Source organism: Onthophagus taurus, chromosome 8 (assembly GCF_036711975.1).
Source record: "Onthophagus taurus isolate NC chromosome 8, IU_Otau_3.0, whole genome shotgun sequence".
NCBI lineage: Eukaryota > Metazoa > Arthropoda > Insecta > Coleoptera > Scarabaeidae > Onthophagus > Onthophagus taurus.
This window is the reverse complement of record NC_091973.1, coordinates 13,896,897-13,968,985: the sequence shown is the minus strand read 5'-3', so window position 1 is coordinate 13,968,985 and position 72,089 is coordinate 13,896,897.

The following is a 72,089-nucleotide window of genomic DNA, read 5'->3' as shown; positions in this document are numbered from 1 at the left end:
TATTTTATTTTGGGCATTTTAATATTACCCAAATTTAGTTTAATTTATTGTGTAAATACAAGTATTTTTAATTTATTTCTTAAATATTTCCTTTCCATGGGCAAGTAAATTACCAGATATAGCAAAATAAGTTGATGGCAATAAGACGTGGGGTATCATATACCCCAGCTTCAGGAAAACTGAAAAAATTGAAAACTAGGTGGGGTATGTCATACCCCACATAGTATGGCATGTGAGTTTAATTCACCTCGTATGCGGAGGGTTAATAATCATTTCTGCAACAATTTATCTTGAAGTTTGATACTTTCCGTAGGAATTGTTTGTTTAAATAAAGTTTAAATAAGTTAAAAATAAAATCTACTAAATAAATTTTCAAGAATTTTTGTAAAATATTCATATGGCCCGGTACAAAACGAACCATTATCAGATTCACCCTTCACTTTGAGAATAAAATGCGAATAAGATAACTACTCCCAAAAAAAAAACGAGACCGGTTTCGTTGGTCGCGAAATTTAATTATTTATAATCTGTGAGATTGATCCAAATGTCGACCTCCTACGATTACGTGTTATCAGGATATCACTGTTTCACATAATGAAAATCTGACGAAAAAAATCAAACAAATAAAAATACTAACGTATTTATCACACTTCTTCTTCTTTAGCAATTTCAAATTTTCCCGATGAACGGTACCCGTGTAAAAAATTACAAAGTAGAGCTTCTTCGGCGATCGCTCGATATCGCGTACATTTTTTCATTAAATCTGTGATAATTACTATACGAGTGAGAGGAAAAATATAAAATTAGCACAGTTTATAAATAGTTAAATTTCGCGTCCAACGAAACTGATCTCGATTTTTTTTCTGGGGAGTAATTTTTATTGTTCACATTCAAAGTGTGAGGTAAAAACTGTTAAATCCGACAATAACACACATGATTTTACAACTAAAAATAACATTTAATTAAAAACAATATCAACATTATAATAAAGAATATATTAATTTTTCCATCGAAAGTAAAATAAATAGAAACATTTTTTAATATTATTCTATCAATCCAAGTGACGTAACCGTGGCGCCATCCGTAGCGTCGTATGACATCATGCATCTGCACACATTAGATTAAACACGTCTAAACCGGAACTCCATGATAGAAAACAGTGGTCTATTATGTATTATTGTTATTCAAAATATGTATTACCTTGTTAATCGTTAAAATGGACGGTATATTAATTTTTTCATCGAAAATAAAATATTTAATGCCGACGTCGCCGTTTTACAGAGAATACCATTTTGTCGATAATGCAACGTAATCGTGGCGTGCCATGGCGGCCATGGCGCCACTTTATACCATCGTCAAATATACCGTACGTGCCACGGGGTTCCCCTATTCCGCGAGCAACCGCGACTGTTAAAGATTTACCCTTTACACAAAGATTTAATTAATTACTTATTATTAAATCATTGTTTTATAATATCAAACTGATAACGAATTCATTAGTACAAAATACATACATACCGCTAACCGATACAACTATTTTTGGAGATTCAGTATTTAAAAAGAATTATATAGGTACATCCCTACTTACCTTTAAAGACATCAGTTAATTCTTGTAAATTCCACTCACTTAATTTTTGTATGACGTAAGTGTCCATATTAAAAATTTAGCATGGACCATCAATACCATCACACGTCGCGGAACGGCTAGAAATGAGCCACTCCTCCTTAATCTTTTCAGGTATGCCAAACAAGATCAAGTTATTAAGTCTGAAATACTGCTAGAGCCGTGTAGGCATTCACTGTAAGTATTATTTATGGAAGATTATCATAATTGCACCTCCTCTAGTTTTTGTAATTTGGAAGCGCCAGTTTCTGTATTGAATGGCATGATCTGTCTTCAGTTCGGTTTCTGTAAGTAGGGCTACATAACTGTCATTTTGTTGTAGACAATTAAGGATTAGATGTTTTTGTTGTTGAAGTTGTTCACATTAGCATATATTACTTGAAGACGATTTTATGAGATGTTATTGTATTCATTCTCCTGTTCGGCGGTCGATGAATCTGATGGTTGCTGTATGTAGCCAGGCTCAGTAGGTAAGATCTCTGTTATTTGCATCATCGTTTGGTTGCCGTTGATCGGGGCCGTTGCGGGAGGGGAGTTTGTATCCAGACGATCAAGCATTACAATGTACGCACAGTTACTGAAAATGTTTAGGAAGATATCGACGTTAAAGTTTTCGGTGAAGCGCGCTCTGAGTTTCCCAATCAGTTCTTGTCTATTTGAGTTGATAGGTTTGTTACGTAGTGGCTATCCAAGAATTGTTGTCCGCATAGACTATATCCGAAACTAAAAGAGATAGAAAAAAAGTTGCTTGCATGTCATGTTCTTCTTTGTCGAGAAATTGCTAATGCCGAAAACTCCGAACAGCTATCGTCTTTTGTTTTCGCTCTATCGGCAAAAACTGAAACATTTTCGAAACAAATAACTCGAAGAAACTTTTGAAGCAACTCACTTCGAAAAAGTTTCTGAAGAAGGTTGCAACATGGCATGCGAAACGTCAAACCTTTTCTTAAAAGACGCACGGCAAAACCCGTAAGTTTCTAGTGTTAGTTCTAATTTTAATTCAATTCACACCGGCATTGAAAGCCTTCGTACTTATACAGGGTGTATCTGAATGACTGCAACAAACTTCAAGGGGTGATTCTTTAGTGAATTTTAAGGGTACTTTGATATATGAACCATGGGCGAGTTCGGCTCCCCTAAGGAGCTACACCCCTCCAAAAATGGCGGAAAATTTTGGATTAATTTGTTTTTCTCAAAAACCATAAACGCTAGGAAAATGAAATTTGGGGAATATGTTTAACTCATAATAGGGCATGTTTTGACCCTACTTGTACTTTCAACCTACCCTTCTAAACTACTAAACGTAACCACCCCCTTCACATTTGTGCTAATATTTTTTTTATGCAGATAATAAATACATTAAAAAATTTGTATCTAGGTAGATGAAAGTATCCTAAAACTTTTTTGTCTCTCTAAAATTTGTCCAAAAACGACTAATTTTTGAGAAAAAAAATAATAAAGCAAACACTGCACGTTAAACAACGGGGTTGTCGATCAAAAGTTGGAATGAATTTTTAATGAAAAAATCTTAGTAAGCTTTGCAATCTTTGTCAGAAATATTTTTGACGTTTAAATGTAAGTGTTTTTCTTACTATTATTATTTTTTTCAAATTAATTTTTAAATAAACTTCTATAGCATTTACGCTCGTTCACTCGACGTTTCAACACTTTAAATAAAACAATAATAATAGTAAGAAAAACACTGACATTTAAACGTCAAAAATATTTCTGACAAAGATTGCAAAGCCTACTAAGATTTTTCCATTGAAAATTCATTCCAACTTTCGATTAACAACCCTACAGCTTAACAGTTAGTGTTTCCTTAATTATTTTTTTTCTCAGAAATTATTAAATTTTCGAAGAACATCAGAGGGACAAAAAAGTTTTAGAATAGTTTTATCTATCTAACTGAAATTTTTCCGATGTATTTATCATCTTCATAACAAGAATCTAGACATAAATTGAACGGGGGTGGTTACGTTTAGTAGTTTAGAAGGGTAGGTTGAAAGTACAAATAGGGTGAAAACGTGCTCTATTATGAGTTAAACATATTCCCCAAATTTTATTTTCCTAGCGTTTATAATTTTTGAGAAAAAAAAATTAAACCAAAATTTTCCGCCATTTTTGGAGGGGTGTAGCTCCTTAGGGGAGCCGAAGTCGCCCATGGTTCATATATCAAAGTACTCTTAAAATTCACTAAAGAATCACCCCTTGAAGTTTGTTGCAGTCATTCAGATATATCAAAAATTGTTTCGAACAAAAGATGTTTAAAGTTGATATCTGTTTTTGTTAAGACTATGTACTGGTATGATATTGATTAATTAATTGTTGATTCTAATAAAAATTATTAGGAAGAAAAGTTGTTTAAAATTAAATTTTCATTTTCATACAAGTTTTCACTCATGAAATCGTTGCTAATTATCCCTACGAATGCGCGTTCATCTGCATTAATAAAAATGGCTCAGTTGGGTTCTAATTTTTTGAAGATAGAAATGAATACTAAAAGAATAAATATAAGTAAAAGAGGTTTTTCTTTTAAACATATTATCATTAAAATCTAATTAGGTTCGAATTAACCTGATTAAGTAGTTTTTAATAGCCTCATTAAGACCTTAATTACTATTCCGCACATATAAATAACCTAAAATTCTGTATAAAGTTCAGTTTACCCAGTTCTTTTGTCAGTGGCAGTTCTTGTGATACTACCTTAATCAATATGTTTTTCCAGACTTTCCAGAAGAAGATCGACACGAACCCAGTTATACCTTTCTTTTTAGAGTTTCCGGTGGAATTAATAATAATGATTCTAGGTTTTTTGGATCCGAAATCTCTTTTGGTTGCAGCTGTAACATATGCCAAGGTGATGGATATTTGTCAAGAACACACAACTCTTCGAAGACGATTGAGGGCTGCTCAAAATTCCGAGGAAAAGCGAAGAGTTAATTATTACCTAAATCCAAGTAGTGTAGTTAAAGTAATAAGAAATGGACCTGTCAATAATTGTTCGACAAAATTTGAAGTGTCTAAAAATGACTTTTTATCTTTGGATTTAATTGGTAAGATTGGTAATAGGTGTGAAAGTAGGTTTAAGAGGATAAGTAATGTTACATCAACTCGAAACTTTAGAATATAAGTTCTTAATTTTAGATTTATTTAAAAATCTGTTGACGAATTCCTTCTTGAATAAATTTTAAACTTTAAGCTGTCACTTGTGAAGTGGAAACGATTCTAAAATAAAATACTATAAAAATAAATAAAACTTTTCATTTCAATTTGAAATCTTCGTGAATTCCAATTTTCTTTAAAGGCTCATTCAAATTGAATTGGCTCATTAATACATTGAAGTTCTTTAAGTACTATTCACATTAATTCCATCATTAACTCAATCAATATTTAATCCATTCATTGAGTCATTTCGTCATCTGTTATTTTCATCGTCAAATTTTTACCGAGGTTTATTTGGGCACGTGGTTGATCTTGTGGCAGCGCTGTGACGACGCGGGAATGCTGTTATGGTTTAAAATATTATTACTTTATTTTCTTTCATTTTGTTGCAAACATTAGTATTAACGTTGTTATTTAATAAGTAAGTCGTCCAATAGCGATTCACGGAAAAAGTTTATTTCTCTTTCCGTGAATCGCATCGGTGAGTACATGTGAGAAACGAGTTATGAACGGCGCGGCGGACCGGCCGATTGCCTGGGTCTGATTTACGATCTCCTATTGGACGACTTTAAACAGTTCCCGTGCGGTTATTATAAACATTTCTAAAATTTAAATTTTTTCATTTTTCAACTTAAAAAAAAACTACATTCTTGGCATATATTTCCTCGGTGCTCACCACAGATTGGATGTCCACACTGTCTACAGTACTTCTTTTGACAATACCAATGGAGTATTAGCAAGCGATGGCATTCTGGGCTTGCCAAACTTCCTCATCCGTGTGAAATGAATCAACTCTGTCTTCTTAGGATTCACAGAGAGTCTTTGTTCGTCACACCAAGACTCTATCAATTTGAGAGCTACTTCCATCCTATCAAAAATCACGTTTATGTACTTTAAGTTGTTTTATCAAAAGCTCCCTCTATATCTATGAAAACACCCAGGGCGGACTCCTTTTGGTCCAGCACTCCACCAACAAAGCTAGTCACCGAGTGAAGAGCCGTTAGTGTGGACTTGCCCTGAGTGTAAGCGTGTTGATTAGGATTTACTGGTTTAGTTGGGAGACAGAAATGTCTAATGTAGCGATCACACAGTCTTTCCAGGGTTTTCAAAAGAAAGGAAGAGAGACTGATTGGTCTAAACGATTTCGGTGTGAAATAATCAAGCTTACTCGGTTTTGGTATGAAGTTCACTGTGACCTCACGCCACTTGACGCATTGTCGGTATAAGAACCGTCAGGCTTTTTTAGTAAGCCAATTCGACGTTCAGGGTCTGAAGCCAGAACCCGATTAAGCCGAGAAACTTCGCTGCAGGAGAAAACTTCCTCACAAAATTTCCTCCACGTTTCTCGTTTTCTATGACGAACGCTTTTTTTGAATTCCGCTAATTTTTCTTTATAAAGTTTCTAGTCGGAGTCTAATTTTGAGTTTTTAGCTCTATTAAAAAAAGACTGTTCTTGCCTCCTGTTTGAGTTTGCCGAGCACAGGACACCACCAAATGGTAGCACGCCCAGAGACGGCCTCTGATCGGAGGGGACAGGCCTTTTTATAAGCTTTAATTAAGGAATCACTAATAGTGATTTACGTACTCCTCAACTTCAAAGCTTTCAGTTGGCTTACGCCAACCAATATCGCTCAAACTCCCAATTAGCATAGATCTGAACGCGTCCACATCCGTCCTTCTGGGGTTACTGTTGTATGTTTAATGAAACTATTGCGTAGGTTCAAACGTCTTTATTCGATCGTATTCTTACAACGACTCCCGCGACTCCCGCTTGCATGTGGCTCTCATACATGTTACAACTAAACTGTCACTAGAGGTCGCCACTAACATTAAGATTTATAATATACAACATCTCCCTTTTTTCTATCATTATTATCACTATTACTACATACATATAATTATACTTATATTAACAACAAACCTTAACTTCTAAATTGACGTACAGAACTTATAACTAAACAAAGTCTTTATATTTTTGAGGTTTTCGTACCATTCTTTTCGGTCTTTCACTTATATTATTTTCCAATATATTCGAACTTTGTTTAACGTCATTATCATGGTTACCATTGTCATTACTAGGTTTAACTTCATGATTGTCATTATGTACTCCATAATCAGTCAAATAAAAATCCAGGACATCGTTAAACTGTTTGTCAAATTTATCTACATCATACTTACGAAGGAATCTTCGATTCCTAAGATAACATTTATCATTTTCATTTAATTTTACTATGTATGACTTTGGATGCTGTTCTGCAATCTTCACGATAACTCCTGGCTTCCATTTCTCTCCTTTTTCCAACTGCACTATTACTTTGTCATTAATATTTAATTCTTTTAAGTCTTTTGTCTTATTATTGTATGCTTCCTTGGTTCTTTCTTTTTCCATTCTCATTGTGTTTCTATATTCTTTTGTATTATAATGTGGTGTTAATTTTGATTGTGACGTGGGAATATATCCTTTTATAACTCTACCAAATAATAGATGTGAAGGCGAAGGTAAATTATGGTTCAAAGGTGAATTTCTGTATTCTAGCAAAGCTAGGTAAAAATCTTTATTATCAAAATGTGCTTTTTTCATTAAATTTTTTATTATCTGCACCTGCCTCTCTATAAATCCATTCGATTGCGGATATCTAGGTGAACTTGTTCTGTGATCGATTTCCCATTCATTCAAAAATCTAATAAATTTAAAATTAACGAATTGAGGACCATTATCTGTGTATATCAAATCAGGTTTTCCATGCCTGGAAAAATTTTCCTTAAATTTGTTTATCACAATTTCAGCTGTAGTGTTGTTATTTAAGTCACAAATTTCGGGATATTTTGAAAACAAATCCACTATTAACAGATATTCTTTCCCATTAAAATGAAAAAGATCGGCTGCAACAATTTGCCATGGTCTGTTGGGAATCTCACGATTAGTCATTTTTTCTTTACTGTTAGCATTTTGAAATGTCAAACACGTTGGACAATTTTTAACAACGTCCATAACTTCTTTATTTATGTTTGGCCAGTAGACCAATTCAACTGCTTTTAGTTGAGTTTTAATTATGCCAAGATGATTATAATGTAATCTTTTTAGTATTTCGGCTCTTAGTTCTTTTGGTACAATGATTCTTTGATTTCGAAATAAAACATTTTTAATTTCAACTATTTCATGTCGATGTTTAAAATACGGTTTAACTATTTCGTTCACTTCTTTCTTTGAATTTGGCCACCCATCCTTGACTAATTTTCTTAACTCTTTTAATTCCTGGTCTATATTAGTGATTTCTTGAATTTTTTTAAATAAACTATTTGAAATGCTCATATACTCCACTAAATTAACTTGTGCCTCTATTTCTGTTTCATTTATTTCGAAGTTGTCTTCTTGACTAGCCCTTGATAGTGTATCAGCTATGTATAGCTGAGAACCTGGTTTATAGACTACTTTAAAGTCGTACATTTTTAAATTTAACAGTAATCTTTGTAGTCTTAACGGACTTTCGTTTAACCCTTTTTTGAATACGTATTCTAACGGTTTGTGGTCTGTTTCCACGGTAAATTGTCTTCCATATAGGTACTGATGGAATCTTTGACACCCATACACTATTGCTATTTGAGTCTTCGTTAGGGTTTTTGATGCATACACAATTGGTTTATTGTTCTGTAACAATACTGCTCCTAGTCCGTTTTTTGAACTGTCTACTGATAACGTTATGGGCAATTCTGGATCATAGTAACTCAAAACAGGGGGTTTATATAACATTTTCTTTAATTTATTAAATTGTTCCTGATGAGTTTTTGTAAAAAGCCATTCTGTGTTTTTCTTTGTTAATTGTCTTAACTCATAGGTTCATTTGGCTAAGTTGGGAATAAATTTACCAACATAATTGACCATATCAAGAAATCTAGATAATTCTTTCGCATTTTCTGGGTCTTTAATATTTTGGATAGCTAGTGTTTTGTCTTGATCTGGTAACATACCATCCTCAGACAATATATGCCCTAAATATTTAATTTTTGTTTGTTTAAATTTAGATTTATTTCTATTGAACCTTACTCCATACTTTTCAGCTGTTTCTAGTACTTCTTTGAGAATTTTATTGTGTTCTTCTTCAGTTTTTGCATATATTATTAAATCGTCTATATAAATTTTAACATTTTGAATATTTTTAAAAATATTTTTGAATGTTTTATAAAATATTTCCGGTGCGCATGATAACCCAAAAGGTAATCTTAAAAATTTGTATCTGCCAAATGGAGTTGCAAACGTGGTATACTCTGATGCCTTTTTACTAAGTTCTATCTGCCAGAAACCTTTGTTTGCATCTAGAACTGTGAAAAATTTCATGCCTTTAAGGTCTTTTATAATTTCTTCAAATGTGGGTATTTGTTCGTACTCTCTCACAATGGCTTTAATTAATATGAATGGATCTAAACATAGACGAATTTTCCCGTCTGGTTTATTCACAATTACTATGGGGTTTACAAATTCCGTGGGTTCAATAACCTCGGTTATAATTTCATCTTTAACCATTCGCTCTAATTCAGTTTTAAATATATTTGTTTGCTGATATGGAACCCTTCTACAAGGTATTATAGCAGATTCATAGTTATCTTTTAGTTTAAATTCACAAGGTTTTGTTTTGATTTTACCTATTCCTTCAAACAATGTTTGATGAACGTTTAATAATTTCTCTAAATTATTACTTTTAATTTCTAAAATACCGTTTACATTACATTCAATTAGATTCAGCGATATAATTGTATTAATACCTAACAACGGCTCTGTTTTATTATTGGTCTCTATAACTATAAATTTAATCTTATATCTTTTACTATTTAATTCAACATTTAAAATGCATGAACCTTTTACTTTTAATGTTGCGCCACCATAATTTTTAACAATAAATTTACAATCCTCTAAATATTGATCAATTTTAAACATCTTAAACATGTATTCGGGTATTACATTGATGTGAGCTCCGGTATCTAATTTAAACTTTATAGTTTTATTTATATTGATTAAATATAATTCCTGATACCAATCATTACCAGTTAAACTATTACACGTTAGTGAATATAAAACGACTTCGTTACCATCATCCTTTTCTTTGTTGTCTTCATCCACTTTCTGTTCAATCCCATGGATGGATTTATCATTGGAACGGCAACATCTAGCAAAATGGTTTGGTTTTTCGCATTTTTTACATATTTGCCCATACGCTGGACATTTTTTCTCATGTTTGTAACCACACCTTTTACAGGTCTTCTCTTCTTTGTTTTGCTTCCAACCACCAGTTGACCTTGATCCTTGTTTTCGATTGTCATTTTTATTGTTGTTTTTGCCCCTCGTATTCGTATCTGACGAGCTGTTTCTTGACGATTGATGAATTTTCTTAATTTCTCCCACTTGAGTACTATTTTCTTCTAAATTCTTGATATGTACTTCCGTCAATTCCGCTGCTTTGCATATTTCTATTGCTGTTTTTAAGGTTAGATCAGTTTCCCTCAACAATCTGTCTTTTACCCTTTTATCAACTATTCCACAAACTATTCTGTCTGCAATTAGGTCGTCTTTTAAGTTTCCATAATCGCAATTAACAACTAATTTTCTTAGATCCGCCAAAAATGAATCAAATGACTCACCCATTATTTGAATTCTACTGTTGAATTTGTGTCTTTCAACCGTTTTATTCCTTTGTGGTATGAAATATGCATCGTTTTCTTATTATTTTCTCCTTATCTTTCTTATCTTCAGTAGAAACTTCTAGTGTTTTCAAGACATCTCTTGCTTCTTGTCCCATACAGCTATATCGCCATCCATTTTCATAGGATGCGGCTGACTCAAAAACTCCATGGTTTTTCTTTAGTTTTCTTATTATTTTCTAACTTCTTTTTAAGCGTCCCTTGACTGCGCCATGTTGTATGTTTAATGAAACTATTGCGTAGGTTCAAACGTCTTTATTCGATCGTATTCTTACAACGACTCCCGCTTGCATGTGGCTTTCATACATGTTACAACTAAACTGTCACTACAGGTCGCCACTAACATTAAGATTTATAATATACAACAGTTACGCTTTAAGTTCTTTCTAATCTTTATGGTACCAAGATCGAAAGTGATCCATCTATGGTCCGACATTGAAACATTGTCAGAAACCGTCCAATTGTGACATCGAACACATCGAAGCGAGTGTGATGTCAATAACAGATTGACCTCTAGCGGTTATAAAGGTCGGCTCAGAGAATCGATTAAGTATATCTAAATTACTGCTAAAAATGAATTCAAGGCGGAACTTACCTCTTCCATTATCATCAGCGTTGCCCCAGGCAGTTGAATGTGCACTAGAGTAACATACGATGACAAGATTCCAGTTACCTTTCCCTGCGTCCTCGGTCAGCCTTTCCAATCCTTGCGATGGAGGTTGGTCCTCATACGGGAGGTAAACTGATGCCATCGAGTTAACGAGAGTGTTCTCATCTTCCTCAGCGATTGGAACATCATCTGTTTCCATCCGCTCTGCCGTCTCTCTCTCCGCGGCTGCTTCAACACCCTGCTCGGGGTCTTTTAATCTGCCAACGCGGGCCTTTAAGGTGTTGAAAAAGTAGTAAATTCTACGTTCATGGGTTTTAAGCCATTCGGCATCCTTCTTCGCTGCCCCGAAGACAATGAGGCGACCCACAGGGTCTGTCTGGTAGGTTTCTATTTTGGGCCGCTAGAATCTGAAGTGTCTGTTCCCCGGTGTTCACATCCACATCAGTATCGGAAATCCAAATTTGGATTCTTGAAAGGGTAGCAAGACCAACTTCCCTGACAACACTTAGTACTACGCCGTCTAGGGGCGGTATCAGTGGTACTGCAGCTTTCAACTACGTTAAAGAGTAGTCATCATTGCAGGCGACCTTTAAGATCTGGTCTGCATAGACCATCTATGTAAACGTTGGTATCGGCGTTTGTTGTTTAGGGTCGAGCTGAGTAATTACTTTAAACAAAGCGTTCGTCAGCTCGTATTTGACATGAAGAAGTAAGATATTTAGAATTTGAATTTCAGACAATGTATTTGTATTTGTATGGGGTAATGAACAACAACATGCTTTTAATCAATTAAAGCAAATGATAGTCAGTCAAAAAGTTCTTCAATATTTCGATCCAAGCATATTTCCAAGCAAGAAACCAATCGTTTTATCAGTCGATGCTTCTAGTCATGGTTTGGGTGCCGTATTAATGCAAAACGGTAATCCTGGTGCATATGCTTCTAGGTCTCTAACGAAAACACAATTAAACTATGCACAGATTGAAAAAGAATTGTTAGCAATTTACTTTGGTGTAACTAAATTTCATCAATATGTCTTTGGTAGAAAGTTTACAGTGGAAACTGACCATAAACCACTTATTACAATATTTAAAAAACCGCTAAATTCATGCCCACCACTATTGCAAAGAATTTTACTAGTCATTACAAAATTATAATATTAATCTTATATATAAACCTGGGAAAGATTTAATAGTGGCTGATACGCTTTCTAGAACACCTTTAGGGGAATTATTGAATCATAATTTAGATATTCAATTTCATATTTGCACTGTTACTAAGAAAATTAACATAAATGTCAATAAATTAAAATTACTTATTGAGGACACAGATAAAGATGAAGAGCTAACATTAAAAAAAAAAAGGATGGCCTAACAAATCAAAAAATATCCCAAATAATATTAAACAGTATATTAATCTAAAATTCAATTTAACTGAAATTAATGATTTAATTTATTTGAATGATAGATTGGTTGTAACTTCAACATGGAGAAATAAAATTAGCATCAATTCATAGTGGACATTTAGGTATTACTAAAAGTCTACAAAAAGCTAAACATTTTTTATATTGACGTGGGATGACAAAAGATATAATTAATTATACAAAGTTGTGCACTTCTTGTTTGAAATATTTAAACTCTAATAGAAAAGAACCAATGATTATTAACAAAATTGAACAAATTCCTTGGTATAAGGTGGGAGTAGATCTGTATAAATTGTATGGAAAAGTTTATTTGCTGATTGTTGAATGTTATTAATAAAATGAAATCGACATTTGCTCGATATGGCATCCCATCTATTGTTGTCACGGATGCAGGTAAACAATTTACAAGCGAAAATTTGTTGGTATTTTCAAGAAAATGGAACTTTAATCACAAAATAGCTACACCACATCACCAACAATCGAATGGATTAGCAGAAAGGACTATTCAAAGCGTTAAAAAAGTAATTAAAAAATCAATTGATAACAATGATGGCCTAACGAAACACACCCATTTACGGAATGTGTACTAAAGACAAATTTGTTAAACCCAAAATTGATCAACAAAAAAGAATTTAAATCAAATTTTTTAAATCATCAAAACAAAACTAAACGTTATTATGATTAAAAAGGTGTAAAGTTGCGTAATCATTTTAAGACAGGTAGTTTGATAAGATATCAATTTAAACCCAAAGATATCTGGCATCCTGGCATAATAATTAAGAGAATTGGGCCATGTTCTATAAAATAAAAAAGGAAGATGGACGATGTATTATTCGCAATATGATTTATTTGAAACCCGATAAAAGCTCAAAAATTAGATAGATTACCAATTTAATAATTTACGAACTAATAAATTTGTATACGATAATACATGTGAAAATACTATTAATGATACGTTCAAAGCCGTAGTTGTAGATAATCAAAAAACTTCAAGTTTTGGCAGAACTATTCGACCGCCGAATAGATATACTGCGGAATAGTTTCTAGTTTTTATTTTATTATCATTTAATAAAGTTTTCTTTTAAAATTAGTTTAAATAGTTAGTTTCAAGATAGTTAGTTTACAGTACGAAAAGTAAAATAAAGAAAGGTAGATGTTATATTTAAATGTAAGTTTAAGTTTATTGTATAAAACAGGTTATGAAAATAATAAAAGTTCAATTCATCTCCAGACATGGTTTGATTCACATGACAGCGTTTGATGTTAAAGATGATATTCACAATAACTGGGAGCTCACTGGAGCTGGAAGCGGCTCCAGGTTTTCTTACGCTCGCGTAATATTGCGTATCAAATTCTCTCTGCTAATGCGCATCTCTATTTCAGATTTCTAACAGCAGAGGTGCCATCTTTGTGTAGAAAAATTAATAATATCGAACGGCGGGAAATGTTAGTTGAAAGATAATTATACAAAAGAATTAATATTAAGACTTGGTTTAGTTTTAATTGTTATTCAGCGCTAGATGATTGTGTATTTTTGTTTAACTAAAAGTAGAATTAACTCTATGTAACATGGGTTTCGTTGGTGAATTTATCGATATTTGTGAGATCTATTAACGTTAGGGGTGGGGATGCGGATATCATTAATCCGTACCGCGTTTCCTCTTCCTCTTTCGTTATCGATCCTTGGTGTAGTACACTGGTGTAATTTTTAGTAAAGCTTAACCGCATAGTTGTAGAAGATTTTTATTGAAGAATCTCATTAATTGGTTTTGGAGATCTTCTTGTCGTAGAACAAATCGACAAGAAGATCTAAACTAATCTGGTCAATTGTTATTGGCGTGATTTGTTCCGGCGTTCCTGGTTCCGTTTTAATCAACACGGCTACCCGTTTAATTTAAGGTAAAAATATTCTACTTAATATTATTTTCAGGGCTCGATCTTTTAGTTGTTTTGTGCATTTTTATTGAATTTGGTGATTTTTATTGATTTGTAAATTTGAGGACCCTGATAAATTTTCCATTCGAGTTCGAGACGCCATTTTGGACGCCCTCTAAAACAACATAGTTACATCCGTTTCAAGGCAATGTTTGTATATAAGAGGTTGTCTAGGTTTATTATTATTCTGTAGTATGGTTGCGTACCATACCACAGAATAACCAGAAGTGATACTGGCGGTATCCCGCCAAATCTGACGCCATATTATTGCGAGGAAGCAAGGTATGGCTGCTATTGGTGGTAAATTAAGTTGTCTCTCTCATTCATTGTGCGTTTATCGCGCCTACGGATCCTCGCGATATGATGGCGGATTTTAAATCGAGATCATAAAACGAGATGCTGCCAACATCAAAAGAATCGACGTCTATGTCACATCTGGTTATTCTGTGACCATACTGCGCATTACGTAATTGGCGGAAAATAATACCTGGAAATAATTCAAATTTTTAAAATAACGAATTTGAATTACTTTAATATATTTAGTGTGGTAACTGCGGTAGGAAAACGGAAAATAATTCAACTTAATTTTTGATATAAATTCACTTATCACAAAATAATTGAGGGAAACTAAAGTAGGAATTGATTTATGTTATACCAGAGAAGACACTTCAGCTCTCACTAAACATGACCTTGAGGTTGCGCGCGCAATCCGCCTCCTCTTTCGTCACGAAACACTCCCGCTCTTACGTCTCACCAACAAAACTAAAATCAAAGTATTGCAGTATAGGAACCTGTGTATATAAACCTTGTGTCCAAGGTAGATAAATGAAAGGTATGCTTACGCGCAGAAAGTGATGATGCTCGGAAGCCAATTACTGGCGCGATTTTCAAAAGGTTAATGAGAAGCGAGTAACCCAATATATATTACTGGATTTAATTACGTTACTCAAAAATAAATTAAAATCATTCAAAGAGCACATAACACGCGTTTTTCAATCATCTCCACACACAAAATAAAAACTGTTAACACTTATATCTTAAATAACTATTCTATAGGTAGAAAGGTAAAATAAAACCAGCTTATTATCTTAAAAAATTCGGTATATATTAAGATCAGCAGTCCCTCTTAAAAATCGATGTTTTTTTTTTAATCGGTAGGAAATGACTCAAAAGATGCGTTAATGATAAAAAAAAGTGCGCAAAAGTGCAGTACTTACCGAAAAATCACTTTAAAGTTGCGATTTGACGTTTCTTTTTGGAAGTTAAAAGCAATGTTAAATATGCATTTTCGTATTAGATAGCAACAAACTTTCCAGCAACAAACTTGTATCCGTAATTTTCTATCTACTTTCTTAGCTGATATCTTTCTTATTATTAGAGATAGCGAAAAACTAAATGCGCCATTTAAAAGCTTGATTCTTTCTCTATCTAAAACCGGTCTTTGTCTGTCGATAAGTAATACTAAGATCAATCTGTACTTAAAGTACAAAGCGGTGGCTTTGTATTTAGATTAAATAGCTTAAAATTACCAAACTTCAAGCCTTTGTGCAATTGTTATCAAACCGAATTTTAAAAAACTGTTATCACATTCAGAAAGAGCGCTCTTTAAGTTATCTTAATCCGGGTGTTCGTTGGTAAATATCTATCGGCGCCATGCTTAAATCGCCCTTAATATACATCACTACACGCAAACACGCTTAATTACTATTCCTTTAAACAACTTTCTTATTTGATAGGGACAAAACTATAGAAGTATAGATCTATCCTATCTACAATTTTCTGCTCTTTCTAATGGTGTATAACACGCGGCGATCGCTGCTTGGTTATAGAGTTTTTTCCTGGTGATATAAGAGAGTTATTGATCCCAACAATGTTTAAAAGTAGCTAAAACGTGTGAATTTGGTAATTTTTTAACAAAAACGTCTTTGTCCAAGTCTATAACTTCAAGATACACTTCTATAGTTTTCCTCATATCAAATAAGAAAGTTGTTTAGAGGTAGAGCAATTAAACGTTTCTGTATATAGAGATGTATATTAAAGGTGATTTAACCATGATGCTAATAGATATTGACCGACAAAAACCCGGATTAAGATATTTGAAGGAGCGTTCTTTCTGATTGTGAACACAGTTTTTTAAAATTCGGTACAAGGGTTGAAGTTTGGTAATATATCTAATACGAAAATGCATATTTAACATTGCTTTTAACTTCCAAAAAGAAACGTCAAATCGCAACTTTAAAGTGATTTTTCGGTAAGTACTGCACTTTTGCGCACTTTTTTTTATCATTAACACATCTTTTGAGTCATTTCCTACCAATTAAAAAAAAAATCATCGATTTTTAAGGGGACAGCTATTCTTTAATTATTCCAAAATTTCTTAATTTTATTTTTTCTTTGTACGTTATTAATACTAAATTTTTTGCTTTAAATCATGAAGTCTTGCACATATAGGACATGATTCTTACTATTTGTGTTTTCTTACTACTATGATTTCTTACTACATGTCCGCCACTCTTTTAAAACTGAATGGTTCTGTTGACAACGATTTTTTATGATATTTATTAAATGCATGCCAGATCTCTATGTACAATTCTATGTACAATTCTTCTTTTGGGTATAACAAGTGTCCTTTTGATAATGTATGTGTCCATGAAAATTCCTTCTTGTTAATATTCATTTCCTGCTCTAGGTACAATTGATATTTGCTTTCGTATTTGAAGGCTATGTATCCCGCGATATATTTTAAACCTTCACTACATAACTCGTCTTCTACCTCAAAATCTTCATTTTCTTCCTAAAATTCGTCAAAATTCTCTAACAGTTGAAGGTAATCCTCTTGATTCTGTAATTCTGTAACGAATGAAGTAATACTGGCCACAATATCGTCTTCTGGTTTGCCAACTTGGGTTTGATTCTGTTCTACAACATTCAAATTGCCCATGAAGTCAGTCACGAACATCCTTGTGGAGTCCGGTTCACAACAGCGAGTAGAACGCACACGTGGTGTTGTGTCCCACCTTTATTTATTTATTTATTTATTTTACTTCCGAAATTACAGGGTTGCCCCTAATTACAAATTTCAGAACTTAAGTGTACTAGTACATAATATAACCAACAAAAATAACAAAACAACCAAGATCAAGCATAAATGTTAATTAACCCATCACAGAACGCGCGGAGGATATATTGAACCAAAACTTTAAAAAATGAATAGAATTACATCACAAATTACAGAATTCAATGACAAAAATCAAGTTTGGCTACTGGGTGGCTGCAGTACTTATCAAAGGTGTCAAATGTTGTTTAAACGATCTAATACCAATGCCAAACAGAGGTATGAAGGAAGAAGCCGACAGTGTGTTGTACAGTGAAAGGATTCTAATAAGAGGAGAATTTCGTCTCAGTTCAGTTGAAAACCGAGCATAGAAACCAATATTTTCTAATATTAATGGAGCATTTATACTATTATTCAATATTTTATACAGAAAACAGAGTGATATAATTTTTCTTCTGAGAGACAACCTGGTGATCTTAAATAATTTGCGTGCAAATTCGTACGATCTAAAACCAATGAAAACACGGAATTTTTTGTAGTAGAGATACCTAATGAATTTATTTTGAATAGTTTCTATTAAATTAGAATAAAGAATTGACCCGGGATCCCATACTATTACCGCATATTCCAGCTTAGATCGCACTAAAGAATTGAACTGTAATTGCAGCGTCTGTAAGTTTGAGAAACTGTACCATTGCTAATGACAAATCCTAAGAGACGCAAAGCTGTGGTTGCTGTGGCTTTAATATGTTCAGCAAAGCATAAACCAGGCGAAAACAACACACCCAAGTCTCTCTTTTTAACAACACACCTCAAATTCACATTATTTATTTTATATACAAATTCTATCGGCCTCTTCCTCAATGTATACGTCATTGACTCACATTTAGACACATTAAAATGGAGCTTGTTGAGCCGACACCAATTAAATACGTTATGTAAATCAGACTGTAAGGACCGGCAGTCAGTTAAGTCGTGTACAGTTGTGAATATCTTCAGATCGTCCGCAAAGAGTAAGCATCTGGTTGAGTTAATTACCAGGGGCAAATCATTTATAAATAACAAAAATAACAAAGGTCCCAGATTACTACCCTGCGGAACCCCTGAATCAATCCCCAACATATCTGATACTGCGTTTTTATAAGAGACGTAATAAAATCTGTTGGACAAATATGAAACAAAAAAACTAAGAGTAGAATAAGAAAACCCGTGTTGTGCCAGCTTTATCGATTCTTTCGGTCTACTTTTTTCAAAGATTTCAGTTTTGGTTTCTCTACTAATTGAATTTCTACGAATTGCTTGGTTACATTAATTCTCCTGGTTTATGCTGGTTGACCTTGAGTGCTAGTCGGCGCAGCAGGGATGGCCGAAGAGGCCGGCTCGCCCGGGTCTACCGCAGAGTTGGGCCAGTTGGTTGATCTCACAGTAGAGAAGCATGTTGATGTCGCGACGATTATTTCCGTGGACGGAGGTAATCGAACGAATTATTCTACTGTTGTCAAATCGTTAAGTACAAATACCGAAAGTAATTCGTCATTTGCTTCGGTACTAACAAAAGGCGTAAAAAACAATTTCCCTGGTAGAGAACAAGCAATAATTTTTGATGCAATTGAGGGTAATCAAAAAAATTATTTTATAATAGGGGTCGGTCAGTTAATCAGTCCGCGTAATGTTTTGTTGGCATCGCGGGTATCAAACAATATAATATGCATCTAATGCGTCTGCTGGTGGAAACCTTCGTAAAAGAACAACAGGGAATTATGTTAAATAAGCAATTTATATAGGCCAGACGTTTGGTATCTCCTGCCAAACGAATAATTATCTCAAACGTATTCCCCTGCACACCTCACGAGATGATAGATCGTGAAATAAAACAAATGGGATTAAAAGTCGTCTGTCCAATTAATTTTATTGGTGTGGGAGTTAACAACCCGGAATATAAACACGTCCTTAGTTTTAGACGTCAGGTTTATATTATTTTGGAGGAGTCGGATCCTTTGCCTGACTCTGCTCTTATTGAATATAAACAAAATCATTTTAGAGTCTTTTTATCAACTGATAAACTAAGATGTTTTGCTTGCAAAAGTTTAGGGCACGTGGCTAGAAAGTGTCCTGTTAACAATGGAAACAAATCTTCCGCAAGTACTATAATTGCCGATATTCAGGTCCACGCTGATGACAATACTGCTAAACATCCGGAAAAGTCACCAATCAGCACACAATCAGAGAAGAGTACAATCCTCCCTATTAAAACTAAAATACGACAGGTAGAACCATCGAGACACTCAAATAATAAGCAAGTGAATCAACCCCCAGAGGACAAGCAGTCGATTATAATGACTGAAAGTCCAAAACAATTGCCAGAACCTACACAGTCGTTGAAACGTCAAATTTTCGCTACTTCTGGGTCTGAATCATTAATCAGTGACAGTAATGTAGACGTAGGCCCTCATAGCGCAGATACAAAAGTTGTGGATGACAGAAAATTCAAAAAAACCAAGACGGACATAAGCACAGATGATTCACATCTGTATACAGAGTTGCAACCAATTTTTAATGATGATATTCAAGTTATTAATTATGAAAAGCTTTGTAAGATTCTAACGGATGTCACAGGCAAACAGAAAGAACATCTGGTTGTCTTATCAAACACCAACGATTTGGACTCCTTTTTGGAGGTATTGATAAATGCTACTATACCAGCGGAAAGACCATTAGGTCGATAGCTGTAATAAATATTTATTTCTCTCTGCTATTAGAATAGTTAAAAGCAATACATTAAAGGGAAGAATGAAACGGTTGGCAAAAAAAAATAAAGCCTTTTCACAAGGTGATGTGTATCTTAGCACTTCCCAGGAAGATTATTCAACAGACACGTCTGAATTCTAAGTGTTTGAAGGGATTATTTTGTAAAAAACGTTTATTTACTTTATTTAATTAAAAACAAAACAAACAAAAAGGAATGATCGGTGGTAAGAATTCAAAACTCAAGATTCTACAATGGAATTGTCAGTCTGCTGTAGCAAAAAGAGAAAATATCGACTTCTTATTATCGGAATGTTCTACTGACATTGCAATGTTTTCAGAAACTTGCTATAGAGATGGCAGTAGTGTTACGAATAGACATTTGACATCATACGGAAAGACGGGGTTACGGTGGGGTTGCAATCTTTGTTAAAAAAGGTCTACAATATAAAATATTATCATTTAGTATATAAATAAAACAACTAGATGTTTGCGAAATGATGTAAAAAAGTGTTCTTTCAATTAGGAATTATAATATTCAATCTATTTCTACCCAACAAGGGTTATTGATTTAGTAAAAGACCATGGGCCCATTGATTTACTTCTCGTGGTATTCTTAAATTTGGTTTGAATTTTTGAGACAGCATTAGTACGTTTACAAGCTTCATCAAACGTTAGTGTACCGCTTGCAGTCAACAGATCAGCCTGAATCTTCTCGTCATTCAATCCACAAACAAATCGATCACGTAGTGCTTCGTTGAAATAAACTTTAAAATTGTACCTTTCAGACATTTTGTTTAGACGGACAATAAATCTTTGAAGGGACTCGTCAGATTCTTGTTTAGCGTTGTTGAATTTGAATCTTTCAGCAATAACGATGTTAAATGATTTTGCAGTGCCTTAATTAAAACGCGATAACTTTTCTCTCGGAATTACGCCGGCGTCGCCAACGTTCTTAAGATTTGGTAGGTAAGAGGACCCACTAAGGTTATCAAATAACTAACCTTATCCTCGTCTTTATCGACTCCATTGCTTTTTAATAACAGCTCCAGCCGTTTAACATAAGTCTCAACATGATTTACATCATAGTGCTCAATGGACCTCACAAAGCCTGTCATTTTATTTTTTTATTTTTGACCTTGAAGACTTCTTTCTTTTGTTTTTCTTTATATTCGTCGCCAAATTTGATGTATATCCCAATAAAATACTAGGTTTCTATCTATTACCTAATTACGTCTATTAACAAGTCTTTGTTCTTTTTACTAACTGCTTTTTAGGACGATCTCTCTCTAATGCAGATTCCTGGCTCTTTCTAGTTCCCTATACGTTAAGTATTATTGTAACAAAATTAATATTATATGTATTGTATTAGTGGTGTGATAAGAAGTAAGCAATAATATTTCTTTGTACAGGATGACTTCGATGATGAAGCTAAAGAAGATGACGTCAATGAAGAAACTAGATTTAAAAATTCCTTTTATACTACACTGCAGCCATTTCTACCAACCGATATTGAAAATTAATTATTATTTATGGACTTTTGTATCAACTTTGAGTACCTCGTGTAGACGTATGAAGCATGGCACAACATTTTAATATCAAAATGTTCCCTTTAGAATTGTACGAAGAATGTAGCTACATCTAGATTATCCGTCAATATATACACCTTGCAGTTCTCCTGTCTCTCCGGATTTTGAACAGGAAATTCAAATATGCGAAGATTGGGGGTATTTATTAAACTGTTCTTTTACTCAAAATAAGCACATATTCTCAGCATGCTGCTTAAAAAATCACACATTATCTGTAAATATATTCAGACTTTTCTAAATTTATATACTATTGAAACTTACTTGAGGATATAAAAGCTAATAAACACTTAAAAAGACAATAAGAATACAATAACAGACATAACCATAAGAAACTATTCATAACTAAAACACTTAAAACCGACTAAACTGAATATCGGGAGAAACAACAAGAATTAATTAAGTTAAAATGGAAAAAGCAGTCGAGTGATCATAAAGAGTGTTCGAAGAAACACCATAAGGCAAGGGAAAAATGTATCGATAATAAAATTAAAATTAACGATCAGAAAAAGATTGTTGATGACAAAATCGGTGATAGATTATGCCCACCTCCCCCTATTTTAGAGAAATTCGATCACCATGACGAACAGTGAATAATAAACAATGCTTTATTAGAACCACCGATGCTATGTGCCATAACCGATTAAAAAAATTATGAGAATTTCCAAGATATTAATAGAAATAATAATAAGTGTTGTTTTACCCCAGATTTAAATGATTCTAGTCCGGAAAACTTTTCGTCAAAAAAAAAAAGAAAAGGTGGGACGCCCAAAAATTGATAACTATCATGGAGTTTATCTACAACATAAACGTTGGTTTCTAATGAGACTAAGAAGGGTTATGCGAGTGGATACCTTTTAGTGGCTAAACAAAGGTTACTTGAAAACAGTACGTTTGCGGATACCCCGCTGAGATTAATCGAGGAATCCAATGAACACAAGAAGGAATAGAATCAAAAAATAGTAGACAAATGTAAAATAAGGTCGAAATTGATAACTGAACCCATGATTAAGTGTTATCGGCAAGATGATGACGATGATGAAATTGAAGATAAGTTTAAGGAAGGTAAATTTAAGGAAAATAAACTTATTGAAAATAAATTTAATGAAAATAAACTTAATGAAAATAAGTTTAAGGAAGATAAGGTTAAAGACAAACTGAAACAAGAAAAATTAAAATTGGGTCAAGATAAACGAAGTCAAGAAAATGTTGGTGCAAATCTTCAAAAAAATGTTAAAAATGAAATGAAAGAGATTGACTATCGTTGTCTATTAAAACCGGATGATTTGGTTAAAAAGAGAGTTTTAACAGCAATGGGAGGGTTATTTTACGCGGGAGAATTAAAAACGGTTGAACCGCCCGACGTTTACTCCATAACTTTGGACGGGGACTTTTTTTATTTTAGATTTTGGAAGTTTATCCAAGAAACGAAAAAGAATTAACGGTTGGAACAAGAGTAGTTGCTTATAGGAGTCAAAAATATCGTTGCCTTTATCCCGGAAATGTGGCAGAACCCGATTCATCTACCTCAACATTTCTTTCTGTCTATTTCGACGACGGCGATAACAGAAAAATTCCATTGAAAGACATCCGATTACTCCCTTCTGATTATCCCTTCATGAAATTTGATCCAAATTCTTTATCGAGCTTAAGCAAGAGTAAAAGAAGAACGTTAACAACAGAAAATTCGAGCGGAAAAAATTGGACTCCACCAACACCGAATCAAAAATTCAGGACCAAACGGATTCCTCGACGTTTAATAATATCAATAATGACAAGGATAAAAAGAAAATGGAAAACCCAGAGATTGAAAAGAAGGAGCGAAAACATCGGTGTACCGAGGAAAATTGTCAACACAAAAATAGGAAGCATAAGAAACACAAGAAACATCTTCATAAAGACGATAAAAGCGATGAAAAAAATACTGAAGTACTCAAAATTACTAATGTAGAAATCGATTTCGATTCGAAGAAAAGTTTCGGAAAAATTGATTCGAAGGAAATTAATCAAGAAAAAGATATTAATGATGAAAATGATTTTAATGTAGAATTAGAAGATGATGGTTGCAAATCCCGAAGATGAAATTACCATGGAGAATATCGAGGATACTTTGGATGAAAGCAGCAGGTATTTCGAAATAGACCAGCTTAAACAATTAAAAATAAAAATAAATTAATTAATTATAAGTACGAAGGCTGTCTTGGCGAGTGTTAATTAAACTAAAATTAGAACTAATACTAGCTCTATCACTAGAACTAACACTAGACCTAGAACTACAAACTTTCGGGTTCAGCCGTGCGTTTTTTGAAAAAATGTTTGACATTTCGGATGCCATGTTGCAGCCTTCTTCAGAAACAAGTTCGAAATGTCACTTCGAATTTGTTTTCTGAAAACATTTTTTCGAAAGTTTCTAGTTCTAGGTCTAGTGTTAGTTCTAGTGATAGTGCTAGTGTTTGTTCTAGTATTAGTTTAAATTAATTAATTAACTATTTTTTCGTCGATTTCAGCTTTTCTTTTCGACCGCAAGTTCAGATCGAGCCTATATTAGAATCTAAGAAGAATTTTGGGAGATTTTAGGCAATGTGAATTGCCATGTTCGATGGCATCATCACCCAGAAGAAGCAACCGAATACGATATTGAGTTCCTAATTTCCGTAAGAATTAATTTATTTTAATTATTTAATGTAATTAGTTTAATTAAATTCATTTTAGGGTGTATTATTTGAATCCAATTACCAAGATGAGAACGATGTCCAAACGATTTGAAGGAAATGTGACGTTTTGCAATTAGAACAGTATTTTTAAAGAGGATTAAAAAAATGGAAAAATAAAATTTGACGTTGACAACCGGAGTTACTCAAAACTTTATTGTTTAAACTAAATATGGAGTATTTGCACTCCTTTTAATGCAAATTTTGTGAGGATGTCATATTTATTAAGTATAATAGTTCATACCATTAAGCAATTAAAAAGTTATTTTAAAATTAAACGAAATGGTTAGAATTCCGATTATAAACGTCAACTTTAATTTACAATTTTTAAAAAAATTTCATTAAAAATCTTTTAAAATGAATGCAAACACGATTATTTTATCTTAGAAAAACAACAAAGATCAAAAGAAAAAAATTAGTAACATGAAGAATTTTTGAGATAACCCCATCGTGTTTGGAGTCATTCTAGAAGACTTTTCGTGAAGATTACGATGCAAAAATGTTAAATAAATAAACTCACGGCATCTCTTAAAATAGGCATAATGTGGGGCCGATATCTTTGCTTGCCGTCCAAAGTTATGGGTAAACGTCGGGCGGTTCAATCGCTTTCAATTCCCAACGATCGTCAATCTCGTAAAATCATTTTCATTATTAATTACAGCATTAATATCTTTTTCTTCATTAATTTCTTTCGAATCGAAATCGATTTGGTCAATATTAATTTTGACTATTTCAATATCTTTTTCATCACTTTTCTCGTTTTTATGATGATGTTCCCTGTGTTTCTTATGCTTCCTATTTTTGTGTTGACAATTTTCCTCGGTACACCGATGTTTTCGCTCCTTCTTTTCAATCTGTTGGTTTTCCATTTTCTTCTTATTCTTGTCATCATTAATATCATTAAACGTCGAGGAATTCGTTTGGTGACTCTCCTGGATTTCGTAATGATCCTGAATTTTTGATTCGGTGTTGGTGGAGTTGAATTTTTTCCGCTCGAATCTTCCGTTGTTAACGTTCTTCTTTTACGCTTGCTTAAGCTCGATAAAGAATTTGGGTCATATTCCATGAAGGGATAATCCGAAGGGAGTAATCGGATGTCTTTCAATGGAATTTTTCCGTTATCGCCGTCGACGAAATAAACGGAAAGAAACTTTGAGATAGGTGAATCGGGTTCTGTCACACTTCCGGGATAAAGGCAACGATATTTTTGACTCCTATAAGCAGCTACTCTTGTTCCGACCGTTAATTCTTTTTCGTTTCTTGGATAAACTTCCAAAATCTAAAATAAAAAAAGTCCCCGTCCAAAGTTATGGAGTAAACGTCGGGCGGTTCAATCGCTTTTAATTCTCCCGCGTAAAATAACCCTCCCATTGCTGTTAAAACTCTCTTTTTATCCAAATCATCCGGTTTTAATAGACAACGATAGTCAATCTCTTTCATTTCATTTTTAACATTTTTTTGAAGATTTTCACCAACATTTTCTTGACTTAGTTTATCTTGACCCAATTTTAATATTTCTTGTTTCAGTTTGTCTTTAACCTTATCTTCATTAAACTTATTTTCATTAAGTTTATTTTCATTGAATTTATTTTCAATAAGTTTATTTTCCTTAAATTTATCTTCCTTAAACTTATCCTCAATTTCATCATCGTCATCAACTTGCCGATAACACTTAATCATAGGTTCAATTTTCAATTTCAACCTTACTTTACATTTCTCCATTATTTTTTGATTCTTCTCCTTCTTGTGTTCATTGGATTCCTCGATTAATCTCAGCGGGGTATCCGAAAAGGTACTGTTTTCAAGTAACTTTTGTTTAGCCGTTAAAAGGTATCCACTCGCATAACCCTTCTTAGCCTCATTAGCAACCAACGTTCATGTTGTCGATAAACTCCATGATAGTAATGAACTTTTGGGCTTCCCACCTTTTCTTTTTTTTATGACGAAGAGTTTTCCGGACTAGAATCATTTGAATCTGGGGTAAAACAATGCTTATTATTATTTTTATTAATATCTTGGAAATTCTCATAATTTTTTTCATCGGTTAGGGCACAAAGCATCGGTGGTTCTAATAAATCATTGTTTATTATTCGCTGTTCGTCATGGTGATCGAATTTATCTAAAATAGTGGGAGGTGGGCATAATCTATCACCGATTTCGTCATCTGATCGTTAATTTTAATTTTATCATCGATACATTTCTCCCTGACTTATAGTGTTTCGTCGAACACTCTTTATGATCATTCGATTGCTTCTTCCATTTTAACTTAACTAATTCTTGTTGTTTCTCCCGATATTCAGTTTAGTCGTCTTTAAGTGTTTTAGTTGTGAATAGTTTCTTATGGTTATGTCTGTTATTGTATTCTTATTGTCTTTTGAAGTGTTTATTAGCTTTTATATCCTCAAGTAATTTTCAATAGTATATAAATTTAGAAAAGCTGAATATATTTACAGTTAATGTGTGATTTTTTAAGCAGCATGTTGAGAATATGTTCTTATTTTGAGTATAAGAACAGTCTAATAAATACCCCCAATCTTCGCATATTTGAATTTCCTGTCCATAATCCGAAGCGACTGGAGAAGTGACAGGTGTGTATACATTGACGGATAATCTAGATGTAGCTACATTCTTCGTTCGATTCTAAAGGGAACATTTTGATATTAAAATGTTGTGCCATGCTTCAATGTTGATACAAAAGTCCATAAATATGGACTTTTATAAATGGCTGCAATTTAGTATAAAAATTTCTATTTTGCGTTCATTCTTACTCGTAGTGTTCTATTAGACAAAAAACTGTTTATTAATAATATTAGGGATGGTGAACCGTTCATTCTTGCCAGTTTAAATAGAAGACCTTTATGCCACACTGAGTCAAATGCCTTCTTGGTATCTAAACGTAATGCCGAATTTTCTTATGCCGGTTTTGCTTAAATGAGTTTGACGTTAGAATTTTAAAAGGGTGAGTAGTGGACATTTTTGATTTAAATCCAAACTGATATGGTGGAATGAACGAATTGACCACAGACAGTAATCTGTTCTTTATAACAATTTCAAAGGTTTTTTCGATACGGATAATGGAGTAATTGGTCTGTAATCCCTCGGAGAGAGTAAGTCGTTTTCTAGGAATACAAATTATTGTTTCTCATTTTCCATTCTTTAGGAAAATATCTGTTCTTGATACAATAATTAAAGACTTTTATTATGTATATATGTAAATCATCATCTAATCTTCTTAAAATATTCCTTGTAATGTTATCCGAGGGTTCCGTATCTTCCGCATCAGAGCATTATACGGTTGTAGGATACATTATTCTGAAGCGCTCTTTCTAATAAAATTTTTTCGAAATGTTTATAATTATCGCACGGGAACAGTTTAAAGTTATCCGCTATTGGAAAATTTTATTGGAAAGATCGTTTCAGAATAATGTATCCTACAACCATATAATGCTCTGATGCGGGACAACCTGTAAATGTATGGTGTTGAAATTCATTGTACAGCTCTGTTCAGAATTAATGCGAATCGGCCGCTGTTAGCTCCGACATGACGCTGGTACTGGAAGAAGACAGAGACATCTTTTGTTTCTATTCAACTCGATTTCTGAGACTAAAGGAAGAGAGTAAAATCCAGGTAAAACCGTCCCAGTTTGGAGTGGGCCGAAAAATGGATCACCCTTTTTTTAAATGTGTTAATTGTATTTTATTTTAAATCTTTTTTGATATTTTTAAGCACAACAAATACACGATTTTTTATATGTTCCTCTAATAAATGATTTTAAAGTATTTCTATAAATAAAACGTCAGATAAAAATCTCAGTAATATAATTAATAACTTATAAATAAAACTTCATGAAACTCTCCTTCAAATTTTAAATGGAATTATTCAATATCAAAATTACGTGTATTTATTTCAAACATAAGTATATCTCTTATGTTATTTTAAAAATAAGGCTTTTTCCTTTTTAAAGACAAAAATTTCTTTCTTAAAAATTCTTTCTGTCTTAGAATTTTTTTTGTAATTTATTGCAGTCATAAAAATTCTTGGGGGTGTGCAAAGTGATTTTATGTCCAGATGACAGAAATTTGTTTAGTTGAAATTTGTCTGTTTTGTTTAATACGACATGCCTCGTGTTCTTGGTCAACGAGAGTCAGGTTTGACTACGAGGGGAGCAATTGTTGCACTTCATCAAGAAGGAATAGATAAACGGGAAATTGCCGAACGTGTAGGCTTATCAGTAAGTTCTATCAATTACCGTATACGCTCGATTTTCTAATATGTCTGGGCATTTTTTGAAGTTTGTCGTTTTCGTTTTTAAATTCACTTCCTTTCAGTAGGCTGAGTCTTAAAATGCCCCATACAATATTTCGAGAAATTTGTTAATAAATACATATTATATTTTCTGTATATTTTCGTTAAGTTATGTAAAAATCGTGTCTTAATTTAAAAAATACCTACCTTTTTATTATAACAATCGTTCATGAAAATGGGGTTCGTCTTAGAATCGGACGGGGCTGATAATCGAACCTATACGGTAATCTTTTCAGTTCAATTTTCCGAGGGCATGTGCAATTTTTTACTGATAAAAACATTCGTATTTAATAATTATTACATAGATGCATTCTTACTATAGGTGAGTCAAGTATATCGGCGGATTGGAAGATTTGAAGAAAACGGGGAAGTTGGCCTTACAACTTCTAGATCAGGCCGAAGACTTATTCTTAATAATGCTCAGCGAAGGGGAATTGCTGAATATGTCACGGCCAATCCATTTACAACGTCCCCAATTATCAAGGCCTGGAATGTTCTAATCTTACCATCCGGAGAGCATTGCATGCAGAAGGCATTCATAACCGGGTAGCTGTAAAAAAAAACCCTAATTACGGAGCAATTCGCTACAACACGGTTACGATTTGCCCGTGAATACCTTGAATATAATTGGGAATCAGTCATCTTCACAGACGAGAAAACCTTCTGTTCGTCGGACGACCATAAAAAATTACTATGGCGAAGAGATAGAAGTCGGTATGATGCTAATCATGTTCAATCTAATACAAGAAGTGGACGCATTTCCTTGGGTTATTGGGGATGGATGAGCATTCATGGCCCGGGAAAACTGACCGAAATTCAAGGAAGATTTAATTCGATTGAATATATTCGAGTGCTGGAGGATGTTTTGATACCATCAGTAAGAACCTGGTATCCAGAAGGGATCATCACGATAGTACAAGACAATTCGCCCGTTCATTCTTCAAGAATTGTTCAGGAGTGGTTTGACGACCATAATGAGGTTAGGCGAATACCCTGGCCAGCGCGGTCACCGGATCTTAACCCAATCGAAAATCTATGGGCTTTGGTGGAAAAACAGTTCCATAAAAATGCCAACTTTCCGATTCGCAACGTGGAGAGTCTGCGCCGCAGCATTACAGTTGTGTGGGAATTGTTTCGCGGCAAGGATGTATGCGAAAAATTAGTTAATTCGATGTCCACCAGACTGGAATGTTGCATAGAGAATAATGGGTATTATACAAAATACTAATAATATTTGATGTTATAATGGACCTTATTAGACTTACCACAATTAGATTATTATAATATTTATTATATTTTATATGTATAATGTATTATATTTTTTGTTATATATAGGAGTACTATATTTTGTTATATTGATTTATGATTGTTTGATTTTATTATATTAAAATGGTTTGCGATATATTTCAATATATAGTTTATATATAACTTATTATCAATATATACTTTTCATTTCTTTTGAGGTTCGACTTATCGTTCCATTTTATTACCAAAGTAATACAGTACTTATTAGTAATTATTTTCATTTACTACAGGAATTGTGTAAAGTAAATGGATTGCTTATACCTATTTATTTTCTTAATTTTTCTTTGTGATTCAGTCATCTTGGCCATAAATCACATTACCCCGCTTGCCTGTTCGGAACTTTTACAACACTACAGAGCAGGTAAAACCTGGATTGAATGCTTCGTGAACGTAGGTCGTTTCTAGCACAATTTTATGCCTCTACGAGCGGCTCTTTTCGCATTATATCTGAACGGAACTGTACCATTGATCTACTTCCTGGAATTTATGTTTTTCGAAATCATCATCTTCCAAAAATTCGTAGCTTTCTTCCTGATATATGAGTTGTCGCTAAATCAATCTCTGAAGTATACGTGATGTTATTTTCTTTTTGTAATTGGTTAATTTTTTAATTTAATGAAATATTTTTTCCCTTTGGAATAATTTATTTTATCACATGCTTCAATATATTTTGCCGATTTAAATTCCCAAATTAATTTATGAATTGTTTTATTAAAATCATTGAATTTTCTTTTCAATTCGGCGTTCTCAGTTATCCTAATCTCACGATACATTCTTCTTTTCTCTTTTATCAGTCTTATAATGAATGGTGACGGTGGAAACGTTTCTTTTGGGTCGACCACGTTTTCGTTGTGACCGGAAAGACATTTCCCCTAAAGGGAATTTTTATTTATATATAAATTTTTAACTTAATTTTTATTAAACTTAAAATATATAATATAAGAGTTATAGTATATAATAATATAAATATATTTTTATTCTTTTATTTTCGTAAGTAAATTAGCAAACGTTGCTGACCGAAGTCTTCGCACGCACCGAAAATTGCGTAATGCACACCGCGCGCAATGTACGGTTCGCGACCTAAATTAATTGCTTTCAACACTTGATTATTTGTTACGTTAGCATGTAAGAATTTGTATATAAACCCAAATTTTGTATTACTAGAACAGTATATTCGAACAATTCTTATGTTCCACAATTTGTATGCACATCACCGATAAATTTAAAGTATTATTGATATTTTAGTAATGCTCGTTTCCTTCCTGGATTAAATTGTAAAATAAAACAGTGTTTCTGAAAAAAAATCAAATTTATGAAGAACCTAAAGAACAGGTTCTTTTATAAAAAACAAAACTTTTTTTTCTGTTTACTACACGGGATAAAATATTTTCTTGCAGCAAGCCTAATTGATTTGATGCAAGACAATCTTAGGTTCCGATATCTGCAAGACAATATTAGATTTCCACAAAGAAAATTTTAGTTTTCGCTTTTAAGACTAAGATTGTTGTAGTTTAATAATAAATTGATCTAAAACGAAAACGTTTTTTATTTTATTCAAGAATATTTATATATTTACTACAAACTTTTTTTAGCTTGTTTGAAAGCATGAATTACTTCATTTAAGAAAATAAGTTTATTACCAGAAATACGTATAGTTGGATTTAAAGAATAAAATTGCTTACTTTAATAATAAATTGATCTCGACGTAAACGATTTTTACTTTATTCTAGAATATTTATGTGTTTCGTTCAAACCTTTTTCATCTTATTTGAAAGTATGAATTGCTTCATTTAAGAAAATATTTCTTTTGTCCGAAATTTGTATATTCTCAATAGAAAACTCATTTTAATGCACTTTAAACCAATATAATCTTAACACAAAACGTAAAAATAAAAGTTATACTTAATCCAAAACAACATTTGATATATCTTTAATGAAAGACAGCAGCTTTCCTCTTCATAGTCTCTCTTGAAAGAAATAGTTGTTAACCGTACAGTACAAGTAAAAGAAAACTATACAAAAAATAAATATTTATTGTCAAAAATGTAAATAATATTTAATGATTATGTACTTTCTAGAGATAATATTAAATGGAAACCAGTTATTTAAAAGTAAAAATTAAAATCAAAAAACAACGACGATATTTATTTTAATGGAGTTTAATATAAAAAGGAAGTAAAAATAATTAACTTAAACGTAAAAACAAACTTAAACTAATTGAATATATAAAGTGAGTTACTTAAAGTAAGGTACAAGTTGCTTATTGAATACTTTATACACAGATGTCGGTGAGGGTATACATAATCCGTTAATTTTAATTTTTTTTTGTGTAATGTTTTAGTAACTTCAAATGCCCTGTAGTGATGATTCGTACAATCTACTAATAAAATATCATAGGTAAAGATAACATCTTTAGTATTAGGAGGATTAATTAATATACGATCGATGATTCCCATATTAGGAAAAGCATTATTTGCATTAATAATTATTACATCTGATATTTTATAGATGATACCATTTTTCTTATATTTATTACAACTCATATAGCCAGGATTATCTAAACAAAAAATTATCACACCATTATTCCCAATATCAATTTCATCATAAAATCCTTTTTGAGATAAAACTTTATAAACCATGCTTAATTGAATACGGTTTGCTATACTGTACGGCAAATTTTTACGACTGGTAATATTTTTTGCGTTACTTTGCAATTGTTTGTGTTTTGCTTCAAAACGTATAGTTGATAACTGGTGAAGTGGCCCTACTATATTTATTATACGTTTATAATGGAGCAAAAAATGATGCTTCGGCTTCAAAGAACATTTAAATAAAGTTATGTATAGTTTGTGATGCTCTGTTATCAAAACAGCCAATTCTTCAGATTGTGTTTCATTTATAGAATATGACGTTAGTATTTCAGTAATGTTCAAAAGTTTCAAATAAAACTCCCATACCTTATCAGAGATTGGTACTAATTCTCCTATAATAAATCTAAAATTTTTTACAAGTGTTAACATTTCCGTTGCGGACATTATTAAACATTTATTTTTCACGTGATTTTTGGAGATATAGGGAGGGACATTTTTCTCAAAGTGACTAAAGGGAAAGTATTTTATCCTAGAATTTAAAGTTGACAATGAAAAATATTCATATTTTATACAGTGCTTAATAATTAACCCCATATCGTATCTGTGTACGCCCTCAAAAACATCATGCATAATGTCACAAGATAAGTTTTCGTAAATATGAAAACTATTTAAATCGTTCCAGATACATTTACTTTTTACTCCAAATGAATTTCTTTCTAAATATTCTAAATAGTTGTTTATGTTATTAACACCAACTGCATTCTCAGAACATTGGTGAGCTGCCATTTGTTTTGATGAAGTGCAAAATCTGCTATAATAATTTGAATTGAAACTCTCGGTATAACCCAAAATTGAATGTAACCCTAAATTATCTCCAATAAGGAACGTCAAGATAAAATACACTTGTTGTTGTTTATTTTCTATTGTCAAATTAATTCCTTCATTTTCTAGAAACTGATGTTCATTTAATAAGGGCCTAAATGTATTATCATTACCAAATTGTTCTCTATCTTTACTGTTAAAGATTTGAGCTAAAAATATGTTTTCAAGTCGACTAGAGTAATCAGATGGTATTGCAGCAACAGTATAATAAACTGCACCTAGTTTGTGAACACCGGAATGACTACCTAATGGGTTGCCACATTCGAAACCATCAAAATATAATATGAGGCAATATAATCTTGTTTTTATACTTTGCTTTTAAATGTTTCCAAAAATTGCATTGTGTAAAATGTGTAATTTTATTTGTGGAATATGTGTGTTCTAATTCGACAAGATAATTCGTAATAGTTTGGTAAGTACCGGGAATTTCGAGGAAGAGTTTCAAATTTTTTCTCATCGGAATTAAATATGATGTAACATTTTTAATCATCATTGTAGTGTTATTCTTTTGCCGTGCCACGTCAGTATCAAATCCTATAATGTGTTCAAATGGTTTTAAAAGAATGTTAGAATCAGAAAATAGTTTCATTCTTTTATGTTCTGTAAATAAATCAAAATTCTGGAAAATATTTGAAAAATTATTGAGTGATACCCTAATGTTTCTAATAGAATTACTAATATTTTCAGTGTTCATTTGAAAAACAATAATTTCTTGCAAAATATCAATAATTTTTGGCGACACCAATTATCCACATCTTCAATAATATCTTGTATAGTACTTCTCGGTAAAGATATGTTATTATATAATTTAGATATGAACTTAATAGCAGAGTCAAACAAAGCGGATTTTAGTGATTTTAACATGCTTTCAAACGTTGGTAGAGGAATATTTTCAGTATGTAAACTGTCGCTAACGTTATCATTGCTGCATTCAGAAATATTTGCCGTTTTAGGTTTAGTGGATATAAAATCGTTATTTTGTGTATGAATTCTTGGATTATGTTTTGTATTTTCACATTTGATAAAATGGTGTTTTAGGAGATGTTGTCTGAACGACTCTTTAAGGTCGAAATAACGTTCACATCTAGAGCATCTGAAGTTACTTGTAACCTTATGCACATATTTTATATGAAACGTGAATTTTTTTAAATCAAAAAAAATTTTTTTACAGCATTCCATTGTTATTGAAACCAGCGTGCGTGCACTGGGTCAATAAAGGAACGGTCGATATTTAATTAAATATTAATTTTTTTTTAAATTGTTTGTAATCCTAAAATACTTTGATAAACTTGTCTGATCTATAAGTGACCCAGTACACACATAGTGTTTCGAAAAATATAGTGTACATACGCAGGATTAACAAATTAAACAGCAAATTTCTTCACAAAGTGCATAACATGTGGAATAGGTTTATCAAAAGAAGTTGAAATGTTGTATAAATATTTCTGAATTACATACCAAATGTGTTGGCTTGGCGATGGATGCTTGACATTCATTACATGAAAAACTTTGAATAATAAATCCAATCCTTGTAGAAATGAGATGCACTTGTATGTAATGTTATCAATAACGAGATCAGTAGCTTCTATTTCTCGTATAGTGGGTCCTACCAAAAGAAAATATGGTTGTAAGGTATATTTCCGATTTGAAGCGGTGTCTTGCTCTTTTTGTACTGCTTCAGCAACATCTCCAAAATCCTAAAAAATACAATGTTTACTATAGGTACACAATTATGGAGACATTATGTACTTTCACTAAAATGTAGATGCTTCTGCGACACTCTGATGATGAAAATTTCCAATGGTGACCGTTACCAAGGTATATGCGCCCTTTTGGAGGACAAATTGCACACAATAAATTTATTTCGCATATATGCCTGGTATCTGTAACAGCAAAATTATTTCTTCAGATACTAAATACATTGTACATTGTTTTATCATACCATTGCTTATACTTTCATTATCTAGTAGTTGAATATTATCATTATTCCGTTCCTCTTGTTTAGCTGTATTAACTACAAACTCGAAAACTTTTGTCTAATTTGAAAAAATGTGGTTCGACTTTTCGAAGAGTTTATTGAAATCCAAGTTAATCTAGTAAAACAGTAAACTGTGAACTCTTATATAGTATATCAAAATTTACTTACCAATTCTTCAGCAAGAGGGTCTTTTAGTATCGGCCATGTTTTTAGAAAGTCAGCGACTGTGATTTGGTTTGCTTTCCTTCTTGCGTCAAATGTTTTATTCCAATTCTCTATAATTTCCAGCCATGGCTCGGAAAAATTTTTCAGAAAGGCAATAGCTCCATCAAGATTTTCTACTAAATAATAGCAAACAAAATAGTCACGATTTGTGTTGTTCATAATGGTTCACTATCGATGTCCCATAAGGAACCGCCAGAAGAAGTTCTTTTAAGTTTAGTGTTGGAAAGTTTTCTCCACAGACTTCTCTTATGTTTTGTAAGCCAATAAAATACGTTTGAGTGTTATAAGAGGGCACTATACTTATATCACGAACTTCCGGAGAATCAACCTCTTCATTGGAGAAAATAGAACTTTATAGGAATAAATAAATTAACAATAACGTAAATCAAAAACGTACTTGTATTTACCCCTCTTTCGGCTGAAATTACCACGTAATGTTTAAAAAATTTCTTTCTGACTCCTAATACGGGTATCAATTCCTTAATGCCCTCATCCGTTAAATTATCGAACGTTTCTTTGTCTACTTTTTGTGCTAACGATATAAATAAATTATAAATATTTAGAAGACAGAAAATGTTAACAAAACAGAACAGAACATGTTATTTAAATTATTTTTTTTTTTAATTCCATTAAAAAAGTGAACTATTTTCATCAATTTTGAAAAAGGTTGATGACGTCACGCATAATGAAGAAAACCTACTTTTTTTCATCAGATGAAAAAAATTACACTTCAAACATCAAAATTAATGAAAAAAAGGTCCACTTTTTAATGAATCTTTAAAAATTATTATTATTTTATTTTGGGCATTTTAATATTACCCAAATTTAGTTTAATTTATTGTGTAAATACAAGTATTTTTAATTTATTTCTTAAATATTTCCTTTCCATGGGCAAGTAAATTACCAGATATAGCAAAATAAGTTACAGACTCGTGTTAACCCTCCGCATACGACGTGGGGTATCATATAGCCCAGCTTCAGGAAAACTGAAAAAATTGAAAACTAGGTGGGGTATGTCATACCCCACATAGTATGGCATGTGAGTTTAATTTACCTGGTATGCGGAGGGTTAATAATCATTTCTGCAACAATTTATCTTGAAGTTTGATACTTTCCGTAGGAATTGTTTGTTTAAATAAAGTTTAAATAAGTTAAAAATAAAATGTACTAAATAAATTTTCAAGAATTTTTGTAAAATATTCATATGGCCCGGTACAAAACGAACCATTATCAGATTCACCCTTCACTTTGAGAATAAAATGCGAATAAGATAACTACTCCCCAAAAAAAAACGAGACCGGTTTCGTTGGTCGCGAAATTTAATTATTTATAATCTGTGATAATTTCCTGAAGTTAAGCTTTTATTCAATTTCATCTTACGATTAGATTGATCCAAATGTCGACCTCCTACGATTACGTGTTATCAGGATATCACTGTTTCACATAATGAAAATCTGACGAAAAAAATCAAACAAATAAAAATACTAACGTATTTATCACACTTCTTCTTCTTTAGCAATTTCAAATTTTCCCGATGAACGGTACCCGTGCAAAAAATTACAAAGTGGAGCTTCTTCGGCGATCGCTCGATATCGCGTAAATTTTTTCATTAAATTTGTGATAATTACTATACGAGTGAGAGGAAAAATATAAAATTAGCACAGTTTATAAATAGTTAAATTTCGCGTCCAACGAAACTGATCTCGATTTTTTTTCTGGGGAGTAATTTTTATTGTTCACATTCAAAGTGTGAGGTAAAAACTGTTAAATCCGACAATAACACACATGATTTTACAACTAAAAATAACATTTAATTAAAAACAATATCAACATTATAATAAAGAATATATTAATTTTTCCATCGAAAGTAAAATAAATAGAAACATTTTTTAATATTATTCTATCAATCCAAGTGACGTAACCGTGGCGCCATCCGTAGCGTCGTATGACATCATGCATCTGCACACATTAGATTAAACACGTCTAAACCGGAACTCCATGATAGAAAACAGTGGTCTATTATGTATTATTGTTATTCAAAATATGTATTACCTTGTTAATCGTTAAAATGGACGGTATATATTAATTTTTTCATCGAAAATAAAATATTTAATGCCGACGTCGCCGTTTTACACAGAATACCATTTTGTCGATAATGCAACGTAATCGTGGCGTGCCATGGCGGCCATGGCGCCACTTTATACCATCGTCAAATATACCGTACGTGCCACGGGGTTCCCCTATTCCGCGAGCAACCGCGACTGTTAAAGATTTACCCTTTACACAAAGATTTAATTAATTACTTATTATTAAATCATTGTTTTATAATATCAAACTGATAACGAATTCATTAGTACAAAATACATACATACCGCTAACCGATACAACTATTTTTGGAGATTCAGTATTTAAAAAGAATTATATAGGTACATCCCTACTTACCTTTAAAGACATCAGTTAATTCTTGTAAATTCCACTCACTTAATTTTTGTATGACGTAAGTGTCCATATTAAAAATTTAGCATGGACCATCAATACCATCACACGTCGCGGAACGGCTAGAAATGAGCCACTCCTCCTTAATCTTTTCAGGTATGCCAAACAAGATCAAGTTATTAAGTCTGAAATACTGCTAGAGCCGTGTAGGCATTCACTGTAAGTATTATTTATGGAAGATTATCATAATTGCACCTCCTCTAGTTTTTGTAATTTGGAAGCGCCAGTTTCTGTATTGAATGGCATGATCTGTCTTCAGTTCGGTTTCTGTAAGTAGGGCTACATAACTGTCATTTTGTTGTAGACAATTAAGGATTAGATGTTTTTGTTGTTGAAGTTGTTCACATTAGCATATATTACTTGAAGACGATTTTATGAGATGTTATTGTATTCATTCTCCTGTTCGGCGGTCGATGAATCTGATGGTTGCTGTATGTAGCCAGGCTCAGTAGGTAAGATCTCTGTTATTTGCATCATCGTTTGGTTGCCGTTGATCGGGGCCGTTGCGGGAGGGGAGTTTGTATCCAGACGATCAAGCATTACAATGTACGCACAGTTACTGAAAATGTTTAGGAAGATATCGACGTTAAAGTTTTCGGTGAAGCGCGCTCTGAGTTTCCCAATCAGTTCTTGTCTATTTGAGTTGATAGGTTTGTTACGTAGTGGCTATCCAAAAATTGTTGTCCGCATAGACTATATCCGAAACTAAAAGAGATAGAAAAAAAGTTGCTTGCATGTCATGTTCTTCTTTATCGAGAAATTGCTAATGCCGAAAACTCCGAACAGCTATCGTCTTTTGTTTTCGCTCTATCGGCAAAAACTGAAACATTTTCGAAACAAACAACTCGAAGAAACTTTTGAAGCAACTCACTTCGAACCAGTTTCTGAAGAAGGTTGCAACATGGCATGCGAAACGTCAAACCTTTTCTTAAAAGACGCACGGCAAAACCCGTAAGTTTCTAGTGTTAGTTCTAATTTTAATTCAATTCACACCGGCATTGAAAGCCTTCGTACTTATACAGGGTGTATCTGAATGACTGCAACAAACTTCAAGGGGTGATTCTTTAGTGAATTTTAAGGGTACTTTGATATATGAACCATGGGCGAGTTCGGCTCCCCTAAGGAGCTACACCCCTCCAAAAATGTCGGAAAATTTTGGATTAATTTGTTTTTCTCAAAAACCATAAACGCTAGGAAAATGAAATTTGGGGAATATGTTTAACTCATAATAGGGCATGTTTTGACCCTACTTGTACTTTCAACCTACCCTTCTAAACTACTAAACGTAACCACCCCCTTCACATTTGTGCTAATATTTTTTTTATGCAGATAATAAATACATTAAAAAATTTGTATCTAGGTAGATGAAAGTATCCTAAAACTTTTTTGTCTCTCTAAAATTTGTCCAAAAACGACTAATTTTTGAGAAAAAAAATAATAAAGCAAACACTGCACGTTAAACAACGGGGTTGTCGATCAAAAGTTGGAATGAATTTTTAATGAAAAAATCTTAGTAAGCTTTGCAATCTTTGTCAGAAATATTTTTGACGTTTAAATGTAAGTGTTTTTCTTACTATTATTATTTTTTTCAAATTAATTTTTAAATAAACTTCTATAGCATTTACGCTCGTTCACTCGACGTTTCAACACTTTAAATAAAACAATAATAATAGTAAGAAAAACACTGACATTTAAACGTCAAAAATATTTCTGACAAAGATTGCAAAGCCTACTAAGATTTTTCCATTGAAAATTCATTCCAACTTTCGATTAACAACCCTACAGCTTAACAGTTAGTGTTTCCTTAATTATTTTTTTTCTCAGAAATTATTAAATTTTCGAAGAACATCAGAGGGACAAAAAAGTTTTAGAATAGTTTTATCTATCTAACTGAAATTTTTCCGATGTATTTATCATCTTCATAACAAGAATCTAGACATAAATTGAACGGGGGTGGTTACGTTTAGTAGTTTAGAAGGGTAGGTTGAAAGTACAAATAGGGTGAAAACGTGCTCTATTATGAGTTAAACATATTCCCCAAATTTTATTTTCCTAGCGTTTATAATTTTTGAGAAAAAAAAATTAAACCAAAATTTTCCGCCATTTTTGGAGGGGTGTAGCTCCTTAGGGGAGCCGAAGTCGCCCATGGTTCATATATCAAAGTACTCTTAAAATTCACTAAAGAATCACCCCTTGAAGTTTGTTGCAGTCATTCAGATATATCAAAAATTGTTTCGAACAAAAGATGTTTAAAGTTGATATCTGTTTTTGTTAAGACTATGTACTGGTATGATATTGATTAATTAATTGTTGATTCTAATAAAAATTATTAGGAAGAAAAGTTGTTTAAAATTAAATTTTCATTTTCATACAAGTTTTCACTCATGAAATCGTTGCTAATTATCCCTACGAATGCGCGTTCATCTGCATTAATAAAAATGGCTCAGTTGGGTTCTAATTTTTTGAAGATAGAAATGAATACTAAAAGAATAAATATAAGTAAAAGAGGTTTTTCTTTTAAACATATTATCATTAAAATCTAATTAGGTTCGAATTAACCTGATTAAGTAAGTTTTAATAGCCTCATTAAGACCTTAATTACTATTCCGCACATATAAATAACCTAAAATTCTGTATAAAGTTCAGTTTACCCAGTTCTTTTGTCAGTGGCAGTTCTTGTGATACTACCTTAATCAATATGTTTTTCCAGACTTTCCAGAAGAAGATCGACACGAACCCAGTTATACCTTTCTTTTTAGAGTTTCCGGTGGAATTAATAATAATGATTCTAGGTTTTTTGGATCCGAAATCTCTTTTGGTTGCAGCTGTAACATATGCCAAGGTGATGGATATTTGTCAAGAACACACAACTCTTCGAAGACGATTGAGGGCTGCTCAAAATTCCGAGGAAAAGCGAAGAGTTAATTATTACCTAAATCCAAGTAGTGTAGTTAAAGTAATAAGAAATGGACCTGTCAATAATTGTTCGACAAAATTTGAAGTGTCTAAAAATGACTTTTTATCTTTGGATTTAATTGGTAAGATTGGTAATAGGTGTGAAAGTAGGTTTAAGAGGATAAGTAATGTTACATCAACTCGAAACTTTAGAATATAAGTTCTTAATTTTAGATTTATTTAAAAATCTGTTGACGAATTCCTTCTTGAATAAATTTTAAACTTTAAGCTGTCACTTGTGAAGTGGAAACGATTCTAAAATAAAATACTATAAAAATAAATAAAACTTTTCATTTCAATTTGAAATCTTCTTCGTGAATTCCAATTTTCTTTAAAGGCTCATTCAAATTGAATTGGCTCATTAATACATTGAAGTTCTTTAAGTACTATTCACATTAATTCCATCATTAACTCAATCAATATTTAATCCATTCATTGAGTCATTTCGTCATCTGTTATTTTCATCGTAAAATTTTTACCGAGGTTTATTTGGGCACGTGGTTGATCTTGTGGCAGCGCTGTGACGACGCGGGAATGCTGTTATGGTTTAAAATATTATTACTTTATTTTCTTTCATTTTGTTGCAAACATTAGTATTAACGTTGTTATTTAATAAGTAAGTCGTCCAATAGCGATTCACGGAAAAAGTTTATTTCTCTTTCCGTGAATCGCATCGGTGAGTACATGTGAGAAACGAGTTATGAACGGCGCGGCGGACCGGCCGATTGCCTGGGTCTGATTTACGATCTCCTATTGGACGACTTTAAACAGTTCCCGTGCGGTTATTATAAACATTTCTAAAATTTAAATTTTTTCATTTTTCAACTTAAAAAAAAACTACATTCTTGGCATATATTTCCTCGGTGCTCACCACAGATTGGATGTCCACACTGTCTACAGTACTTCTTTTGACAATACCAATGGAGTATTAGCAAGCGATGGCATTCTGGGCTTGCCAAACTTCCTCATCCGTGTGAAATGAATCAACTCTGTCTTCTTAGGATTCACAGAGAGTCTTTGTTCGTCACACCAAGACTCTATCAATTTGAGAGCTACTTCCATCCTATCAAAAATCACGTTTATGTACTTTAAGTTGTTTTATCAAAAGCTCCCTCTATATCTATGAAAACACCCAGGGCGGACTCCTTTTGGTCCAGCACTCCACCAACAAAGCTAGTCACCGAGTGAAGAGCCGTTAGTGTGGACTTGCCCTGAGTGTAAGCGTGTTGATTAGGATTTACTGGTTTAGTTGGGAGACAGAAATGTCTAATGTAGCGATTACACAGTCTTTCCAGGGTTTTCAAAAGAAAGGAAGAGAGACTGATTGGTCTAAACGATTTCGGTGTGAAATAATCAAGCTTACTCGGTTTTGGTATGAAGTTCACTGTGACCTCACGCCACTTGACGCATTGTCGGTATAAGAACCGTCAGGCTTTTTTAGTAAGCCAATTCGACGTTCAGGGTCTGAAGCCAGAACCCGATTAAGCCGAGAAACTTCGCTGCAGGAGAAAACTTCCTCACAAAATTTCCTCCACGTTTCTCGTTTTCTATGACGAACGCTTTTTTTGAATTCCGCTAATTTTTCTTTATAAAGTTTCTAGTCGGAGTCTAATTTTGAGTTTTTAGCTCTATTAAAAAAAGACTGTTCTTGCCTCCTGTTTGAGTTTGCCGAGCACAGGACACCACCAAATGGTAGCACGCCCAGAGACGGCCTCTGATCGGAGGGGACAGGCCTTTTTATAAGCTTTAATTAAGGAATCACTAATAGTGATTTACGTACTCCTCAACTTCAAAGCTTTCAGTTGGCTTACGCCAACCAATATCGCTCAAACTCCCAATTAGCATAGATCTGAACGCGTCCACATCCGTCCTTCTGGGGTTACTGTTGTATGTTTAATGAAACTATTGCGTAGGTTCAAACGTCTTTATTCGATCGTATTCTTACAACGACTCCCGCGACTCCCGCTTGCATGTGGCTCTCATACATGTTACAACTAAACTGTCACTAGAGGTCGCCACTAACATTAAGATTTATAATATACAACATCTCCCTTTTTTCTATCATTATTATCACTATTACTACATACATATAATTATACTTATATTAACAACAAACCTTAACTTCTAAATTGACGTACAGAACTTATAACTAAACAAAGTCTTTATATTTTTGAGGTTTTCGTACCATTCTTTTCGGTCTTTCACTTATATTATTTTCCAATATATTCGAACTTTGTTTAACGTCATTATCATGGTTACCATTGTCATTACTAGGTTTAACTTCATGATTGTCATTATGTACTCCATAATCAGTCAAATAAAAATCCAGGACATCGTTAAACTGTTTGTCAAATTTATCTACATCATACTTACGAAGGAATCTTCGATTCCTAAGATAACATTTATCATTTTCATTTAATTTTACTATGTATGACTTTGGATGCTGTTCTGCAATCTTCACGATAACTCCTGGCTTCCATTTCTCTCCTTTTTCCAACTGCACTATTACTTTGTCATTAATATTTAATTCTTTTAAGTCTTTTGTCTTATTATTGTATGCTTCCTTGGTTCTTTCTTTTTCCATTCTCATTGTGTTTCTATATTCTTTTGTATTATAATGTGGTGTTAATTTTGATTGTGACGTGGGAATATATCCTTTTATAACTCTACCAAATAATAGATGTGAAGGCGAAGGTAAATTATGGTTCAAAGGTGAATTTCTGTATTCTAGCAAAGCTAGGTAAAAATCTTTATTATCAAAATGTGCTTTTTTCATTAAATTTTTTATTATCTGCACCTGCCTCTCTATAAATCCATTCGATTGCGGATATCTAGGTGAACTTGTTCTGTGATCGATTTCCCATTCATTCAAAAATCTAATAAATTTAAAATTAACGAATTGAGGACCATTATCTGTGTATATCAAATCAGGTTTTCCATGCCTGGAAAAATTTTCCTTAAATTTGTTTATCACAATTTCAGCTGTAGTGTTGTTATTTAAGTCACAAATTTCGGGATATTTTGAAAACAAATCCACTATTAACAGATATTCTTTCCCATTAAAATGAAAAAGATCGGCTGCAACAATTTGCCATGGTCTGTTGGGAATCTCACGATTAGTCATTTTTTCTTTACTGTTAGCATTTTGAAATGTCAAACACGTTGGACAATTTTTAACAACGTCCATAACTTCTTTATTTATGTTTGGCCAGTAGACCAATTCAACTGCTTTTAGTTGAGTTTTAATTATGCCAAGATGATTATAATGTAATCTTTTTAGTATTTCGGCTCTTAGTTCTTTTGGTACAATGATTCTTTGATTTCGAAATAATACATTTTTAATTTCAACTATTTCATGTCGATGTTTAAAATACGGTTTAACTATTTCGTTCACTTCTTTCTTTGAATTTGGCCACCCATCCTTGACTAATTTTCTTAACTCTTTTAATTCCTGGTCTATATTAGTGATTTCTTGAATTTTTTTAAATAAACTATTTGAAATGCTCATATACTCCACTAAATTAACTTGTGCCTCTATTTCTGTTTCATTTATTTCGAAGTTGTCTTCTTGACTAGCCCTTGATAGTGTATCAGCTATGTATAGCTGAGAACCTGGTTTATAGACTACTTTAAAGTCGTACATTTTTAAATTTAACAGTAATCTTTGTAGTCTTAACGGACTTTCGTTTAACCCTTTTTTGAATACGTATTCTAACGGTTTGTGGTCTGTTTCCACGGTAAATTGTCTTCCATATAGGTACTGATGGAATCTTTGACACCCATACACTATTGCTATTTGAGTCTTCGTTAGGGTTTTTGATGCATACACAATTGGTTTATTGTTCTGTAACAATACTGCTCCTAGTCCGTTTTTTGAACTGTCTACTGATAACGTTATGGGCAATTCTGGATCATAGTAACTCAAAACAGGGGGTTTATATAACATTTTCTTTAATTTATTAAATTGTTCCTGATGAGTTTTTGTAAAAAGCCATTCTGTGTTTTTCTTTGTTAATTGTCTTAACTCATAGGTTCATTTGGCTAAGTTGGGAATAAATTTACCAACATAATTGACCATATCAAGAAATCTAGATAATTCTTTCGCATTTTCTGGGTCTTTAATATTTTGGATAGCTAGTGTTTTGTCTTGATCTGGTAACATACCATCCTCAGACAATATATGCCCTAAATATTTAATTTTTGTTTGTTTAAATTTAGATTTATTTCTATTGAACCTTACTCCATACTTTTCAGCTGTTTCTAGTACTTCTTTGAGAATTTTATTGTGTTCTTCTTCAGTTTTTGCATATATTATTAAATCGTCTATATAAATTTTAACATTTTGAATATTTTTAAAAATATTTTTGAATGTTTTATAAAATATTTCCGGTGCGCATGATAACCCAAAACGTAATCTTAAAAATTTGTATCTGCCAAATGGAGTTGCAAACGTGGTATACTCTGATGCCTTTTTACTAAGTTCTATCTGCCAGAAACCTTTGTTTGCATCTAGAACTGTGAAAAATTTCATGCCTTTAAGGTCTTTTATAATTTCTTCAAATGTGGGTATTTGTTCGTACTCTCTCACAATGGCTTTATTTAATATGAATGGATCTAAACATAGACGAATTTTCCCGTCTGGTTTATTCACAATTACTATGGGGTTTACAAATTCCGTGGGTTCAATAACCTCGGTTATAATTTCATCTTTAACCATTCGCTCTAATTCAGTTTTAAATATATTTGTTTGCTGATATGGAACCCTTCTACAAGGTATTATAGCAGATTCATAGTTATCTTTTAGTTTAAATTCACAAGGTTTTGTTTTGATTTTACCTATTCCTTCAAACAATGTTTGATGAACGTTTAATAATTTCTCTAAATTATTACTTTTAATTTCTAAAATACCGTTTACATTACATTCAATTAGATTCAGCGATATAATTGTATTAATACCTAACAACGGCTCTGTTTTATTATTGGTCCCTATAACTATAAATTTAATCTTATATCTTTTACTATTTAATTCAACATTTAAAATGCATGAACCTTTTACTTTTAATGTTGCGCCACCATAATTTTTAACAATAAATTTACAATCCTCTAAATATTGATCAATTTTAAACATCTTAAACATGTATTCGGGTATTACATTGATGTGAGCTCCGGTATCTAATTTAAACTTTATAGTTTTATTTATATTGATTAAATATAATTCCTGATACCAATCATTACCAGTTAAACTATTACACGTTAGTGAATATAAAACGACTTCGTTACCATCATCCTTTTCTTTGTTGTCTTCATCCACTTTCTGTTCAATCCCATGGATGGATTTATCATTGGAACGGCAACATCTAGCAAAATGGTTTGGTTTTTAGCATTTTTTACATATTTGCCCATACGCTGGACATTTTTTCTCATGTTTGTAACCACACCTTTTACAGGTCTTCTCTTCTTTGTTTTGCTTCCAACCACCAGTTGACCTTGATCCTTGTTTTCGATTGTCATTTTTATTGTTGTTTTTGCCCCTCGTATTCGTATCTGACGAGCTGTTTCTTGACGATTGATGAATTTTCTTAATTTCTCCCACTTGAGTACTATTTTCTTCTAAATTCTTGATATGTACTTCCGTCAATTCCGCTGCTTTGCATATTTCTATTGCTGTTTTTAAGGTTAGATCAGTTTCCCTCAACAATCTGTCTTTTACCCTTTTATCAACTATTCCACAAACTATTCTGTCTGCAATTAGGTCGTCTTTTAAGTTTCCATAATCGCAATTAACAACTAATTTTCTTAGATCCGCCAAAAATGAATCAAATGACTCACCCATTATTTGAATTCTACTGTTGAATTTGTGTCTTTCAACCGTTTTATTCCTTTGTGGTATGAAATATGCATCTAGTTTTCTTATTATTTTCTCCTTATCTTTCTTATCTTCAGTAGAAACTTCTAGTGTTTTCAAGACATCTCTTGCTTCTTGTCCCATACAGTGTAGAAACGCCGCTGCGCACACCGCTTTTTCTTTGTTCGCACACCCAGTTGCTAGTGCGTACGTCTCAAAATTATCTTTAAAGCTGTTCCAATTTACAGCTATATCGCCATCCATTTTCATAGGATGCGGCTGACTCAAAAACTCCATGGTTTTTCTTTAGTTTTCTTATTATTTTCTAACTTCTTTTTAAGCGTCCCTTGACTGCGCCATGTTGTATGTTTAATGAAACTATTGCGTAGGTTCAAACGTCTTTATTCGATCGTATTCTTACAACGACTCCCGCGACTCCCGCTTGCATGTGGCACTCATACATGTTACAACTAAACTGTCACTACAGGTCGCCACTAACATTAAGATTTATAATATACAACAGTTACGCTTTAAGTTCTTTCTAATCTTTATGGTACCAAGATCGAAAGTGATCCATCTATGGTCCGACATTGAAACATTGTCAGAAACCGTCCAATTGTGACATCGAACACATCGAAGCGAGTGTGATGTCAATAACAGATTGACCTCTAGCGGTTATAAAGGTCGGCTCAGAGAATCGATTAAGTATATCTAAATTACTGCTAAAAATGAATTCAAGGCGGAACTTACCTCTTCCATTGTCATCAGCGTTGCCCCAGGCAGTTGAATGTGCACTAGAGTAACATACGATGACAAGATTCCAGTTACCTTTCCCTGCGTCCTCGGCCAGCCATTCCAATCCTTGCGATGGAGGTTGGTCCTCATCCGGGAGGTAAACTGATGCCATCGAGTTAACGAGAGTGTTCTCATCTTCCTCAGCGATTGGAACATCATCTGTTTCCATCCGCTCTGCCGTCTCTCCCTCCGCGGCTGCTTCAACACCCTGCTCGGGGTCTTTTAATCTGCCAACGCGGGCCTTTAAGGTGTTGAAAAAGTAGTAAATTCTACGTTCATGGGTTTTAAGCCATTCGGCATCCTTCTTCGCTGCCCCGAAGACAATGAGGCGACCCACAGGGTCTGTCTGGTAGGTTTCTATTTTGGGCCGCTAGAATCTGAAGTGTCTGTTCCCCGGTGTTCACATCCACATCAGTATCGGAAATCCAAATTTGGATTCTTGACAGGGTAGCAAGACCAACTTCCCTGACAACACTTAGTACTACGCCCTCTAGGGGCGGTATCAGTGGTACTGCAGCTTTCAACTACGTTAAAGAGTAGTCATCATTGCAGGCGACCTTTAAGATCTGGTCTGCATAGACCATCTATGTAAACGTTGGTATCGGCGTTTGTTGTTTAGGGTCGAGCTGAGTAATTACTTTAAACAAAGCGTTCGTCAGCTCGTATTTGACATGAAGAAGTAAGATATTTAGAATTTAAATTTCAGACAATGTATTTGTATTTGTATGGGGTAATGAACAACAACATGCTTTTAATCAATTAAAGCAAATGATAGTCAGTCAAAAAGTTCTTCAATATTTCGATCCAAGCATATTTCCAAGCAAGAAACCAATCGTTTTATCAGTCGATGCTTCTAGTCATGGTTTGGGTGCCGTATTAATGCAAAACGGTAATCCTGGTGCATATGCTTCTAGGTCTCTAACGAAAACACAATTAAACTATGCACAGATTGAAAAAGAATTGTTAGCAATTTACTTTGGTGTAACTAAATTTCATCAATATGTCTTTGGTAGAAAGTTTACAGTGGAAACTGACCATAAACCACTTATTACAATATTTAAAAAACCGCTAAATTCATGCCCACCACTATTGCAAGGAATTTTACTAGTCATTACAAAATTATAATATTAATCTTATATATAAACCTGGGAAAGATTTAATAGTGGCTGATACGCTTTCTAGAACACCTTTAGGGGAATTATTGAATCATAATTTAGATATACAATTTCATATTTGCACTGTTACTAACAAAATTAACATAAATGTCAATAAATTAAAATTACTTATTGAGGACACAGATAAAGATGAAGAGCTAACATTAAAAAAAAAGGATGGCCTAACAAATCAAAAAATATCCCAAATAATATTAAACAGTATATTAATCTAAAATTCAATTTAACTGAAATTAATGATTTAATTTATTTGAATGATAGATTGGTTGTAACTTCAACATGGAGAAATAAAATTAGCATCAATTCATAGTGGACATTTAGGTATTACTAAAAGTCTACAAAAAGCTAAACATTTTTTATATTGACGTGGGATGACAAAAGATATAATTAATTATACAAAGTTGTGCACTTCTTGTTTGAAATATTTAAACTCTAATAGAAAAGAACCAATGATTATTAACAAAATTGAACAAATTCCTTGGTATAAGGTGGGAGTAGATCTGTATAAATTGTATGGAAAAGTTTATTTGCTGATTGTTGAATGTTATTAATAAAATGAAATCGACATTTGCTCGATATGGCATCCCATCTATTGTTGTCACGGATGCAGGTAAACAATTTACAAGCGAAAATTTGTTGGTATTTTCAAGAAAATGGAACTTTAATCACAAAATAGCTACACCACATCACCAACAATCGAATGGATTAGCAGAAAGGACTATTCAAAGCGTTAAAAAAGTAATTAAAAAATCAATTGATAACAATGATGGCCTAACGAAACACACCCATTTACGGAATGTGTACTAAAGACAAATTTGTTAAACCCAAAATTGATCAACAAAAAAGAATTTAAATCAAATTTTTTAAATCATCAAAACAAAACTAAACGTTATTATGATTAAAAAGGTGTAAAGTTGCGTAATCATTTTAAGACAGGTAGTTTGATAAGATATCAATTTAAACCCAAAGATATCTGGCATCCTGGCATAATAATTAAGAGAATTGGGCCATGTTCTATAAAATAAAAAAGGAAGATGGACGATGTATTATTCGCAATATGATTTATTTGAAACCCGATAAAAGCTCAAAAATTAGATAGATTACCAATTTAATAATTTACGAACTAATAAATTTGTATACGATAATACATGTGAAAATACTATTAATGATACGTTCAAAGCCGTAGTTGTAGATAATCAAAAAACTTCAAGTTTTGGCAGAACTATTCGACCGCCGAATAGATATACTGCGGAATAGTTTCTAGTTTTTATTTTATTATCATTTAATAAAGTTTTCTTTTAAAATTAGTTTAAATAGTTAGTTTCAAGATAGTTAGTTTACAGTACGAAAAGTAAAATAAAGAAAGGCAGATGTTATATTTAAATGTAAGTTTAAGTTTATTGTATAAAACAGGTTTTGAAAATAATAAATGGTTTGATTCACATGACAGCGTTTGATGTTAATGATGATATTCACAATAACTGGGAGCTCACTGGAGCTGGAAGCGGCTCCAGGTTTTCTTACGCTCCCGTAATATTGCGTATCAAATTCTCTCTGCTAATGCGCATCTCTATTTCAGATTTCTAACAGCAGAGGTGCCATCTTTGTGTAGAAAAATTAATAATATCGAACGGCGGGAAATGTTAGTTGAAAGATAATTATAGAAAAGAATTAATATTAAGACTTGGTTTAGTTTTAATTGTTATTCAGCGCTAGATGATTGTGTATTTTTGTTTAACTAAAAGTAGAATTAACTCTATGTAACATGGGTTTCGTTGGTGAATTTATCGATATTTGTGAGATCTATTAACGTTAGGGGTGGGGATGCGGATATCATTAATCCGTACCGCGTTTCCTCTTCCTCTTTCGTTATCGATCCTTGGTGTAGTACACTGGTGTAATTTTTAGTAAAGCTTAACCGCATAGTTGTAGAAGATTTTTATTGAAGAATCTCATTAATTGGTTTTGGAGATCTTCTTGTCGTAGAACAAATCGACAAGAAGATCTAAACTAATCTGGTCAATTGTTATTGGCGTGATTTGTTCCGGCGTTCCTGGTTCCGTTTTAATCAACACGGCTACCCGTTTAACTTAAGGTAAAAATATTCTACTTAATATTATTTTGAGGGCTCGATCTTTTAGTTGTTTTGTGCATTTTTATTGAATTTGGTGATTTTTATTGATTTGTAAATTTGAGGACCCTGATAAATTTTCCATTCGAGTTCGAGACGCCATTTTGGACGCCCTCTAAAACAACATAGTTACATCCGTTTCAAGGCAATGTTTGTATATAAGAGGTTGTCTAGGTTTATTATTATTCTGTAGTATGGTTGCGTACCATACCACAGAATAACCAGAAGTGACACTGGCGGTATCCCGCAAATCTGACGCCATATTATTGCGAGGAAGCAAGGTATGGCTGCTATTGGTGGTAAATTAAGTTGTCTCTCTCATTCATTGTGCGTTTATCGCGCCTACGGATCCTCGCGATATGTTGGCGGATTTTAAATCGAGGTCATAAAACGAGATGCTGCCAACATCAAAAGAATCGTACTGCGCATTACGTAATTGGCGGAAAATAATACCTGGAAATAATTCAAATTTTTAAAATAACGAATTTGAATTACTTTAATATATTTAGTGTGGTAACTGCGGTAGGAAAACGGAAAATAATTCAACTTAATTTTTGATATAAATTCACTTATCACAAAATAATTGAGGGAAACTAAAGTAGGAATTGATTTATGTTATACCAGAGAAGACACTTCAGCTCTCACTAAACATGACCTTGAGGTTGCGCGCGCAATCCGCCTCCTCTTTCGTCACGAAACACTCCCGCTCTTACGTCTCACCAACAAAACTAAAATCAAAGTATTGCAGTATAGGAACCTGTGTATATAAACCTTGTGTCCAAGGTAGATAAATGAAAGGTATGCTTACGCGCAGAAAGTGATGATGCTCGGAAGCCAATTACTGGCGCGATTTTCAAAAGGTTAATGAGAAGCGAGTAACCCAATATACATTACTGGATTTAATTACGTTACTCAAAAATAAATTAAAATCATTCAAAGAGCACATAACACGCGTTTTTCAATCATCTCCACACACAAAATAAAAACTTTTAACACTTATATCTTAAATAACTATTCTATAGGTAGAAAGGTAAAATAAAACCAGCTTATTATCTTAAAAAATTCGGTATATATTAAGATCAGCAGTCCCTCTTAAAAATCGATGTTTTTTTTTAATCGGTAGGAAATGACTCAAAAGATGCGTTAATGATAAAAAAAAGTGCGCAAAAGTGCAGTACTTACCGAAAAATCACTTTAAAGTTGCGATTTGACGTTTCTTTTTGGAAGTTAAAAGCAATGTTAAATATGCATTTTCGTATTAGATAGCAACAAACTTGTATCCGTAATTTTCTATCTACTTTCTTAGCTGATATCTTTCTTATTATTAGAGATAGCGAAAAACTAAATGCGCCATTTAAAAGCTTGATTCTTTCTCTATCTAAAACCGGTCTTTGTCTGTCGATAAGTAATACTAAGATCAATCTGTACTTAAAGTACAAAGCGGTGGCTTTGTATTTAGATTAAATAGCTTCAAATTACCAAACTTCAAGCCTTTGTGCAATTGTTATCAAACCGAATTTTAAAAAACTATTATCACATTCAGAAAGAGCGCTCTTTAAATTATCTTAATCCGGGTTTTCGTTGGTAAATATCTATCGGCGTCATGCTTAAATCGCCCTTAATATACATCCCTACACGCAAACACGCTTATACTATTCCTTTAAACAACTTTCTTATTTGATAGGGACAAAACTATAGAAGTATAGATCTATCCTATCTACAATTTTCTGCTCTTTCTAATGGTGTATAACACGCGGCGATCGCTGCTTGGTTATAGAGTTTTTTCCTGGTGATATAAGAGAGTTATTGATCCCAACAATGTTTAAAAGTAGCTAAAACGTGTGAATTTGGTAATTTTTTAACAAAAACGTCTTTGTCCAAGTCTATAACTTCAAGATACACTTCTATAGTTTTCCTCATATCAAATAAGAAAGTTGTTTAGAGGTAGAGCAATTAAACGTTTCTGTATATAGAGATGTATATTAAAGGTGATTTAACCATGATGCTAATAGATATTGACCGACAAAAACCCGGATTAAGATATTTGAAGGGGCGTTCTTTCTGATTGTGAACACAGTTTTTTAAAATTCGGTACAAGGGTTGAAGTTTGGTAATATATCTAATACGAAAATGCATATTTAACATTGCTTTTAACTTCCAAAAAGAAACGTCAAATCGCAACTTTAAAGTGATTTTTCGGTAAGTACTGCACTTTTGCGCACTTTTTTTTATCATTAACACATCTTTTGAGTCAGTTCCTACCAATTAAAAAAAAAAAATCATCGATTTTTAAGGGGACAGCTATTCTTTAATTATTCCAAAATTTCTTAATTTTATTTTTTCTTTGTACGTTATTAATACTAAATTTTTTGCTTTAAATCATGAAGTCTTGCACATATAGGACATGATTCTTACTATTTGTGTTTTCTTACTACTATGATTTCTTACTACACGTCCGCCACTCTTTTAAAACTGAATGGTTCTGTTGACAACTATTTTTTATGATATTTATTAAATGCATGCCAGATCTCTATGTACAATTCTATGTACAATTCTTCTTTTGGGTATAACAAGTGTCCTTTTGATAATGTATGTGTCCATGAAAATTCCTTCTTGTTAATATTCATTTCCTGCTCTAGGTACAATTGATATTTGCTTTCGTATTTGAAGGCTATGTATCCCGCAATATATTTTAAACCTTCACTACATAACTCGTCTTCTACCTCAAAATCTTCATTTTCTTCCTAAAATTCGTCAAAATTCTCTAACAGTTGAAGGTAATCCTCTTGATTCTGTAATTCTGTAACGAATGAAGTAATACTGGCCACAATATCGTCTTCTGGTTTGCCCACTTGGGTTTGATTCTGTTCTACAACATTCAAATTGCCCATGAAGTCAGTCACGAACATCCTTGTGGAGTCCGGTTCACAACAGCGAGTAGAACGCACACGTGGTGTTGTGTCCCACCTTTATCGATTCTTTCGGTCTACTTTTTTCAAAGATTTCAGTTTTGGTTTCTCTACTAATTGAATTTCTACGAATTGCTTGGTTACATTAATTCTCCTGGTTTATGCTGGTTGACCTTGAGTGCTAGTCGGCGCAGCAGGGATGGCCGAAGAGGCCGGCTCGCCCGGGTCTACCGCAGAGTTGGGCCAGTTGGTTGATCTCACAGTAGAGAAGCATGTTGATGTCGCGACGATTATTTCCGTGGACGGAGGTAATCGAACGAATTATTCTACTGTTGTCAAATCGTTAAGCACAAATACCGAAAGTAATTCGTCATTTGCTTCGGTACTAACAAAAGGCGTAAAAAACAATTTCCCTGATAGAGAACAAGCAATAATTTTTGATGCAATTGAGGGTAATCAAAAAAATTATTTTATAATAGGGGTCGATCAGTTAATCAGTCCGCGTAATGTTTTGTTGGCATCGCGGGTATCAAACAATATAATATGCATCTGATGCGTCTGCTGGTGGAAACCTTCGTAAAAGAACAACAGGGAATTATGTTAAATAAGCAATTTATATAGGCCAGACGTTTGGTATCTCCTGCCAAACAAATAATTATCTTAAACGTATTCCCCTGCACACCTCACGAGATGATAGATCGTGAATTAAAACAAATGGGATTAAAAGTCGTCTGTCCAATTAATTTTATTAGTGTGGGAGTTAACAACCCGGAATATAAACACGTCCTTAGTTTTAGACGTCAGGTTTATATTATTTTGGAGGAGTCGGATCCTTTGCCTGCCTCTGCTCTTATTGAATATAAACAAAATCATTTTAGAGTCTTTTTATCAACTGATGAACTAAGATGTTTTGCTTGCAAAAGTTTAGGGCACGTGGCTAGAAAGTGTCCTGTTAACAATGGAAACAAATCTTCGGCAAGTACTATAATTGCCGATATTCAGGTCCACGCTGATGACAATACTGCTAAACATCCGGAAAAGTCACCAATCAGCACACAATCACAGAAGAGTACAATCCTCCCTATTAAAACTAAAATACGACAGGTAGAACCATCGAGACACTCAAATAATAAGCAAGTGAATCAACCCCCAGAGGACAAGCAGTCGATTATAATGACTGAAAGTCCAAAACATTTGCCAGAACCTACACAGTCGTTGAAACGTCAAATTTTCGCTACTTCTGGGTCTGAATCATTAATCAGTGACAGTAATGTAGACGTAGGCCCTCATAGCGCAGATACAAAAGTTGTGGATGACAGAAAATTCAAAAAAAACAAGACGGACGTAAGCACAGCTTTGTAAGATTCTAACGGATGTCAAAGGCAAACAGAAAGAACATCTGGTTGTCTTATCATACACCAACGATTTGGACTCCTTTTTGGAGGTATTGATAAATGCTACTAGACCAGCGGAAAGACCATTAGGTCGATAGCTGTAATAAATATTTATTTCTCTCTGCTATTAGAATAGTTAAAAGCAATACATTAAAGGGAAGAATGAAACGGTTGGCAAAAAAAATAAAGCCTTTTCACAAGGTGATGTGTATCTTAGCACTTCCCAGGAAGAATATTCAACAGACACGTCTGAATTCTAAGTGTTTTCCGGGATTCTTTTATAAAAACGTTTATTTACTTTATTTAATTAAAAACAAAACAAACAAAAAGGAATGATCGGTGGTAAGAATTCAAAACTCAAGATTCTACAATGGAATTGTCAGTCTGCTGTAGCAAAAAGAGAAAATATCGACTTCTTATTATCGGAATGTTCTACTGACATTGCAATGTTTTCAGAAACTTGGTATAGAGATGGCAGTAGTGTTACGAATAGACATTTGACATCATACGGAAAGACGGGGTTACGGTGGGGTTGCAATCTTTGTTAAAAAAAGTCTACAATATAAAATATTATCATTTAGTATATAAATAAAACAACTAGACGTTTGCGGAATTACATTGATGCACTCAAATATATCAGTTGTGTCAATTTATCGAACTAGTGACTGCCGGATATCCTTAGAAGATTATCTACGAGTACTGTCTGCCGTTTCCTTGCATTGTTGGTGGAGATTTCAATGCTCATCAACAATGCTTTGGTTCACACAAAAATGATAACGCGGGCAATGTTTTGGTAAAAGCTATCGATGAGGTGACCCTTGTTTACTTGGATGATGGATCACCAACACGTTTAACCCATCCTGGGCAAGGACTATCTGTAGTCGATTTAACTTTGGTATCATCCCCGATCGCTCCTAGAATCACATGGGAAGTCTTGAACGACTCCTATACATCTGACCATTTTCCTATAATGATGACGCTCTTACTCAATTACGATAGGAATTCACTTATACAGTCATCAAGAAAATGGAAAATTGACACAAATAAATTTCCGGATTACTCAAAACATATTAAGCAAACGCTAAGAGACTCCTCTTGTGAATGATGTGGAACAAAAAATTGATTTTGTAATTGAATTTATACATTCTGCCTCGGGCAAAGTGTTTTCGAAGAGAAAGCCATTCAAAATCAAAAATTGTAGGCCTCCTCCTCCTTGGTAGGATAAAGACTGCCAAAGAGTAGTTGATCAGAGAAGAGTTCTTCTAAATGAATACAAGGCAAATCGAACGTTGGAGGGTTATTTGAAGTATAAAGAAAGCATGGCGTACTCTAAAAATCTCTTAAAACCAAAGAAGAGGTGCGGTTGGCGACGATACTGTGAAAATCTCACTCAGAATACTCCTGCAGCAGAAATCTGGAAGTCCATAAAAACTTTAAAGAGGACGTTTGTGGGAGGAAATACTCCACCTCCGGAATTTGTAGGCAAAGTATTTCATGATTTAACACCTCAGCCTAGATGAAAACAAGATTTTACGTAAGATTAAGCAAAAAATTAAAACTAATTCACTCATTGTTACCAATAACCTCTGTATATTGAGAAAATTTTAAGATTTTTTAACGAAAACAAGTTTATAGAAATCAAAGGCAATCCTAATTCAATTTTTCATACTAAAGTTAAAAAAATAACAAAAAAAGACACAAGATTTTCTTAAACAAAATAATGTCAAAATTTTCAATTTCCTACTATCCGATTAGACCTATAATCTCGTCAATCGGTTCTGGTACATATAACTTATTAAAATTTTTAATTCAATTTTTTAAACAAGTAATTAATTTTAAAGCAGATTACACTATCAATAATTTACAAAATTTATCATTGCCTAAAAATTATACTTTATTATCATTTGATAATACTAATCTTTCCACCATCCCCATTGAAGAAACCTTACAGATAGCTAAAATTATACTTACAAACGAAATTAATTCAAGCGAGATCGAACATATTTATAAACCATTAAAGATCTTCCCAATAATAACATTATTTTATGGCGCAGATATGTCGATGACATATTTGTAGTTTGGAATGACAACGTTTGAATTTAATTTAAGATTTTCATTCTTACATCAATACTCTACTCCACAAAAATATAAAATTCATCATAGAAGTTGAGAACAATAGTAAACTAAATTTTTTAGACAACTGAAAACTTGAAATGATGTAAAAAAGTGTTTTTTCAATTAGGAATTATAATATTCAATCTATTTCTACCCAACAAGGGTTATTGATTTAGTAAAAGACCATTGGCCCATTGATTTACTTCTCGTGGTATTCTTAAATTTGGTTTGAATTTTTGAGACAGCATTAGTACGTTTACAAGTTTCATCAAACGTTAGTGTACCGCTTGCAGTCAACAGATCAGCCTGAATCTTCTCGTCATTCAATCCACAAACAAATCGATCACGTAGTGCTTCGTTGAAATAAACTTTAAAATTGCACCTTTCAGACATTTTGTTTAGACGGACAATAAATCTTTGAAGGGACTCGTCAGATTCTTGTTTAGCGTTGTTGAATTTGAATCTTTCAGCAATAACGACGTTAAATGATTTTGCAGTGCCTTAATTAAAACGCGATAACTTTTCTCTCGGAATTACGCCGGCGTCGCCAACGTTGTTAAGATTTGGTAGGTAAGAGGACCCACTAAGGTTATCAAATAACTAACCTTATCCTCGTCTTTATCGACTCCATTGCTTTTTAATAATAGCTCCAGCCGTTTAACATAAGTCTCAACATGATTTACACCATAGTGCTCAATGGACCTCACAAAGCCTGTCATTTTATTTTTTTATTTTTGACCTTGAAGACTTCTTTCTTTTGTTTTTCTTTATGTTCGTCGCCAAATTTGATGTATATCCCAATAAAATACTAGGTTTTTATCTATTACCTAATTACGTCTATTAACAAGTGTCTTTGTTCTTTTTACTAACTGCTTTTTAGGACGATCTCTCTCTAATGCAGATTCCTGGCTCTTTCTAGTTCCCTATACGTTAAGTATTATTGTAACAAAATTAATATTATATGTATTGTATTAGTGGTGTGATAAGAAGTAAGCAATAATATTTCTTTGTACAGGATGATTTCGATGATGACGCTAAAGAAGATGACGTCAATGAAGAAACTAGATTTAAAAATTCTTTTTATACTACACTGTAGCCATTTCTACCAACCGATATTGAAAATTAATTATTATTTATGGACTTTTGTATCAACTTTGAGTACCTCGTGTAGACGTGTGAAGCATGGCACAACATTTTAATATCAAAATGTTCCCTTTAGAATTGTACGAAGAATGTAGCTACATCTAGATTATCCGTCAATATATACACCTTGCACTTCTCCTGTCTCTCCGGATTTTGAACAGGAAATTCAAATATGCGAAGATTGGGGGTATTTATTAAACTGTTCTTATACTCAAAATAAGCACATATTCTCAGCATGCTGCTTAAAAAATCACACATTATCTGTAAATATATTCAGACTTTTCTAAATTTATATACTATTGAAACTTACTTGAGGATATAAAAGCTAATAAACACTTAAAAAGACAATAAGAATACAATAACAGACATAACCATAAGAAACTATTCACAACTAAAACACTTAAAAACGACTAAACTGAATATCGGGAGAAACAACAAGAATTAATTAAGTTAAAATGGAAAAAGCAGTCGAATGATCATAAAGAGTGTTCGAAGAAACACTATAAGTCAGGGAGAAATGTATCGATGATAAAATTAAAATTAACGATCAGAAAAAGATTGTTGATGACGAAATCGGTGATAGATTATGCCCACCTCCCACTATTTTAGATAAATTCGATCACCATGACGAACAGCGAATAATAAACAATGATTTATTAGAACCACCGATGCTTTGTGCCGTAACCGATTAAAAAAATTATGAGAATTTCCAAGATATTAATAGAAATAATAATAAGTGTTGTTTTACTCCAGATTTAAATGATTCTAGTCCGGAAAACTTTTCGTCAAAAAAAAAGGAAAAGGTGGGACGCCCAAAAATTGATAACTATCATGGAGTTTATCTACAACATAAACGTTGGTTTCTAATGAGACTAAGAAGGGTTATGCGAGTGGATACCTTTTAGTGGCTAAACAAAGGTTACTTGAAAACAGTACGTTTGCGTAAATCCAATGAACACAAGAAGGAATAGAATCAAAAAGTAGTAGACAAATGTAAAATAAGGTCGAAATTGATAACTGAACCCATGATTAAGTGTTATCGGCAAGATGATGACGATGATGAAATTGAGGATAAGTTTAAGGAAGATAAATTTAAGGAAAATAAACTTATTGAAAATAAATTTAATGAAAATAAACTTAATGAAAATAAGTTTAATGAAGATAGACTGATAAGGTTAAAGACAAACTGAAACAAGAAAAATTAAAATTGGGTCAAGATAAACGAAGTCAAGAAAATGTTGGTGCAAATCTTCAAAAAAATGTTAAAAATGAAATGAAAGAGATTGACTATCGTTGTCTATTAAAACCGGATGATTTGGTTAAAAAGAGAGTTTTAACAGCAATGGGAGGGTTATTTTACGCGGGAGAATTAAAAACGGTTGAACCGCCCGACGTTTACTCCATAACTTTGGACGGGGACTTTTTTTATTTTAGATTTTGGAAGTTTATAGAAGAAACGAAAAAGAATTAACGGTTGGAATAAGAGTAGTTGCTTATAGGAGTCAAAAATATCGTTGCCTTTATCCCGGAAATGTGGCAGAACCCGATTCATCTACCTCAACATTTCTTTCTGTCTATTTCGACGACGGCGATAACGGTAAAATTCCATTGAAAGACATCCGATTACTCCCTTCTGATTATCCCTTCATGAAATTTGATCCAAATTCTTTATCGAGCTTAAGCAAGAGTAAAAGAAGAACGTTAACAACAAAAAATTCGAGCCGAAAAAATTCGACTCCACCAACACCGAATCAAAAATTCAGGATCATTTCGAAATCCAGGAGAGTCACCAAACGGATTCCTCGACGTTTAATAATATTAATAATGACAAGGATAATAAGAAAATGGAAAACCCAGAGATTGAAAAGAAGGAGCGAAAACATCGGTGTACCGAGGAAAATTGTCAACACAAAAATAGGAAGCATAAGAAACACAAGAAAAATCTTCATAAAGACGATAAAAGCGATGAAAAAAATACTGAAGTACTCAAAATTACTAATGTAGAAATCGATTTCGATTCGAAGAAAAGTTTCGAAAAAATTGATTCGAAGGAAATTAATCAAGAAAAAGATGAAATTACCATGGGGAATATCGAGGATACTTTGGATGAAAGCAGCAGGTATTTCGAAATAGACCAGCTTAAACAATTAAAAATAAAAATAAATTAATTAATTATAAGTACGAAGGCTGTCACGGCGAGTGTTAATTAAACTAAAATTAGAACTAATACTAGCTCTATCACTAGAACTAACACTAGACCTAGAACTACAAACTTTCGGGTTCAGCCGTGCGTTTTTTGAAAAAATGTTTGACGTTTCGGATGCCATGTTGCAACCTTCTTCAGAAACAAGTTCGAAATGTCACTTCGAATTTGTTTTAGTGTTAGTTCTAGTGATAGTGCTAGTGTTTGTTCTAGTTTTAGTTTAAATTAATTAATTAATTATTTTTTCGTCGATTTCAGCTTTTCTTTTCGACCGCAAGTTCAGATCGAGCCTGTATTAGAATCTAAGAAGAATTTTGGGAGATTTTAGGCAATGTGAATTGCCATGTTCGATGGCATCATCACCCAGAAGAAGCAACCGAATACGATATTAAGTTCCTAATTCCCGTAAGAATTAATTTATTTTAATTATTTAATGTAATTAGTTTAATTAAATTCATTTTAGGGTGTATTATTTGAATCGAATTACCAAGATGAGAACGATGTCCAAACGATTTGAAGGAAATGTGACGTTTTGCAATTAGAACAGTATTTTTAAAGAGGATTAAAAAAATGGAAAAATAAAATTTGACGTTGACAACCGGAGTTACTCAAAACTTTATTGTTTAAACTAAATATGGAGTATTTGCACTCCTTTTAATGCAAATTTTGTGAGGATGTCATATTTATTAAGTATAATAGTTCATACCATTTAGCAATTAAAAAGCTATTTTAAAATTAAACGAAATAGTTAGAATTCCGATTATAAACGTCAACTTTAATTTACAATTTTTAAAAAAAATTTCATTAAAAATCTTTTAAAATGAATGCAAACACGATTATTTTATCTTAGAAAAACAACAAAGATCAAAAGAAAAAAATTAGTAACATGAAGAATTTTTGAGATAACCCTATCGTGTTTGGAGTCATTCTAGAAGACTTTTCGTGAAGATTACGATGCAAAAATGTTCCCAAAATTCCCAACGATCGTCAATCTCGTAAAATCATTTTCATTATTAATTACAGCATTAATATCTTTTTCTTCATTAATTTCTTTCGAATCGAAACCGATTTGGTCAATATTAATTTTGACTATTTCAATATCTTTTTCATCACTTTTCTCGTTTTTATGATGATGTTCCCTGTGTTTCTTATGCTTCCTATTTTTGTGTTGACAATTTTCCTCGGTACACCGATGTTTTCGCTCCTTCTTTTCAATCTGTTGGTTTTCCATTTTCTTCTTATTCTTGTCATCATTAATATCATTAAACGTCGAGGAATTCGTTTGGTGACTCTCCTGGATTTCGTAATGATCCTGAATTTTTGATTCGGTGTTGGTGGAGTTGAATTTTTTCCGCTCGAATCTTCCGTTGTTAACGTTCTTCTTTTACGCTTGCTTAAGCTCGATAAAGAATTTGGGTCATATTCCATGAAGGGATAATCCGAAGGGAGTAATCGGATGTCTTTCAATGGAATTTTTCCGTTATCGCCGTCGACGAAATAAACGGAAAGAAACTTTGAGATAGGTGAATCGGGTTCTGCCACACTTCCGGGATAAAGGCAACGATATTTTTGACTCCTATAAGCAGCTACTCTTGTTCCCACCGTTAATTCTTTTTCGTTTCTTGGATAAACTTCCAAAATCTAAAATAAAAAAAGTCCCCGTCCAAAGTTATGGAGTAAACGTCGGGCGGTTCAATCGCTTTTAATTCTCCCGCGTAAAATAACCCTCCCATTGCTGTTAAAACTCTCTTTTTATCCAAATCATCCGGTTTTAATAGACAACGATAGTCAATCTCTTTCATTTCATTTTTAACATTTTTTTGAAGATTTTCACCAACATTTTCTTGACTTAGTTTATCTTGACCCAATTTTAATATTTCTTGTTTCAGTTTGTCTTTAACCTTATCTTCATTAAACTTATTTTCATTAAATTTATTTTCAATAAGTTTATTTTCCTTAAATTTATCTTCCTTAAACTTATCCTCAATTTCATCATCGTCATCAACTTGCCGATAACACTTAATCATAGGTTCAATTTTCAATTTCAACCTTACTTTACATTTCTCCACTATTTTTTGATTCTTCTCCTTCTTGTGTTCATTGGATTCCTCGATTAATCTCAGCGGGGTATCCGAAAAGGTACTGTTTTCAAGTAACTTTTGTTTAGCCGTTAAAAGGTATCCACTCGCATAACCCTTCTTAGCCTCATTAGCAACCAACGTTCATGTTGTCGATAAACTCCATGATAGTAATGAACTTTTGGGCTTCCCACCTTTTCTTTTTTTTATGACGAAGAGTTTTCCGGACTAGAATCATTTAAATCTGGGGTAAAACAATGCTTATTATTATTTTTATTAATATCTTGGAAATTCTCATAATTTTTTTCATCGGTTACGGCACAAAGCATCGGTGGTTCTAATAAATCATTGTTTATTATTCGCTGTTCGTCATGGTGATCGAATTTATCTAAAATAGTGGGAGGTGGGCATAATCTATCACCGATTTCGTCATCAACAATCTTTTTCTGATCGTTAATTTTAATTTTATCATCGATACATTTCTCCCTTGACTTATAGTGTTTCTTCGAACACTCTTTATGATCATTCGATTGCTTCTTCCATTTTAACTTAACTAATTCTTGTTGTTTCTCCCGATATTCAGTTTAGTCGTTTTTAAGTGTTTTAGTTGTGAATAGTTTCTTATGGTTATGTCTGTTATTGTATTCTTATTGTCTTTTTAAGTGTTTATTAGCTTTTATATCCTCAAGTAAGTTTCAATAGTATATAAATTTAGAAAAGCCTGAATATATTTACAGTTAATGTGTGATTTTTTAAGCAGCATGTTGAGAATATGTGCTTATTTTGAGTATAAGAACAGTCTAATGAATACCTCCAATCTTCGCATATTTGAGTTTCATTGACGGATAATCTAGATGTAGCTACATTCTTCGTTCGATTCTAAAGGGAACATTTTGATATTAAAATGTTGTGCCATGCTTCAATGTTGATACAAAAGTCCATAAATATGGACTTTTATAAATGGCTGCAATTTAGTATAAAAATTTCTATTTTGCGTTTATTCTTACTCGTAGTGTTCTATTAGACAAAAAACTGTTTATTAATAATATTAGGGATGGTGAACCGTTCATTCTTGCCAGTTTAAATAGAAGACCTTTATGCCACACTGAGTCAAATGCCTTCTTGGTATCTAAACGTAATGCCGAATTTTCTTATGCCGGTTTTGCTTAAATGAGTTTGACGTTAGAATTTTAAAAGGGTGAGTAGTGGACATTTTTGATTTAAATCCAAACTGATATGGTGGAATGAACGAATTGACCACAGACAGTAATCTGTTCTTTATAACAATTTCAAAGGTTTTTTCGATACGGATAATGAAGTAATTGGTCTGTAATCCCTCGGAGAGAGTAAGTCGTTTTTTAGGAATACAAATTATTGTTTCTCATTTTCCATTCTTTAGGAAAATATCTGTTCTTGATACAATAATTAAAGACTTTTATTATGTATATATGTACCTCATCATCTAATCTTCTTAAAATATTCCTTGTAATGTTATCCGATCAGGGCGATGAGTTTTTACCATTGTGTAAAGCTATACAGAGGGTTTCGTATCTTCCGCATCAGAGCATTATACGGTTGTATGATACATTATTCTGAAGCGCTCTTTCTAATAAAGCCAGCAAACGTTGCTGACCGAAGTCTTCGCACGCACCGAAAATTGCGTAATGCACACCGCGCGCAATGTACGGTTCGCGACCTAAATTAATTGCTTTCAACACTTGATTATTTGTTACGTTAGCATGTAAGAATTTGTATATAAACCCAAATTTTGTATTACTAGAACAGTATATTCGAACAATTCTTATGTTCCACAATTTGTATGCACATCACCAATAAATTTAAAGTATTATTGATATTTTAGTAATGCTCGTTTCCCTCCTGGATTAATTTGTAAAATAAAACAGTGTTTCTGAAAAAAAATCAAATTTATAAAGAACCTAAAGAACAGGTTCTTTTATAAAAAACAAAACTTTTTTTCTGTTTACTACACGGGAAAAAATATTTTCTTGCAGCAAGCCTAATTGATTTGATGCAAGACAATCTTAGGTTCCGATATCTGCAAGACAATACTAGATTTCCACAAAGAAAATTTTAGTTTTGGCTTTTAAGACTAAGATTGTTGTAGTTTAATAATAAATTGATCTAAAACGAAAACGTTTTTTATTTTATTCAAGAATATTTATATATTTGCTACAAACTTTTTTTAGCTTGTTTGAAAGCATGAATTACTTCATTTAAGAAAACAACTTTATTACCAGAAATACGTATAGTTGGATTTAAAGAATAAAATTGCTTACTTTAATAATAAATTGATCTCGACGTAAACGATTTTTACTTTATTCTAGAATATTTATGTGTTTCGTTCAAACCTTTTTCATCTTATTTGAAAGTATGAATTGCTTCATTTAAGAAAATATTTCTTTTGTCCGAAATTTGTATATTCTCAATAGAAAACTCATTTTAATGCACTTTAAATCAATATAATCTTAACACAAAACGTAAAAATAAAAGTTATACTTAATCCAAAACAACATTTGATATATCTTTAATGAAAGACAGCAGCTTTCCTCTTCATAGTCTCTCTTGAAAGAAATAGTTGTTAACCGTACAGTACAAGTAAAAGAAAACTATACAAAAAATAAATATTTATTGTCAAAAATGTAAATAATATTTAATGATTATGTACTTTCTAGAGATAATATTAAATGGAAACCAGTTATTTAAAAGTAAAAATTAAAATCAAAAAACAACGACGATATTTATTTTAATGGAGTTTAATATAAAAAGGAAGTAAAAATAATTAACTTAAACGTAAAAACAAACTTAAACTAATTGAATATATAAAGTAAGTTACTTAAAGTAAGGTACAAGTTGCTTATTGAATACTTTATACACAGATGTCGGTGAGGGTATACATAATCCGTTAATTTTAATTTTTTTTTGTGTAATGTTTTAGTAACTTCAAATGCCCTGTAGTGATGATTCGTACAATCTACTAATAAAATATCATAGGTAAAGATAACATCTTTAGTATTAGGAGGATTAATTAATATACGATCGATGATTCCCATATTAGGAAAAGCATTATTTGCATTAATAATTATTACATCTGATATTTTATAGATGATACCATTTTTCTTATATTTATTACAACTCATATAGCCAGGATTATCTAAACAAAAAATTATCACACCATTATTCCCAATATCAATTTCATCATAAAATCCTTTTTGAGATAAAACTTTATAAACCATGCTTAATTGAATACGGTTTGCTATACTGTACGGCAAATTTTTACGACTGGTAATATTTTTTGCGTTACTTTGCAATTGTTTGTGTTTTGCTTCAAAACGTATAGTTGATAACTGGTGAAGTGGCCCTACTATATTTATTATACGTTTATAATGGAGCAAAAAATGATGCTTCGGCTTCAAAGAACATTTAAATAAAGTTATGTATAGTTTGTGATGCTCTGTTATCAAAACAGCCAATTCTTCAGATTGTGTTTCATTTATAGAATATGACGTTAGTATTTCAGTAATGTTCAAAAGTTTCAAATAAAACTCCCATACCTTATCAGAGATTGGTACTAATTCTCCTATAATAAATCTAAAATTTTTTACAAGTGTTAACATTTCCGTTGCGGACATTATTAAACATTTATTTTTCACGTGATTTTTGGAGATATAGGGAGGGACATTTTTCTCAAAGTGACTAAAGGGAAAGTATTTTATCCTAGAATTTAAAGTTGACAATGAAAAATATTCATATTTTATACAGTGCTTAATAATTAACCCCATATCGTATCTGTGTACGCCCTCAAAAACATCATGCATAATGTCACAAGATAAGTGTTCGTAAATATGAAAACTATTTAAATCGTTCCAGATACATTTACTTTTTACTCCAAATGAATTTCTTTCTAAATATTCTAAATAGTTGTTTATGTTATTAACACCAACTGCATTCTCAGAACATTGTTGAGCTGCCATTTGTTTTGATGAAGTGCAAAATCTGCTATAATAATTTGAATTGAAACTCTCGGTATAACCCAAAATTGAATGTAACCCTAAATTATCTCCAATAAGGAACGTCAAGATAAAATACACTTGTTGTTGTTTATTTTCTATTGTCAAATTAATTCCTTCATTTTCTAGAAACTGAAGTTCATTTAATAAGGGCCTAAATGTATTATCATTACCAAATTGTTCTCTATCTTTACTGTTAAAGATTTGAGCTAAAAATATGTTTTCAAGTCGACTGGAGTAATCAGATGGTATTGCAGCAACAGTATAATAAACTGCACCTAGTTTGTGAACACCGGAATGACTACCTAATGGGTTGCCACATTCGAAATCATCAAAATATAATATAAGAGGCAATATAATCTTGTTTTTATACTTTGCTTTTAAATGTTTCCAAAAATTGCATTGTGTAAAATGTGTAATTTTATTTGTGGAATCTGTGTGTTCTAATTCGACAAGATAATTCGTAATAGTTTGGTAAGTACCGGGAATTTCGAGGAAGAGTTTCAAATTTTTTCTCATCGGAATTAAATATGATGTAACATTTTTAATCATCATTGTAGTGTTATTCTTTTGCCGTGCCACGTCAGTATCAAATCCTATAATGTGTTCAAATGGTTTTAAAAGAATGTTAGAATCAGAAAATAGTTTCATTATTTTATGTTCTGTAAATAAATCAAAATTCTGGAAAATATTTGAAAAATTATTGAGTGATACCCTAATGTTTCTAATAGAATTACTAATATTTTCAGTGTTCATTTGAAAAACAATAATTTCTTGCAAAATATCAATAATTTTTGGCGACACCAATTATCCACATCTTCAATAATATCTTGTTTAGTACTTCTCGGTAAAGATATGTTATTATATAATTTAGATATGAACTTAATAGCAGAGTCAAACAAAGCGGATTTTAGTGATTTTAACATGCTTTCAAACGTTGGTAGAGGAATATTTTCAGTATGTAAACTGTCGCTAACGTTATCATTGCTGCATTCAGAAATATTTGCCGTTTTAGGTTTAGTGGATATAAAATCGTTATTTTGTGTATGAATTCTTGGATTATGTTTTGTATTTTCACATTTGATAAAATGGTGTTTTAGGAGATGTTGTCTGAACGACTCTTTAAGGTCGAAATAACGTTCACATCTAGAGCATCTGAAGTTACTTGTAACCTTATGCACATATTTTATATGAAACATGAATTTTTTTAAATCAAAAAAAATTTTTGTACAGCATTCCATTGTTATTGAAACCAGCGTGCGTGCACTGGGTCAATAAAGGAACGGTCGATATTTAATTAAATATTAATTTTTTTTTAAATTGTTTGTAATCCTAAAATACTTTGATAAACTTGTCTGATCTATAAGTGACCCAGTACACACATAGTGTTTCGAAAAATATAGTGTACATACGCAGGATTAACAAATTAAACAGCAAATTTCTTCACAAAGTGCATAACATGTGGAATAGGTTTATCAAAAGAAGTTGAAATGTTGTATAAACATTTCTGAATTACATACCAAATGTGTTGGCTTGGCGATGGATGCTTGACATTCATTACATGAAAAACTTTGAATAATAAATCCAATCCTTGTAGAAATGAGATGCACTTGTATGTAATATTATCAATAACGAGATAAGTAGCTTCTATTTCTCGTATAGTGGGTCCTACCAAAAGAAGATATGGTTGTAAGGTATATTTCCGATTTGAAGCGGTGTCTTGCTCTTTTTGTACTGCTTCAGCAACATCTCCAAAATCCTAAAAAATATAATGTTTACTATAGGTACACAATTATGGAGACATTATGTACTTTCACTAAAATGTAGATGCTTCTGCGACACTCTGATGATGAAAATTTCCAATGGTGACCGTTACCAAGGTATATGCGCCCTTTTGGAGGACAAATTGCACACAATAAATTTATTTCGCATATATGCCTGGTATCTGTAACAGCAAAATTATTTCTTCAGATACTAAATACATTGTACATTGTTTTATCATACCATTGCTTATACTTTCATTATCTAGTAGTTGAATATTATCATTATTCCGTTCCTCTTGTTTAGCTGTATTAACTACAAACTCGAAAACTTTTGTCCAATTTGAAAAAATGTGGTTCGACTTTTCGAAGAGTTTATTGAAATCCAAGTTAATCTAGTAAAACAGTAAACTGTGAACTCTTATATAGTATATCAAAATTTACTTACCAATTCTTCAGCAAGAGGGTCTTTTAGTATCGGCCATGTTTTTAGAAAGTCAGCGACTGTGATTTGGTTTGCTTTCCTTCTTGCGTCAAATGTTTTATTCCAATTCTCTATAATTTCCAGCCATGGCTCGGAAAAATTTTTCAGAAAGGCAATAGCTCCATCAAGATTTTCTACTAAATAATAGCAAACAAAATAGTCACGATTTGTGTTGTTCATAATGGTTCACTATCGATGTCCCATAAGGAACCGCCAGAAGAAGTTCTTTTAAGTTTAGTGTTGGAAAGTTTTCTCCACAGACTTCTCTTATGTTTTGTAAGCGAATAAAACACGTTTGAGTGTTATAAGAGGGCACTATACTTATATCACGAACTTCCGGAGAATCAACCTCTTCATTGGAGAAAATAGAACTTTATAGGAATAAATAAATTAACAATAACGTAAATCAAAAACGTACTTGTATTTACCCCTCTTTCGGCTGAAATTACCACGTAATGTTTAAAAAATTTCTTTCTGACTCCTAATACGGGTATCAATTCCTTAATGCCCTCATCCGTTAAATTATCGAACGTTTCTTTGTCTACTTTTTGTGCTAACGATATAAATAAATTATAAATATTTAGAAGACAGAAAATGTTAACAAAACAGAACAGAACATGTTATTTAAATTATTTTTTTTTTAATTCCATTAAAAAAGTGAACTATTTTCATTAATTTTGAAAAAGGTTGATGACGTCACGCATAATGAAGAAAACCTACTTTTTTTCATCAGATGAAAAAAATTACACTTCAAACATCAAAATTAATGAAAAAAAGGTCCACTTTTTAATGAATCTTTAAAAATTATTATTATTTTATTTTGGGCATTTTAATATTACCCAAATTTAGTTTAATTTATTGTGTAAATACAAGTATTTTTAATTTATTTCTTAAATATTTCCTTTCCATGGGCAAGTAAATTACCAGATATAGCAAAATAAGTTACAGACTCGTGTTAACCCTCCGCATACGACGTGGGGTATCATATACCCCAGCTTCAGGAAAACTGAAAAAATTGAAAACTAGGTGGGGTATGTCATACCCCACATAGTATGGCATGTGAGTTTAATTCACCTCGTATGCGGAGGGTTAATAATCATTTCTGCAACAATTTATCTTGAAGTTTGATACTTTCCGTAGGAATTGTTTGTTTAAATAAAGTTTAAATAAGTTAAAAATAAAATCTACTAAATAAATTTTCAAGAATTTTTGTAAAATATTCATATGGCCCGGTACAAAACGAACCATTATCAGATTCACCCTTCACTTTGAGAATAAAATGCGAATAAGATAACTACTCCCAAAAAAAAAACGAGACCGGTTTCGTTGGTCGCGAAATTTAATTATTTATAATCTGTGAGATTGATCCAAATGTCGACCTCCTACGATTACGTGTTATCAGGATATCACTGTTTCACATAATGAAAATCTGACGAAAAAAATCAAACAAATAAAAATACTAACGTATTTATCACACTTCTTCTTCTTTAGCAATTTCAAATTTTCCCGATGAACGGTACCCGTGCAAAAAATTACAAAGTAGAGCTTCTTCGGCGATCGCTCGATATCGCGTACATTTTTTCATTAAATCTGTGATAATTACTATACGAGTGAGAGGAAAAATATAAAATTAGCACAGTTTATAAATAGTTAAATTTCGCGTCCAACGAAACTGATCTCGATTTTTTTTCTGGGGAGTAATTTTTATTGTTCACATTCAAAGTGTGAGGTAAAAACTGTTAAATCCGACAATAACACACATGATTTTACAACTAAAAATAACATTTAATTAAAAACAATATCAACATTATAATAAAGAATATATTAATTTTTCCATCGAAAGTAAAATAAATAGAAACATTTTTTAATATTATTCTATCAATCCAAGTGACGTAACCGTGGCGCCATCCGTAGCGTCGTATGACATCATGCATCTGCACACATTAGATTAAACACGTCTAAACCGGAACTCCATGATAGAAAACAGTGGTCTATTATGTATTATTGTTATTCAAAATATGTATTACCTTGTTAATCGTTAAAATGGACGGTATATTAATTTTTTCATCGAAAATAAAATATTTAATGCCGACGTCGCCGTTTTACACAGAATACCATTTTGTCGATAATGCAACGTAATCGTGGCGTGCCATGGCGGCCATGGCGCCACTTTATACCATCGTCAAATATACCGTACGTGCCACGGGGTTCCCCTATTCCGCGAGCAACCGCGACTGTTAAAGATTTACCCTTTACACAAAGATTTAATTAATTACTTATTATTAAATCATTGTTTTATAATATCAAACTGATAACGAATTCATTAGTACAAAATACATACATACCGCTAACCGATACAACTATTTTTGGAGATTCAGTATTTAAAAAGAATTATATAGGTACATCCCTACTTACCTTTAAAGACATCAGTTAATTCTTGTAAATTCCACTCACTTAATTTTTGTATGACGTAAGTGTCCATATTAAAAATTTAGCATGGACCATCAATACCATCACACGTCGCGGAACGGCTAGAAATGAGCCACTCCTCCTTAATCTTTTCAGGTATGCCAAACAAGATCAAGTTATTAAGTCTGAAATACTGCTAGAGCCGTGTAGGCATTCACTGTAAGTATTATTTATGGAAGATTATCATAATTGCACCTCCTCTAGTTTTTGTAATTTGGAAGCGCCAGTTTCTGTATTGAATGGCATGATCTGTCTTCAGTTCGGTTTCTGTAAGTAGGG